Source organism: Prunus avium, chromosome 8 (genome assembly GCF_965620075.1).
Source record: "Prunus avium chromosome 8, drPruAviu1.hap1.1, whole genome shotgun sequence".
Lineage (NCBI taxonomy): Eukaryota > Viridiplantae > Streptophyta > Magnoliopsida > Rosales > Rosaceae > Prunus > Prunus avium.
In genome coordinates, this window is record NC_142291.1 from 5,497,311 (window position 1) to 5,569,399 (window position 72,089).

General features: G+C 37.4%; 5 protein-coding genes, 1 non-coding gene and 1 pseudogene across 6 annotated transcripts; 3 read left to right on the forward strand and 4 right to left on the reverse strand.

Moving 5' to 3' along the window:
- Positions 1-3,287: 3,287 nt before the first annotated feature.
- Positions 3,288-3,976, forward strand: LOC110765313 (nucleolar protein). The gene has a single exon (XM_021968401.2). The coding sequence runs from the start codon at positions 3,404-3,406 to the stop codon at positions 3,770-3,772; it is 369 nt and encodes a 122-aa protein (XP_021824093.2). The 5' UTR covers positions 3,288-3,403; the 3' UTR covers positions 3,773-3,976.
- A 61-nt stretch (positions 3,977-4,037) lies between these two features.
- Positions 4,038-11,991, reverse strand: RH39. Its single transcript, XM_021968418.2, has 9 exons — positions 11,342-11,991; positions 10,686-10,781; positions 10,417-10,605; positions 10,182-10,322; positions 8,882-9,022; positions 7,060-7,202; positions 5,508-5,637; positions 5,336-5,384; positions 4,038-4,764 (listed from the first exon to the last, which is right to left on the reverse strand). The coding sequence occupies exons 1-9, from the start codon at positions 11,891-11,893 to the stop codon at positions 4,292-4,294; spliced, it is 1,914 nt and encodes a 637-aa protein (XP_021824110.2). The 5' UTR covers positions 11,894-11,991; the 3' UTR covers positions 4,038-4,291.
- Positions 11,992-13,455: 1,464 nt separating this feature from the next.
- On the reverse strand, positions 13,456-17,006 carry HGPT (Hypoxanthine-guanine phosphoribosyltransferase). The gene is made up of 3 exons (XM_021968425.2): positions 16,663-17,006; positions 16,407-16,571; positions 13,456-13,710 (listed from the first exon to the last, which is right to left on the reverse strand). The coding sequence occupies exons 1-3, from the start codon at positions 16,960-16,962 to the stop codon at positions 13,612-13,614; spliced, it is 564 nt and encodes a 187-aa protein (XP_021824117.1). The 5' UTR covers positions 16,963-17,006; the 3' UTR covers positions 13,456-13,611.
- Positions 17,007-24,927: 7,921 nt separating this feature from the next.
- LOC148291200 (uncharacterized) lies at positions 24,928-25,392 on the reverse strand. Its single transcript, XM_088245710.1, has one exon. The coding sequence runs from the start codon at positions 25,390-25,392 to the stop codon at positions 24,928-24,930; it is 465 nt and encodes a 154-aa protein (XP_088101836.1).
- Positions 25,393-34,140: 8,748 nt separating this feature from the next.
- Positions 34,141-35,208, reverse strand: LOC148291201 (uncharacterized). The gene has a single exon (XM_088245711.1). The coding sequence runs from the start codon at positions 35,206-35,208 to the stop codon at positions 34,141-34,143; it is 1,068 nt and encodes a 355-aa protein (XP_088101837.1).
- A 19,800-nt stretch (positions 35,209-55,008) lies between these two features.
- On the forward strand, positions 55,009-55,115 carry LOC148291202 (small nucleolar RNA R71). The gene has a single exon (XR_015827178.1). It is a non-coding gene; the product is annotated as a small nucleolar RNA R71 (small nucleolar RNA).
- Positions 55,116-62,909: 7,794 nt separating this feature from the next.
- Positions 62,910-64,595, forward strand: LOC110765314 (uncharacterized; annotated as a pseudogene).
- Positions 64,596-72,089: the final 7,494 nt, after the last annotated feature.

Below are 72,089 nucleotides of genomic sequence, written 5' to 3' on the forward strand. Positions count from 1 at the left end.
CCAAAAGACGGATGCCCCAAACGTCGGTGCCATAGCCAAAGTTGTCGATCCTTCCAAGTCGATGAGTGCTTCACACTATGTGCCTTTCCCATACTGAAATCATCCACATAGTACAACCCCCCTCTCTTAGTACCACGACCAATGATCTCCTTCGTGAGAATATCCTGAAATAGACAGAAATCGGGATACATGAGTACACAACAATTTAGTTGCTCAGTAGCTTGGCCAACAGACATCAATTTATTAGACAACGATGGGACAAGCAAAGTATTTTGAAGAGTAAGGGATGGAGAGAGGCCAATGGTTCCAGCACCGACCACGGGAGAGGTAACACCATTTGCGTTGGCAATACTTGTTCGTTGTGGTGTAGTTGTACTTAGAAAATCAGTTGGATCGAACGTCATATGATCTGTGGCTCCTGAATCAATAATCCAAAATGTGGAGTCACTTGTATATGATGTATGAAATACATATCCACAGTTACCTGAGTCACTAAAAGATGGAGAGTTCTTTTCTGGTGCTGAGGTAGATTCTTCATGAGGAATTAATGTTACCGGAGAGTCCAGTAGCACGACCCGTTCCTCCAGTAGCAAGTTTACGAGCCTTGAGACCCTCCCACCATTCTGGATAGCCATGTAGTTTAAAACAGGTTTCTCGAGTGTGTTTTGGATTCCCGCAGTGAGTGCAACCATTCCCATTTGTGGGAGCCTTGGGTCAAGAGGATGGTGGAGTAATCGACTTGTTGGTAGTGGTCTGTAGTTGGAGAGAAGCAGCAACTGGGGTTGTAGTTGGGCGAGAGGGTCGGTATGTTCCTTTTGTTGCCAATCCTACTCCGGTTGGTGTTGGAGCTCCTAACATCACAGCTTGTCGAATATCTTCTCGTCGAACATGAGCATAGGCTTGCTCTACTGTAGGGAATGGACTCATTTGGAGCACATCACTTCGGGCTTTGTCAAGTCGGTCATCCAAACCATCCAAGAAAATATAAACTCGATCTTCTTGGATGATATCATAGTATTTCTTGATATCCAGCTCACACTTCATTTCATTTGGACGACGAAAATCGATTTCTCTCCATAAGCCTTGGAGATCATTGTAGTAAGTTTCAATCGAACCTCCCCCTTGTCGCATACGGGAGATTCGCCTTTTAAGATCATACACCTGGGAGGTGTCAGTGCCATCAAAGTAAGTTGTGGCAATTGCATCCCATACTCCTTTGGCCGTCGGGAATCTAATGAAGTTGCCAATCAACCTTGGCTCCATGGAGTTGATTAGCCACCCTTTCACAATTGCATTTTCTGTCCGCCATCGGTTGAATGTAGAGTCTGTCTGAGGAGGTGCTGGGAGCTCACCCGTGAGATATCCCAGCTTGTCTTTGCCAGCAACATACATCTCAATAACTTGAGACCATAAGGCATAGTTGGAGCCATCCAATTTAATGCCAATTTGTACAGAGGAGGTTTCGTAGGTAATTGTCGAAGTCGGAGTCGTAGTCGATGTTGATGCTTGTGTCTTCATCAACTCAGCCATTTGAGTAGCAAATTCTGTGAAGGTAGGTTGATAAGGAGTAGCCGGATCGGTGGTGCTACTTTCAGTGGGAAAGAAATCGTTTTCTCCCATGATTGCAGCAACGATTCGAGACTAGAGTCAGCAAGATCGCTGCTCTGATACCATGTCAAAATAGGGAGAGATATTGAAGGTTGAGTAGAGATAATGGAGAGTGTAGAGAATTTGGGAGCTATGCATATTTTCTGATTTCAACTTACTTCATTCTATTACACATCAAAACATATATACATGTAATAACCCTAAAACATTCCATGAAACATTCCCTAAGACATTCCATGAAACATTCCCTAAAACAAGGATTACATTGCTCAAGAAAAGTATTCCCTAAAACAAGGAATGAGACAAGTGCCATGAGACAAGGGGTGTCTTGTGTTTCATGTCTTTGTGTTCCACAAAGGACAATCACACAAGAAGCCAATATTGCTAACAGAAGTATGATTAGGGATGGCAACCGGCCGGTTAGGATACGAGTATGACAATACCATCCCCGTGTTCGTTCTCTATCCCTGCCTTCATTCCTGTCCATATATCGGGTAGAATTTTTCGAGGAATCCCCGTCCCCGTTCCGTTTGGGGAATGCCTCTCAAACCTGCCCGATTCCACGAATTTTGTATTTAAAAAAAAAAATCATTATGCTTTATAACATAATAAATCTGAAATAATAAAAAATAAAAAATTCTCATCTTGCATGCTCGTCAAATTGATTCTGCAAAAACAATAAAATTCTCATCTTGCATGCTCTTCAAATTGATTCTCATCTTGCATGCTCTTCAAGTTATAAGAATATAGCCAAAACAACTAAGAAAGTGAGAGGGAAAGCAAACTAGAAGCACTCCAGTACAAAAATACGCGACAAACCCAAAAACCAAAATCAATCCCCAAGATCAAATATTAAAAGAAATTGTTATACCTTGTAACAAAAATATTTATTATTTTTACTTGCCTGCGAGATGCTTTATAAAAAACAAATTAAATTTATTTTAGAATTAAAAAAGATAATGAGTAGTTGTATTCCGTAAAAATAGGATCCATTATATGATTTTTCTTTTAATTTTAATTTTTTTAATATGAAAAAGTGTGAATTTATCATATTATCCTCATTTAATTAATCATTTCAATTCTTAATGTTTGCATTAACCAATAGCATTTTATGGTATTTTGAATGTTTTACCATTCTCTGCCTTTTGCTTTATATATATAGATATTTATTAATTCAAAATAAATATGACTTGTCCGGGTGGGTTCGAAGATGGGGATAACAATACCATCACCGATCGGGGATTTTTAAAATTTTGGGATCCCCGTACTTGTCCCCGGTTTCCCCCGAAATCTACTCCCATCAGGGTTGGGGACCCAATGGGAACCCGACCCGGTGGGGATTTTTGCCATCCAAGAAGTGGGGGGGATATCTTGTGCGCTCCAATAGAAAACCTGAATGGCTTGTGAGAACGATGGAATGTGAACAACGTAGAATGAAGAGAAACCTGAAGAAACTCTGAAAGACAAGGTAAATCAAGAAATCAAATTAAGCTAGTTTATAAATTTTCTTGCTGCAAAAGATTGCTTTAAAAAAAAAATTATATGTAAGTATTCTCTCTTAATGAAATTAGTACTTTTGGTGGATGAAGTTGTTGCCCAAACTCACCAAAATGTCAACTAACGATCAAGGAAAAAGGCACATCAATCACTATGGAACCAGTGGAGGTCAAAGATTACCAAAACCACACAATATATAAATCCTAACAAATTCTCCAATTTCAACAACTCCTATTGGGCATTCTGAAACTATATAAAACTGTGAGACCATAAGTCCATCTCCATCTTCAAATTCATCATGGCTCGCCATCTTCTTTTGACACACCATGTACCAAGCACATTTCAAGTCGGCCTGGCCTCGATGAGCCTTGCATTTTGTGCCATGGCATTGCTCATGTGTGCATCCCATTCCCATAAATGGCGTCGTCGTTGGAATGCTTGCGCTGACTTTTTTGAAGATGATCCTGTTATTGAACACATTCAACCCGGAAACTATGATGCAGACATGGAGGATACTCATAGTGGTGAGCTGGAAGACTCAGTCTGGCAGAAGAACATACTCATGGGTGGTAAGTGTCAGCTACCAGATTTTTCTGGTGTCATAATCTACGACTCTGATGGGAACATCGTCAAGCCTGACAAAACTCCTCGTTTAACCTGGAAGTAAACAAGAACAAAACGGCGACCACAACATAGATCTCTGATTCATAGAAATCTGTCTGCCAATTCAGGATATTGACAGTGTACTGGAATTTCTTTAGGCTTCAATTTGAATGACATATCAATGCCTTCTTTCACAAGTTTTCTTTTCCTTTTCCTTTCTTCAAATCAATGCCTCTTCACAAGATTAAAATCATCTGATGCTATTTATTTAACTACATAGCAAATTTTAAGCACCAAAGTACATAATTTGATGGAATTGGAAAAAAAAAAAAAAAAAAACCCAAAGCAAGAACCATCATGTACAATTATAGCATGGAAAATTACAACAGCATTGAGTATTAACAAAACATTTTAAAGCAAATGGAAAAAAATCGAGGGAAGACCGACAAGAAGAATATCTTTTTTTTTCTTTTCTTTTGCAAATTAAAGCATTCAAGATTTAATATTACAAAACATTTTAATATGCACATTTTATAGAGGGGCAACTCTGAAAAGGGCGCTTGATCCAAAAGTTCGACTTCAATCAGCTAGACGCCACTGATTCTCTCTTGTCAGACCAAGATGCCCGTCCCCTAAACCCAACAACGCTTAACTTCGAAGCTGTTGATTTAACTGCACTCGATCTTCTGCTTTCCGGTTGCCTCTTCCCACTGGAAGAAGCTTTTCTTGAGTTGCTTGGACTGGAAGAAGCTTTTCTAGAGCTGCTTGCACTGGAAGAAGCTTTTCTTGAGGTGCTTGCATTGGAAGGCTTTACCGACTTCGATGCCTGAAAAGATGCTTTTCCAAATTTTGCAGGAGCAGATGCTGACCTGCTCTTATATTTCTGATTTGAGACTCTTACCAAGTTTCCTTTCAGTGGAGCAATTCGGGAACGGGCAATGTCCCTCCGGACACTATCTACACTGAGCGATTCTAAGCTTTCATTCTTCTTTATTGCCTCCTCAATTCGATTCGCCAACATAAGATTCTTCTTTGCAACCAAACTTGTCACTTTCCCTGTATTACAAGAATTATCTTAATTTTGCAATTATTACAAGAAAACATAAGAGTATACTTTGACATAACAGCAAATAAGACCTGCTGTACAATACCAACAAAAAAAAAAAATGGTTATCACAAACTATGAGAATCACTCCATAGAATCGTCCCGCCATCGGGTATAAAGATAGTCAGCAAATGGACAAATGAATACTACAGAGAAGGTGTAACATTACAAATTACAAAAGACTCACTTTACATAAGTGTCTTTTTTTTCTTTCATTTTCCTCTTTGCTGTTTTGTGCAAAGTGAAAACTAATCTTACAACAGAATACTTCAATAGTTTCTTTGTTTTTTATTTATTCAACATCATAATATTAAAGATATCTTATCTTCCCTGCAATATCTTGTCCACTCAAAATCTGTTGCATGGAATTGATAAAAAAAAAATTAAAAACAAACAGGGCAAAAGAGTTGGTGAAGTCAAGCACAGATGAAGCATTCCCGTTAACTCTTACAAACTTCACTAATGAAAAAAGTAAGGAAACAACATCTTTTTTAGAAGTGCAAGTAGAAAATACATGTATACCTTTTGCACCCATACGAGCAGTTCTTCCAGTACGATGAAGGTAGTCAATCTAAAAAGCCCAAAGAGAGATAAAAGTTTAAGCTCCAAAGTAGAAAAAGGAAAGAAAAATAGGTCTTTAATATAATGTCAAATTAGTAGATACTGAAAAACAGAGCTGATATCTCATGCTTACAGAGTTCAAGGGAAAATCAAACATGATAACGTGGTCTACATCCAAGTCCAGTCCCCTTGCAGCCAGGTCTGTGCAGACTAATGTGGGACAATCTCCATCGTCACTCTTAAACTTTTTGAGGTTTTCAACCCTGTGTTGCAGTGTTAAAAGATTGCAGTCAGGCTAAGCACTAAAATTGAACACTAGTGATGTACGTTGGTTGAAGTGTAGTAGAACAACAAGACCATTAATTGTTGAAATGATCAATTCATAGAAACTGACTGAAGGTCCCTGTTCGGTAATTTTCTTTATTTATTTCTCTTGCTAGACATTGTCTAACAAGAGAACATTACTGTATATGTATATCCATATGGTAAGGTTATTTTTCCAGACTGAATCTGGACCAAATATTCGGGCAAGAATCAAACTAATCAATGTTTCAGATTCACAGTCCTCTGCATCATCTAATATTGCCAAACTCTCTAGCAAGCTATATATTATATATATGTTTCTAACATAGAACAGGGAAAGAATGGAGGAAATTAAAAGAAAACTAAAGCTAAAATTTATGACAACTACAATTGTAACATCGTATTCTCAATATAAAAAGGAAAAACTACAGTGCAATTACAGAATTATTCAAATTGATATTGATAAATACTCCTCCCCTACTGAATGAAAATAAAAAGTATATAAATCTAATTACCAACTCTTGGCATACGCAGAAAATAGTAAAATATACTACTTCAATTTCAATCAGCTGTTACGGTGTCCTTACTATACATCCAAGCTTCATAGTTCTCATCCCTTACATGCAAACAGTGTGCCAAAGATCGGACAATATTGGTAAATATTTTCCTTCTCCATTTGACATCGCATTCAAATTAATAAGTTTAACCACCGGTGCTGTGAAGCCAACAATTTCAGCCAACGGCATGCAGAAGAAACTCAAACTCAAGAAAGTATAACAGGCTTTATAGCAAAGCAAAACCAGTGTGGTTTGAATTCAGTATGAACCATTCACTTGACACCAAAAAAACAAAAAGAAAAGAAGAAGCCATTCAACCATTGCAACAGACAAATGTGCATTTAATTCTTAAGTCTAGTCAAGAAAAAAACCTCTGTTACAGCTATATATGAAATATGGTCCAAATCACAGAAAATAAGTTGTCATCACAAAAAGAATTTGATTAATAATGAGACACAGATATCTCATGTCATCACAAAAAGGAAATCCAGCTGCCCATAATGCAAACAAAACAATCCTGTCAGCATCACTTTGTGCATCTTTCCATTGCAAGAGGCCAGAAAAAGTAAATGAGACCTTGAAAATACAGAAGGTATGAACACATTCTGCGAACCTCAAGCTAAACTAACAACTATGCAGTGTAGATACCAAACCTCTTTTACTAGGATCTGAGATCTTAAACTAAAACTTGTAATGCGAATTGGCATCCTCTTCTACAAAAATTGTAGCAGAAACAGATATGATACTATGGACTCTATCTGAAGTGGAAACATGCAGACATTACAAGTGAAATGGTATGAGAGGTAATATCTTTTATTGTCTCACCTTTGTTCTGCTGGCACCTCCCCATGGTAATTCACAGTTGAGATCTGATTTTCATTGAGAAAGTGATCCACAGCACGGCTGGAACTTAATGTGTTACAGAACACCATCACTCTATTTCCCTTTGCCAAACTTGGCTCAAGAACCTGTGTTCACCACAAAATTTACACAAGTGCTTTATTGTTAGACTGCTACAATACAGAGACACGCTATCATGTAGAAAAGCTACATTAAGTCATGGGTGCTTAAGCCAGGATTAAAAGAATACAGATCAATACCCGTATAAAATTCTAGGCCTCTTTTAGAAACAATTAAGTTAGATTAGCTGCATAGATACCATAAAATGTCTTTAATTTCAATGCCGTGATATGCCATTCAGAGCATTCAGGCACTATGTTATGTTCCTCATGTAGAAGAAACAGATGCATTTTAAAAGACGAAAAACTTCTATTTTCTAAAGCGGAAGAAACATATGTAGTTTAGAAACCTTAAGTTCCATAAATTTGTTCATAAGAAAAATACATATAAAAACATTTTAAATAACCCCATAAACTTTACAGTTAAAATATAAATCTCGGATTGTCATGCAGTTATATGATTTAAAATGTTACTTGATTATTCAGCTTCAACCCTCAATACTACCAATCTATAAATGGTCTCAAAAAAATATATAATTATGACTTTTAATAACTTATAAATTTACTTCATTGTTAACCAGCAAATTCTTTTTTATGCCATTCCAAAAAAAATTCAGCTATGATGCTGTGTTCTTACTGAGGAAGAAACAGCTGTATTTTAAGAAATTGAAGTTCCACCAATATGTTCATTAAGGAATATACATATAAATCCTTTCAAATATCCGTTAAAATTATACCACACAGGGGACTCCTTGTACCGTACAAATAACAATCCCTGCATCTAAAACAAGACAGACAACACCAAAATAAAAACAAGAAAACAATCAAGTCGAAATAAAGAGAATGAAAAGACCAGCCCCTAAACTCATAGGAAAGGTAAGCCTGCAAAGAAGACCACAAAGTAACTCTGTCCCATAAATAGTGCACATCCTCCCCTTTACACCTTCTAAGATTCTTCTATTCCTCTCCACCCAAAGGATTTCCAGAACAGCACATCTCCTATCACCAAACCCCTCTTCTTCCCTCCGAAAACCTTAAACTTATAACAAATTATCACAAGATCCCGGAATTGCCACTCAAATTGGTCTCTCTCATCAACAATCTTATCCAGCAGGACTATGCAACTGGGCATAGTTCACAATAAAACTTCAACTATTAAAACTCTCTATACATCTAAATCAAAAGCTTACAACTTTTTTGTAGGGGCTTGTATCTCCAATGGCAAAGAGCATTCAACATTGTTAGTGAAATATACAGCTATCATGTTTGTGTTAACCTTCGGTTTATCTGTTGACTTTTTAATACTAGGCGTCCCCAACATATTTATTAACTAATCGCTAAGGATGCACACAACCAATTGCAAAGCACACGTATCATGTCAGTTAAATCAAAACAGCATGAAATGGATCATTTCTTAGACTGCATTTCTTTACTCCTATAACTTTGTCAAAGTAAAGATTTGCTTCTTGGCTGAAACTTTCATATCTATATTGAGCAAATTAAACAAAGACTTCCATGCATCCCAATGGTTTTAAGTTACCTACATACAAATAGTGTGAACTGTAAATGGACGATACTCTTCATGAGATTAATTACATACTCTATTTTCAAATTATTCTTGTCAAGAGACATAACCACCAGTTGATACGTGAAGAATGAAAAAGAGAAAGGGCATCACAGAATTAGACCTGTAACAATGCTTCCAGCTTGTTCTCGGAACCTGAAAGCTTAATGAAATCGTGTCGAGCAGATGCAATCTTTTTATGCAGTGAGGATGTGCGCAAATGCAATATTCCTTGAAACTCCTCATCAATCAGGGTTTGCACTGCCTGCAAAATCTCACAAGGTCAAGTCTTCATCGAAGACAATTTCAGCATAAGAAATTGGCTAGCTTACAACTGTCTAAGTTAAATAACATTTTTCTAAAGTGACTTCTGGGTTGATTTGGTATGTAGAGTGGATGACTTCTTTTTTAAAGGTTTCGTGTATGTATCAATCGGGAGTATCCTCAATTGATCACCCCTCCCCGTATGGATGTGCAGCTAAGATTAATTGTGCAACCAGCATCGTTAGGAAATTATTTAATGAATTGGATATCTCATTAGAATCCATGTCTTTCACAGTTTGCTCCTTTAATTCTAATGGTGTAACTTATATAATCAAGTTGGAGAACTCTAGGGAAATTTAGACGTATAATCTGCTCTGCATTTGGTATGCATAAAGGATATTGCTATTATTTTTTCAACAAATCATTCAATACCAAGAATAATACCGAAGGCATTTTCTTAACACATCTCTGAGTCTAACGGAAAATTATTGGAAATCTACAAAAATTATTGAAAATCATAGAGGCAGGCTTTTGGGTATTTCTAAAAATAGCTAGTCGATATCCGTCCCTACCCAAGCAAGCCCAAAGAAATGCTTCCATATTCATGTACAGACTTTTGCCCTTCCTATGACAAGTCCCTTGTTATCAAATTAAGAAAATCTATCCCTGCCTGAGCAATCCCAAAAGAGAACACGTACATATTCATGTAAAAGAAATTAACCTTCCTATGTCAATTTTCTTGATATTGAATTTGGAAAACCTAAGTATATCATACGCAAATTAGAAGACAAATTCTAGATTAAATTACAATATGAGTGAACACGAGGCATGATGTGCTACATCAACTTTAATACTATTGCAAATGTAAAAGATCAAAGTTATGTAAAACAAATCAATTCTGGAAGCATGAACAATCATTACTCTTATTATGGCCACGGTGGCCTGGGGGCATGGGGTTTGGGGAGGGTGGGAGAGAGAGAGGGAGAGAGAGAGAGAGAGACTCATTACATATTCATGAACAAAGCTTACTAGGCGCATTCATAGCCCCTGATTGGTGACCATGGGAAAGGAACGCTTCACTTTCAATTGGTCTCTATAGCCCCTGATAATAATTTTAGCTTCTTATGTATTAAATAAAATGGAAATGCAAGTCAGCACACCTTTGTCATTGTTGCAGAGACCAAAACAGTTTGGAACCCTTGACCATCAGGTTTTGATGCACGATGTTTTAAGGGGACAAGAAACTTGCGAATGTCTGGACCAAAACCACGATCAAACATGGTGTCTGCCTCATCCAACACCTACTAAGAGATTACCAACATCACAAACTGGAACAACAACTTACTAGAGTGTGGTTTTTATCAAAGAACTAAATAAATAAACATTTTCACATACCACGTATTTGATGTCACCATATACCAAGTTGCCATCCTCAATATGTTGAAGAACCCTACCAGGGGTCCCAACTACCATTTCAATTGGGTTATTCAATGAATCCTCCTGAGGTCTCAACCGACCTCCACCACTTACCATAGTAGACCTGAATCTTGCATGATGACTGACAAACTTGGAAACACGAAAGACCTAAAAAACTCACCTAATGTCAATAGAAAATGCAGAGTCCATAGGGGATGGTTCCAATTCTAAATAAACTATATAAGAACCTGCTCAGACAGCTCCCTTGTGGGGCATAGCACAACAGCTCGAGGACGCCTGGGCTTCATTTGAATCCCATTTTCTGCCTCATCCCTTCTCAACAGCTACAAAAATCAACCGAGTAAAGCATTCCTCTGATTAATTCTAGTTGTAACATACGCAAGATCATTATTCTGCTTTCTTTCAAAATAAGAGTGGACAACATCAATAAAATGCATCATACTCTCACATGATTTCCTTTTTTTTTTCTTGAAAAATAACATTTTTTATTTTGTTTTGATAGAATAACATAATCTATTAGAGCATCATTGTGGATGCTCTTAGAATGTATTTGGGGTGCTTCTAAAAATTGGTGAAACTGTGAGCAAGTAGAGAAAAATCTAAGTAACCAAAATAATCCCAATAAACTGGATACGAAAAAATGGATTTTGGAAAAAAGGTGGATGTCAAGAAAGCACATGTAATCACTCAGTAAATCACATTTTAAAACCTACAAAAATGTGGCATACAAGGTGGTAGAAAACACAATCAAATCAATGTTCCAACATAACTGATCCAAATTCTAGAGCTTTACATCTGAAGAAAACACCAAATTCAAAAGTTTAACTGACCCACATTTACATCCAAGACAGTTTATTTAAAAGAAAAATCAAAGAAAAAGTACCTGGGCAAGAGGCAACATGTAAGCCAGAGTCTTGCCAGACCCGGTATGAGAACCCAAGACCACAGTTTTCCCTTCCAGCACCGCTGGGATTCCAATACACTGAATTTCAGTAGGAACCTCAATACCCATCTCTCTCACAGCCGCCAAGACCTCCTCAGTCAGACCCAATTCCCCAAAATTCTCAACCTCCCTCTTCTTCTTATTCTCTGGCTTACCCAACCCATCCTCACTCTGTCTCTGGGCAGGCCCATTTGGATTTGCGCTTGTTTTGGTTTGTGGTTTAGCAGAGCTTTTGAGGTGCCTGAGTCTCAGCTTCTCAAGAAGCAACGAGTGCTTCAAGGGTTGGGTTTCTTGGTCTTCAGCTTCAATGGCACTTTCGGGGATAGAAATGGTAGTGGTTGTGGCGGTGCAAAGAGGCCTAAACCCTGTTAAAACCCTGGTGGTTTTTGGCAGTTTTATGAGAGAGAAGCGTTTGGCTGCTTGGAGGCGTGATAGACAGAAGAGGTTTGAGGAGAGAGAGAAAGTGAGAAGGGTCCTTGCTACTCCTCCCATGGCTTTATCCTTGCAATGTAATTTTTCGGTTTTCTCAGAAATGATGGATGTTATATTTTCTTATCTCTGCGGTTTATATCTGAGTTTCTGATAAAACCCTTTCATAGTCTCCCGACATGACAACCCCCAGCAAACGAGTCGAGCCCACTCGTCCAAGTTTTGATAAAAAACAAAAAAAAAAATCAGTTTTGTTCTCTGTAATTTATCGGAATTTTCACTTTTGTCTATGTGGTTTTAATTCTAGCAACTGGATTATTGTAATTTGATATCTGCAATTCAAGAAATCATCCAAATTTTTGTTCAATTTTGTGACGGAGTAAGCATGTGTCGCTAACATGAAGGGGCATTTTAAACAGAATTAGCCCAAATTTGTAACGTATCCTTGAATTATGAGGGTTTAAAACTATATCGACAAAATTGACAGAATTGTGCTTACGAAGACCAAAGTGGTAAAATAGGTAAACTATAGAACCAACGATGAATTTTTGCCTTAATTTTTTACTATGAAAAAGACTAATTTGCCCTAACATAAAATGACTATTGAAAAAATTAAAATTTATATCAGTCCCCCCTCCATTGTTGAACAAAGTAAACCCTAACCACTAAAGGCATAAAAAATCACAAAAGTTGATAGCAAAACAGCTTATTTTTTTAAGAATGGCACAGTAAATCGTCTCTTTAGTGCCCCAAATGAGGTACGGTTTGATAACTTTTCATTTTTCATTAATTTTTACAAATTTCATATTGATCAGTTCGTGAGTTCGTTCGATACATAGCACCCCCACCCCTCGGGTCAATGAACAATGTGTACCTGTTTAGTAGTCAGCAATTGAAAACCTTAAAATATTCACTAGCTTCCGCCATATACTGGAGTTTCTTGTCTTGCCTCGGCAATGGTACTTGGTGATTTCACTCACGGTTGTACCCTCTAAATTTGTTGCATGCTCTCAAGTGCCTGGTAGACATGAGCAAGACACTCTCTTAAAAGTGTTAGAGAGATATATTTCACCGTGGTCGGTCGATCATGATCTCCATTCGCCGTGGGGGATTTCACAAGTTGGGAAAGCTTTCACAATTTGAGGCTTTCTTTTAGATTGGAGGTGGCAATGAAACTCCCGTATTTGATCATCAAAATCGTACAGTGGGTGGGCAATTACCAAAGGGCGTTTTTGTCAAGTTTGGGTGGGTGCTTTCAGTTAATTCATGAAATTTAAAGTACGTGGGTGGTGTTTTAAACAAGGAATGCGCCTGCAATAGATTGGAGGTGCCTTGATCATGATTTTATTTAGGTGAACTTTTTGTTTACATTATTTTTCAATAACACTTAAAAGTATGTACATAATATGCTAGTAATATGGTGTGTAATTGAGAAATACGTGAAATGCGGGCATTAATACATAAAATTACATAAACCTCACAATGTATGGTTCCAACTGTTCCAGAAAACATCCTGCAACCTAAAGAGAAAAGGAGGAAAAACGGTCTCCACGGTGCAGCAAGTTACCCCAACATGAAGGTTAGGAAGAAACAAACAGGTATCAAATTATGGGTGGAAAAGAATGGAGTCTAAAATGGTGAATTATATTCAGTAAAGATGCTACAGTAATTTCAAACATCATCTAAAGTTACATGCTGGAACGTAAGTCCACCCATCTCCATTTTATCATCTCCTATTGCTAACAGTACAATGTTTTCTTCACGGTGGCTAGCAAATCATATCATTTATAATGCTCAGGCTTCAAAACACCAACATAAGGCAAGTTCCTGTAAAGTTCAGCAAAGTCCATTCCATAGCCCACAACAAAGTAATCTGGACACTGCAAAAACAAATAAACAGACAATTTTGATTGCTTTTAAGTGAATTTTTAAAGCAACGCGAAACAAAACTTAGACTTACAAAGACAATGAACAACACAAAAGGGCCATGCCTGATGCTTTCTGCATATAGGTATATGGCTTGCAAATAACACATTACTTTCAAATAAATTCTCTCTGAGAGCATTTCAAGAGTTCTGCAGAGGAACATATCATTACACATCATCACAGTGGCTTATTCATGATTTCATGGCTGAAAATCAAGTCCTGTTTTGAGTATCTTAGTAAAGAATGACTCTACATATACCCGATAAACTAATAATACAGATCCAACAGACGAAATAGCTTTGATGCGCTAATCACAACAATCGGATTTTCGTCAAGATAATCAAAGGCTCAAGGCGCCATGCGCACACTCAAAGACGTAAAACAGTTATTGGAATCTCTTTCAAGAAAATGTCCATTCCCCTCTTACTTTGGAAATAGACAAATCGTTTTTACACATAGGAAAACCTCAAAACATGTTTTGAGATGTGTTTGTACCCAAAAATTGGATTTTGCCTAAAATGGTGGATAATTTTCCATGGACATCAAAATGGCCAAAATGTGGCTAGACATGCATTGCTGCAGTCAGATGGAGTGGGCCCAAAATTCAAATTCAGGGCTCAAATCAAGTTTCATCCTTCTCAAAAGTTGTTCATCTCTACGTCTACTGCAACATATCCAAATTTGGGTTTGTTTGGACAAATGTGGAGTCCTAAGAGCTGAAAACACCAGATGCACAGCGCCAGCAAAAAGCTCATAGCAGCAATTCGGGCCTAATTCCAATGCTCTAATGAATTATCTTTCTTCATGAAAGTTTTGCATTAGAACGTCTACTGTAACATATCCAAATTTGGGATCATTTGGATAAATGTGGAATCCTCGCGACATCAAACATCAGAAGCATACCAGCAACAGCGAAAGCTGATAAGAGTGGCAATTCGGGCCTAATTATGGCCCGATTCGGGCCAGTTTCCAGTCCTCAAATGAACATTCGTTCTTCATGAAAGTTGTTCATTTGGATGTCTACTACGACATATCCGAATTTGGCTTCATTTGCACAAGTATTGAATCCTCAGAGCATTAATCATGATTTCTGTTCGTGAGAGCAGTCTGTGACGACCAGTCATGTGTAACCATGCTAAAACCAGATTTTCTATTGCTCAAAAGGAATTAAGTTCTTCATGAATGTTGTTCCTACTTATGTGGAGAACAACATATCCGAAATTGGCAGCAATTGGATCAACCTAGCATTCCCAGTTTATTACACATCAAGGCATGTTCAGAGGAGAAACTCAGTGGCTGCAAATCAAGTTTCACTTTATCAATGGAGGGACTTCATCACCAGTTGGTGGATTCAGAGAAGAATAAAGTGAAGATGTGGTAGATGGAAACAATTTAATATTCTCTGTGATGAAGAATATTAAAACAAAGCCAAAGCCCAACATACACGTGAAAAGTCTACATCAAGGTTGAAAGAAGGATAAAATAATATGCAAGTGGACTTAAAGAATGAATAAAGAAAGAAATAGAGATGGTGGTCATTATCTCTACATTTCTTTTTGTCTTTTAGTCAACTACTTTTGGCTGTCACTCACCAATCAATTGCAAGTGAACTAATACTTTGGATTTCTTTAAGTCTAACAGTGACAACTTCTGTCAAATCACATCAAAGTCTCTTAGCAACTTTTTTGGGTTTACTTGTATTTTCAGCAACCCACTCACCAAAACCAATGGCAAGTGGGTACTTCAAATTGACTGTTGGTCCACTCAACGACCTCCATTCTCTATAAATTGAAGAAGAAATCATCAGCAAAAGACACAACTCAACCAACAAAAACCAAACTCAACGTCTATAAACCCAGCTCAAAAGCTTGAAACAGCCTTCCTTTTTCATTCTCTGAATTTTCCAGTTGACAACTCCTGAGGAATTTTCTTTATTTTGCTCTGCCAACTTTTGGTATGATATTTCCTTGTACAAGATTGAATAGAGAAATCTTCAATCTCCATTTTAATTTTATGTACCAGGTCTGAATAGAGAAATCTTCAGGCCGTGTTGTTTATGTATTTCCTTTTTCTTTCAAGTTGTCTAAAACTTCTGTCATTTCCATTACCGTTCAATTTCAACTTCTGTCAGTTATCATTTTCGCACTAGATGAATATTGAAGTCCTCTTAATTGGGGCATAGAAAAGAACCTTGTATTGGGCCAGTTCTCCACCCAATCCACAATCGATTGATTAAAGTCAATATCGGTGCGCATTTTCCAGTCTTACCATTTTCAGTCTGTTGGAGTTTTTCACTGCCAACAGTGGCACGCCTTCGCAATCGCAACAAGCAAACTCCACGGCCAAACACCACGCCAAATGGCCGGCGGGTCCTTTTCGGGGTAAACAAGATGTTATGTTATCACACTATCAATCTGGGCAGGACCATTATTCGGGCAGATTCTTGTTTGTAATATATAATGCCCATTTTGTCTATGATATTCACCATAATCAGCTAGAACCTAAAACCCCATTTTGTCTATGATATTCACATTCATATCAATTAATTGCAATAATTCACAAAACAGCATAGGTAAAACAAGCGCAGGCACAAACATACACACAAAATTTAATTAAAAAAATAGGGAGAAAACAAAAGAAAGATACATGCCTCGAAACCGCGGTAGAATTTTCCCTTGCTAAGGAGCTGAAAATGAACCTTTCGTCTAGATGGTTTATCAAGGAAAGCGCAGACTGACACAGAGGAAGCACCTTTTGCTTCCAAGTGTGCAATCAAGCAGGCAATTGTGCTTCCCGAATCCACGATGTCCTCAACCTAAAAGAAACAAAACGGCGTCGTTTTCAAGCTTTAAAGAACATGCAAGCGATTATACAACTAGAAGTTGCAGAGTACGGTAACATCGTACCAGGACCACGTGGCGGCCGGATACGTCGAGCTTCAAGTCGGAGGAAATCCTGGGGGACCCATTGGAGACGGTCCCGGAGCCGTAGGATTCGGCGCGGATAAAATCGACGGTGACGGGGAGGCGGAGGCTCCTGGCCAAGTCGGCGAGGAAGAGAAAAGCACCGGTGGCTACGCCGACGAGGACGAGGGGCTCGGAGAGAGGGGAGTGGTCGGCGGAGATCTGGGCGGCGAGCTCGGAGACTCGGGCGGCGATTTGGTCCGGGGTCCACAGAACACTCTCTATATGAGAGTCCAAGGACATTTTTTGGGTATTTTTTTTTTTTTGCCCTCTCTACCCTTCAGACTTTTTCAGATTTTGGGGTTTTAATGGTGGGGTTTTAGGAGATAAACGACGTCGTATATTTTGATATGGTAGGCTGTTTGTGTGAGTACGACTATCAAATAATATGATTATTTTCTACATAGGTTTTAATATATAAAGCAAAAGGAAGAGAATAGTAAAACATTTCAAATACCATAAAATACTATTGGTTAATGCAAATATTAAGAATTGAAATTATTAATTAAATTAGAAAAATATGGTAAATTTACACTTTTTTATATTAGAAAAATTAAAATTAAAAGAAAAATCAGATAATGGATCATATTTTTATGGAACACAACTACTTTTTATCTTTTTAAATTCTAAAATAAATTTAAAATTTTTCAAAAAAAGCCTCTCACAAGCATAGAAGTGCGTGCTGAGAGGCTAGTAGGTTTTAATATTAGATTATTATAAATAAACCCAATCCTAGACATGTATTTATAAAAAAACCCACACACTATTTAAACATAGAAACACACCCAAAATCAACCCCAAAATCAACAATTGTATATTTTTTGGGTGTGTTTATAAATGGGTTTTGAGTGTGTGTAATGATGGGTTTTGGGTGTGTTTATAAAGTGTTTTGGGTGTTGAGTTTTTTTATAATTTCAGCCCCTATTTTGGGTGTTTTAGTGAAATTCCCTTTTAATATTCACTTGCACTCAACAGAAAAGTAGTGGGTTATGGTTGATCAATCATGTTCGGGTCCAAGAAACTTGTGGTCACCCACCATTTGATTTAATCCAATGGTTAAGAAAAAATTACTTTAAAATATCTTTTTTCTTTTACTTTTTAAATTGAGTAAATTGCCTTACACCCCCCTGAACTAGGACACCAATTGAACTTAACCCCCCGAAATAAAAAGTCAACCAATTTAACACCCGAATTAATTAAAATGGCTAATTTAGCCCTTGCCATTATGTTTTGTGAATTTCATCTAATTTTTCGTTAAATATATAGGTAAACAATAAGAAAAACATAACATTTAAAAATATAAAAGTTAAATACATATTTGTATTTTCGAGTAAAAAAGAACTCAACCCCACCCCCTTCTTCCGCACAACCCACCCCTTCTTGTTCCACCCACCCATTCCAGCCCCACCCCACTCTCTTCCTCAGGTTATGACATATTACACGGAGCTTCATGAAAATTGAAAAGGCCTCCCATCTTCCGAATATTCTCCATCATGGTGGCCGCTTGTCATGCCCAACTCACGGATTTATGTAACTTTGTGTTAAGACTTAGTTCACACATTAATTATATAATTTAATAAAAACTATAACTAAAATGTGAATAAACATTTAAATAAGTAAAATAAATATTTCACATATAATATTAAGCAGAAATAACAACATCTGAAATCTTAAAATTTTTACATTATTTTACAAGTTAGAACTACTCAAGAGTTCACTAAAAGAGTAACTCATTATTCATCCACAAACTATGTACACAATACACTCTATAGATATGCCAAAATCATCACAAGCTCTATATTTCAAGTTCAATACCTGCAAAATCTGTTAGGGGGTGAGTGAAACCACAGGTCAGTAGGGACATCAACCTTTTCACAATAAATTGATATAATTAAGTAATATCTTAGCCTTTTTGAATTACTTTAATTAGTAATTATATTTTAATTATTATTTAATATAGAAAAATTAAAGAAAAAGATAGGCCTACAAAGAAATCTATATTGAATTAGTAATTATATTTTATTAATTTATTATTATTATCTAATTGTTTAAAAAAAAAAAATATTTGGGTGTCTTAATTAAATTTCTCCATAGCCCAAGAGCCCTAACCATTACTATTAGACCATTACTCAAATATCTCTTGTACCTTTTTGATTTTTTTACTTTTCAAAAGTTATTACCCGCATACAGATTTTAGCACTTTAACGTTTAGTAATATATTATACACGTACGCATGTATTTTTCATGTTCAATACACGTATTTTTAACAAAAAATTCACGTATTATACACATAATTCTCACATATTATTGAATAAAATTAGTATATATTAAAACAAAAATAGTAGAGCCGAACGGCAATACTTAATTTTTTAATTGTTTTCAAAATAGTATAGCCGCCCGGCTCTACGAGTTTGGCACGTGGTGCATAGCCGATGGGCGGGTCTTTATGTATATATAAATAGTATATCCAACCGGCTATACTATATTTTTATTGAAATTTTTTAAGAAATCGTATAGCCGTGCGGCTATAATCGTTTTACCTAATTTTTAATTAAATATATGTAATTAAGTAATATCTTAGCCTTTTTGAATTACTTTAATTAGTAATTATATTTTAATTATTATTTCATATAGAAAGATTAAAGAAAATCTATATTGAATTAGTAATTATATTTTATTTATTATTATTATCTAATTGTTTTTAAAAAATAGTATTTGGGTGTCTTAATTAAATTTCTCCATAGCCCAAGAGCCCTATCGATTACTATTAGGCCATTACTCGAGTATCTCCTGCCCCTTTTTGATTTTTTACTTTTCCAAAGTTATTACCCACATAAAGATTTTAGCACTTTCACATTTAGTAATGTATTATACACGCACTCAGGTATTTTTCATGTTAAATACATGATTTTTAACAAAAATTTCAATAAGACAAACAAAATTCACATATTATACACATAATTCTCACATATTATTGAATAAAATTAGTATATATTAAAACAAAATGGTATAGCCACACGGTGTTAACTGTGTTTAAAAATAGTATAGTCGTGCGGCTATACTCGTTTTTAAATTGTTTTCCAAAATAGTATAGCCGCGTGGCTTTACTAGTTTGGCACATCGTAGGTGCTGGGCGGGTCTTTATGTATATATAAAGGTAAATGATTTTCCCACTCCCCTTTTATCCACCTACACTCCTTTTTGTTTAGAAAAATGGAGTGTAAGTGGATAAAAAGAGAGTGGGAAAATCAATCCCCCTATATAAATAGTATGGCCGCTCGGCTATACTATATTTTTATTGAAATTTTAAAGAAATATATGTAATTAAGTAATATCTTAGCCTTTTTGAATTACTTTAATTAGTAATTATATTTTAATTATTATTTAATATAGAAAAATTAAAGAAAAAGATACGCCTACAGAGAAGTCTATATTGAATTAGTAATTATATTTTATTTATTATTATTATCTAATTGTTTTTATAATAAAAAATAGTATTTCGGTGTCTTAATTAAATTTCTCCGTAGCCCAAGAACCCTATCCATTACTATTAGGCCATTACTCAAGTATCTCTTGTCCCTTTTTGATTTTTTACTTTTCCAAAGTTATTAGCCACATAAATATTTTAGCACTTTCACATTTAGTATTGTATTATACACATACACACGTATTTTTAACAAAAATTTCAATAAGACAAACAAAATTCACGAATTATACACATAATTCTCACATATTATTGAGTAAAAATAAGTATATATTAAAACAAAATGGTATAGCCACAAGGTGTTAACTGTGTTTAAAAATAGTATAGCCGTGCGGCTATACACGTTTTAAAATTGTTTTCCAAAATAGTATAGTCACGCGGCGTTACGTGTTTGGCCCATGGCGCATGAGCGCTGGGCGGGTTTTAATGTATATATAAATAGTATAGCCGGCCGGCTATGCCTGATTTTTATTGAATTTTTTTTATGAAATCCTATAGCCATTCGGCTATACTTGTTTTTCCTTATTTTTAATTAAATATTTGTAATTAAGTAATATCTTAGCCTTTTTCAATTACTTTAATTAGTAATTATATTTTAATTATTATTTCATATAGAAAAATTGAAGAAAAAGATAGGCCTACAGAGAAGTCTATATTGAATTAGTAATTGTATTTTATTTATAATTATTTATTATTATTATTATCTAATTGTGTTATAAAAATATAGTATTTAGGTGTCTTAATTAAATTTCTCCGTAGCCCAAGAACCCTATCCATTACTATTAGGCCATTACTCAAGTATCTCTTGTCCCTTTTTGATTTTTTACTTTTCCAAAGTTATTACCCGCATAAAGATTTTAGCACTTTCACGTTTAGTATTGTATTATACACGCACACACGTATTTTTAACAAAAATTTCAATAATACAAACAAAATTCACGAATTATACACATAATTATCACATATTTTTGAATAAAAATAGTATATATTAAAACAAAATGGTATAGCCACACGACATTAACTGTGTTTAAAAATAGTATAGCCGCGCGGCTATACACGTTTTTAAATTGTTTGCCAAAATAGAATAGCCGCTCGGCCGTACTAGTGTGGCCCATGGCGCATAAGCGCTGGGCGGGTTTTAATGTATATATAAATAGTATAGCCGGCTATACTGGATTTTTATTGAATTTTTTATGAAATCGTATAGCCGTTCGGCTATACTCATTTTTTTTTTAGAAAAATGGAGTGTAAGTAGATAAAAAGAGAGTGGGAAAATAGTCCCCCTATATAAATAGTATGGCCGCCCGGCTATACTAGATTTTTATTGAAATTTTAAAGAAATATATGTAATTAAGTAATATCTTAGCCTTTTTGAATTACTTTCATTAGTAATTATATTTTAATTATTATTTAATATAGAAAAATTAAAGAAAAATATAGGCCTACAGAGAAGTCTATATTGAATTAGTAATTATATTTTATTTATTATTATTATCTAATTGTTTTTAAAAAAAATAGTATTTGGTGTCTTAATTAAATTTCTCCGTAGCCCAAGAGCCCTATCCATTACTATTAGGCCATTACTCAAGTATCTCTTGTCCCTTTTTGATTTTTTACTTTTCCAAAGTTATTACCTGCATAAATATTTTAGCACTTTCACGTTTAGTAATGTATTATACACGTACACACGTTTTTTTTAACAAAAATTTCAATAAGACAAACAAAATTCATGAATTATACACATAATTCTCACACATTATTGAATAAAAATAGTATATATTAAAACAAAATGGTATAGACACACGGTTATAGCGGCTATACACGGTTTTAAATTGTTTTCCAAAATAGTATAGCCGCGCGGCTTCACCTATTTGGCGCTTGCCGACCGGCTATACCCGATTTTTATTGAATATTTTTATGAAATCGTATAGCCGTTCGGCTATACTCGTTTTTCCTAATTTTTAATTAAATATATGTAATTAAGTAATATCTTAGCCTTTTTGAATTACTTTAATTAGTAATTATATTTTAATTATTATTTCATATAGAAAAATTAAAGAAAAAGATAGGCCTACAGAGAAGTCTATATTGAGTTAGTAATTATATTTTAATTATTATTATTTGTTATTATCTAATTGTTTTTTTTTTAAAAGTAGTATTTGGGTGTCTTAATTAAATTTCTCCATAGTCCAAGAGCCTTATCCATAACTATTAGGCCATTACTCGAGTATCTCCTGTCTCTTTTTGATTTTTCACTTTTCCAAAGTTATTGCCTGCATAAAGATTTTAGCACTTTCACGTTTAGTAATGAGTTACTAAATTACATAGATATGGACAATCCTCATGCATACCTACTTACAAGTCAAAATCATAGAGAGCCTCTACCATCTTCAACATTTGATCATATAAATTGGCTATGACTTCTTTGGGATTTTGACTTAAAGCATCTGCCACCACAATAGCTTTTCCTAGATGATAATGTAAATCAAAGTCATAATCTTCTAGATATTCCATCCAACACCTTTGTCTTAAATTCAACTCATTCTGAGTGAATAAGTACTTCAAACTCTTATGATTCGAGTAGAGTTCAAAACGTTCTCCATACAAATAATGTCTCCACACTTTCAATGCGTGAACAATGACTGCCAGTTCTAGATCGTGTGTCGGGTAATTCTTCTCATGTGATTTCAATTGACTAGAAGCATAAGCAACAACTCGGTCAGACTGCATCAAAACACATCCTAAACCATGTAATGATGCGTTAGTATATACTATACAACTTTTACCTCTTTATGGTATAATTAACACATGAGCTGTTGTCAATCGAGTTTTTAACTCTTGAAATGCTTCCTCACATTTATCATCATAAATAAGCTTAACTCCCTTTTGTGTCAACTTGGTCATTGGATTAGCTATCCGAGAAAAATCCTTGATAAAACTTCCTATAATAGCCAGCCAAACCAAGAAAACTTTGAATCTCATGAACATTTTTTGGTTGTTTCAAATTCAACACTGCTTCTACTTTTGCAAGATCCATGGCGATGCCTTCTTTTGAAATAACATGTCCTAAAAACTTTACTTCTGTCAACCAAAATTCACACGTATTGAGCTTGGCAAATAACTTGTGTTCTCTCAATGTCTGTAGAACAATTGACAAGTGTTGTTCATATTCTTCTTGAGATGATGAATAAATGAGAATATCATCAATAAACACAATCGCAAATTGATCTAGATAAGGTCGAAAAATTCGATTCATTAAGTCCATGAAAACCACTAGAGCATTTGTCAATCCAACAAGCATTACTAGGAATTCATAATGTTCGTATCGCATTCGAAATGAAGTTTTCGATACATCTTGTTTGTGCCTAATAAATCTCGGCCGGTAAAACTGACCGAGGGAGCTTCCTCTCGGCCCTAACACTTTCTAATAGGCCGAACGTGGCAAGTCATTATTTACTTTCTCTCGTAAGACAAAGGTGAGCTGTGAAGGCAAAGCCATCACGGCCTTGGTAATCTCGGACGAGGATGAAGGGAGTGATAACTCCTCATATACATGGCCAAAATAGGAAAGTCAAGTAGTGTCGCCCCGTGGCGTCAGGGTCCCACACATCATTTAATGAAGTAACGCCTCTGACTAAAGTAGGGGGCCCACGATCCACGTAAGAGCATTTAATGTGTAAGGGAAAAGGGGAAGAGATTGAAGTCAGGGTATGGTGAGTAAAATCAGGGTGATTAGGCACAAAAATCTTACGACTTGTAAAGTTAAGTCACCAACCATCAGACCAAAGCATTAAATGCTCCTCCAAGGCCCAAGACGCAGAACCCACGATCAGGGCGGCGGCCGGGACTTATGGGGGTCACACCACCATGCTTCACGTTTCCAAATGCCGATTCGACTACCCACTAGCTCTGATCAACCTCATCATGCAGATTTTCAGCCTTGCTGCCCCTTCAGGACTTCTCCTATAAATACCAAGCTCCAGTTATGTTTAAAGGGTTCAAACACCAAACACAAGCCTCTCACGGAGCAGATTATATTTTCCTATCATTTACCTTATGTCATTTATCTTCTTGTAATGCATTTTCAATACCTTCACTTGCTTTCTTAGGAGTAGTGATAGCTTGTAGGAAAATCCATTCATCAATATATCATACGACCCTTGATTCTTAAGGCACCGGAGCACCATCTTTGTTATTCTCTCGTTCATCTCATATATCATATGACCGTTGCTACCCAGCAACGCGCCGGAGCACCACCTAAGAACCCACCATCAACACCATCATTCAACGGCCTTGTAGCTTAGGCCGTGAACCTGATGGTGGAGATCAGTTTCTCTCTCGGCCACAATTGCTCTTATTAGAAAGTTAAACTCAAATCGGCGCATAACTCATCTATCCACCCAATCGCATCATCTTCAACGCACGGTAGACTGTGCTGGCACGCCCGCGCACAACTGCACCGCACCAAAGAAGGACGACCTAGGTTGACGCAGATCCCCTCGGCCATGAGCACCAAGCCGTGAGATTCGCGGAGGTCAACACATCTTCTGTTTTTACTCGTAATTGGTGATAACCAGAGTGAAGATCAATCTTTGAGAAGTATCGGGAACCTTGCAGTTGATCAAAAAGGTCATCAATCCTAGGTAATGGGTACTTGTTCTTCATGGTGATTATATTCAGTTCACGATAGTCAATACACATTCTTAGACTTTAATCACTTTTCTTCACAAAGAGTGCAGGAAACCCCATGGTGAGGTACTAGGATGAATGAAACCTCTTTCAAGTTCTTGGAGTTGTGTTTTAAGTTCTTTCCACTCTGCTGGTGCCATCCGATGTGGAGGTATAGAGATAGGTGATGTGCCATGGTAGATATCTATAGAAAACTCCACTTCACGTTCTGGGGGTAATCCCGATAACTCTTCTAGGAAAACATCACTAAAATTCTTCACTATAGGAATAAGCTCAAGTTTGGGATCACCCAGATCCTTATTGGTCATGTGAGCAATCAATCTCAAATAATTACAATTTCTATTATCCAAGATTGATTCAGGCTTGCAACTCTTCATGTTTCCATAAAAACTGAATGTTTTCCCTTCATTGAGAGTCATAGTCACCATCTTTCTACCACAATCAAGAATAGCTTTAAATTGGGTAAGCAAGTCCATCCCCAATATTACATCATACACCATGAATTCTAATATCATCAGGTCAACAACAAGTTTATGATATGATATCTCTATTATAAAGGATCTACACACCTTATTAACTTCGACACATTTACTCAATGGAGATCCAACTAATAATGAAGATTTCATAAACTCATATTCTAGCCCAAGAATAGATGCAAACGAAAGAGATATGAATGAATTTGTAGCACCGGGGTCAAACAATATTCTAACATATAAGTTGAAAACTAAAAATGTACCTTCCATCACGGCAGGTTCATTATGCTCTATCACTTGTCCGATAGTATATACTCGTCCCTGAGTGAGTTGTTATGGTTTCCTTGCTGCTCCTAGTGCTCTAGGCCTTTGTTGTATAGGTTGTCCACAAAAACTATATGAATTTACCATACCAAAATTAGCATGTTAGGTTCACACTATCTATTTTATTAGTCAAACTTTTGAGAGAATCTATTCATCATCAGAACTAATATCTATAATCAGCGGGAGGGATAACATGCTCAAGATATTCATTTTCATCATCAGAACTCAGATTGATGACAATTGGATTAGACTTTTATGGTTCAGTGATAACCACTGAAGCAGCTGACACAACAGATTCAGCAAATAGAGTATCAAGGTCCAGAAGTTCCAAATATGCTTCATCTCCTGGGTCTGGGACATGGGGAAGTCTAACCCTTGTGGTTCTGGAATATAAGGTAAGTCTATCCCTGGTAGTGGCCAAATATCAGCAGCTATAATCGCAGCATCTTCCAACACTTGGTTGTAAGAGTGTGCTTCAATATTTAATTGATATTGACTCCTAATATTGTTGGCCTGCAATCGATGTCTAACAACCAGTCTCTACATCTATGGTGTATAAAACATCCTTCTATATCCTGTATTAACAACTTCGTTAACTACATCCACATAAGCCTAGTTGCGTAGACGACTGTGATATATTTCTTCGTCTATTGGGATGAGGCCATCGGGTCCCATTTGTAACCCTTCCCATGTGTCATCAGTTTGATTGGGTTGCATCCTAAACATTAATTTAACAGGTCAGTGAATAACAAAACAATTTAATGAAACCGTAAAACTGGCTCTGATACCAACTTGTCACTCCCCAACTCAAGGATTTATGTAACCTTGGGTTAAGACGTGATTCACACCTTAATTATAGAATTTAATAAAAACTATAACTAAAATGTGAAGAAACATTTAAATAAATAAAATAAATATTTCACATAGAATATTCAGCGGAAATGACAACATCTGAAATCTTAAAACTTTTACATTACTTTACAAGTTAGAACTACTCAAGAGTTCACTAAAAGAGTAGCTCATTATTCATCCACAAGCTATATACACAATACACTCTATAGATATGACAAAATCATCACAAACTCTAGATTTCAGGTTCAGTACTTGCAAAATCTATTAGGGGTGAGTGAAACCACAACTCAGTAGGGACATAAACCTTTTCATGGTAAATTGATATAACTAAATTAAGTGATATACAATCACACAGCCAAATATCACATTATTAATAATAATACATGAATGCCTTTCATCTATTCCCATTAATTCATATAACTGGACAAGCAGACCTGGACGTCCCATACCATGCTTATACCACTTGGTCCCGAATGCCCATTTATATGAACTAACACCCATTTCAATCATGCCATAATTCCTCTTTTATTACTCATCTTGTCTAACTCCCTGTCGCTAGTCCCACATCACCTAATAAAAACCATGTGCACTGTGGGATCCCTGAGATCTGGTACATGTCAAAAGTTAGACTCAACTACACAAAAGATCATTTTCATTACCCTCTTTTCTATTAGTATCTTTCCAACCCAAGAACTCCAACCAATTTCCATGACATGATATAATTATGCCTTTCATTTATCTCATGTATCAAAATATAATCACACCAACATTGATCAAATAATTAATAACTAGTAAACACCCAATAACAAGGAATGTTAACCAAACTGTAATACCATGCATAATATAATGCTCACAAAATTTAATTAAATCAATCTTTGTAAAAGGTCACCAAGAAACCCTTACCTTGACACCAAAGCTTTAGCTTGAAATGTAAGGTGTTTCCCAATTTTTCACCGCATTCACAAACTCAGTCTCCCACTCTTTTTCTTAACAATTCTACTTCTCTCTACCTCTATTTCTCTCTAGCTTTCTTTGTTCATTTGTTGTGCAACTAATCACCTATATACAAAGAATAAGTCTGCAACTACTCATTTCCTATTGGATGGTGTACTGGCGGTTTATATACTTACTATCCAAATAATGTATATAGATATTAATGTAGTCTTGCAGATAAAGAAGAATGTCTTATAAGACACGTTGTGACTCCTTCAATTCCTCCAATCCTATTCTAACATTCTTCTTGGTGAGTTGATAAAGCTAGTAATCATAGTCTTGCTACTTAACATTTTTTTTCTTTGACACCTAACCACATTACCAAGAACTATTTTACTAATATATATATATATATATATATATATATATATATATATATATATATATATATATAATAAAATAAGATATATATGTAAAACACATATATAAAATAAAATTATATATATATATTAACCAAGATAATTACTTATAAATATATATAGCAATTATCTTTCTTTAATTTTAAGAAGACGATCTCACATCACCGTAGATACCCATTTGATTTCGAAGAGCCTCACTCTCATCAGTTGCTTTCCCTGTTGATCCCTTGCCCTCTATTTTTTTTTTTCTTTCTTTTTTGAAAAACCCAGGCAAAGTCGGCGAAGGTTGCATCTTTGATTTTGGTGGCAACGGCTGCATCTTTGATTTTGGTGGCAAAGCCTGCATCTTTGAGTTCTCGTTTATTGCTTTCTGTGATGTGTGGATTTTTAGTTTGCTATTGTGCCCGAATGATGAAAAAAGCTGATGTCTTTAAATAAAATCCTCTTTTTACTTGGTAACTATGCTTTCCTAGTTTGGTTTCAATAATCTTGATGAGTTGGCCTCCAAAATCCTACTAAATATAATATCAGACCTTAGAAAAGAACCTTGCATCCTTGTAGACATTTTCCAAATGCAATTGACACAAATTAGACTCCAAGGATTGAACTTCAAAAGGATTATTTTGCAAAACCCGCTGAATACATTCTGCCCGAACTGTCTGTACTAAAACGGGCACAACTCTCTCCACACATGTCCAAATCACAAACCGCAAAATTCTACAGAAAGTTAATATCTGTATCTTTCCAACGATATAAGGCTCAACATCTAGTTCGCTATCCTATGAGGAAGTACAGTATATTCTATCAAGTTGACTGATCTGCACAGGAAATTATGCTCCTTGGATTGCACATCATATTTCAATCCCAAAATTGCTCATTTTACTTGCTTTTCCATATTTACTCTTCAAACCTAGTAAAACACAAAACTAAGTAAAAATGGACTAAATTCACTCAAGAACATAGCAAGGATCTAAGAGAAAGATAATAAAAATGTACAAAAATAATGGTTATATCAACGAACTCATACTGTCGAGCTCTACGCAATGGTGCCACTCGATTTCTCAAAACCATTCCCAAACAAAAAGTGACCAAAATACCCATACCCCAAGGGCAAAAATGTAATTTCGCACAAAGTAAAATCAAATTAAAATTAAAATTTGGGACGAGGTGTTACATAATACATGAATTTTTTTTGTATTAGTGAAAATTTTGTAAAAAAACACATCTATTAAACGTGAAGAATATGCACGTATGTGTATAATGTTGAAGAATATAAGTCCCACATCGGAAAATTGACTAAATAAAATACAAAATATAATTAATGGTTTTACTAATAATAGAATGATTGACTCCGATGTGGACTGGCTCCACGTGTGACCCACTATGTGGTGGTCCCATGTGAGGGGGCGTATTGAAGAATATAAAGTCCCATATTGGAAACTTAACTAAATAAAATAACCGAGGCCTTTTGTGATAAAACCTCACACCTACTGGGCTTTGTAGGTGGTTAAGTTGGGGACAATATCGATGTTGCTAGTAGTGGGCCGATGACTCATCTCTATGAAATTTAACATATACCTACAAAGCCCAGTAAGTGTTAGATTTTATCACAAAATGCCTCAGTGTTATTAGGAGTGGAACCACTTATTATAATTGTAATTTATTTAGTCAAGTTTCCACTACTACAAAAAACGAAATAGACGACGGAGATCCACCGTCGTTGTAATGCTTTGAAAACCATCGTTAAATCGACCGCCATCTTTTTGGGTGTCAAACTACGACGGCTTTTCACCGTCGTTGTTTATCTGTAAAGACGACGGTTTTTAAAGAAAATCGTTGTTCTTTAGAGGTAAAGATCGTTAATTATAGGAGGAAAGACGACAGTTTTTAATAAAACCATCGTGTATTGTAGGAAAGACGACCCCTTTTTTAATAAAAAAAGTCATCTTTACATATAATAGACGACCCTTGTTTTAAAAACCGTCATCTTTACATATAATAGATGACCCTTTTTTTAAAAAAAAAACTGTCATATTTACATATAATAGACGACCCTTTTTAAAAAAAAAACCGTCATCTTTACATATAATAGAGATACCTGAATCACCTACCACCCATAATTGATAGGTTACAAATACATTGGTTGGTAGAGTACAAATACATTGGTTGGTAGAGTACAAATACATTGGTAGGTTACATGTATATAATGATGGATATTATTGTGGGCATCCATAACCTATAAACCCATAACGTATGGATTTATAACACTCCCCCTTGGATGTCCACCAGACAATGATATCATGTTGGATGTGCTAAATGTTGCCTCATTAAAAACCTTGTCAGGAAAAACCACATGGGATAAAAACCTGATCGAAGGAAAAAAGAGTACATTGCACATACATCCAATGTAGTAAAACTGAGGAGTTTCCGCGATTGATTTCTCCCCCTGATCTTCAACAATCTGATTGCTTGTAAAGTCGTCGCATTCCTATACCATATACCAACTTCTGAAATATAGACTTCGGAAGAGCTTTGGTGAAGAGGTCTGCCAGGTTATCTTGGGAGCGAATTTGTTTGACTTCAATCTCTTGATTCTTCTGAAGCTCATGTGGGTAGAAGAACTTTGGTGGTATATGTTTGGTTCTGTCACCCTTGATAAACCCTTCTTTAATTTGAGCTATACAAGCAGCATTGTCTTCATACATGATTGTCGGGGCTTTTGTTGTTGAAGAAAGATCACATGTTTTCCGAATATGATGAACTAGGGATCTTAACCAAACACATTCTCTACTGGCCTCATGGAGCGCAAGAATTTCTGCATGATTAGAAGAGGTAGCAACCAAAGTTTGTTTTGTAGATCGCCATGAGATTGCTGTATTTCCACAAGTAAACACATAACCAGTTTGGGAGCGACCCTTATGTGGATCGGAGAGATACCCAGAATCCGCGTATCCAACAAGATTTGAACCGTTGGAAGGTTCGTACGAATAAAACAAGCCCATATCAGTTGTTCCACGAAGGTAGCGCAAGATATGCTTTATACCATTCCAGTGTCTACGTGTTGGAGCCGAGCTATACCTGGCTAATAAATTTACTGAGAATGCAATATCTGGCCTAGTACATTGGGCTAAATATAATAAAGCACCTATTGCACTAAGATATGGAACTTCTGGACCAAGTATCATTTCATCATCCTCTTTAGGACGGAATGGATCTTTATTTGTGTCTAATGAACGAACTACCATTGGAGTACTCAACGGGTGGGCATTATCCATATAAAATCGCTTCAAGATTTTTTCAGTGTAAGCTGATTGATGGACAAGAATACCATTGGGATGATGCTCGATCTGCAAGCCCAGACAATATTTAGTTTTTCCAAGGTCTTTCATCTCAAATTCACCCTTTAAATATTCAGCAGTTTTAATGATCTCTTGAGGAGTTCCAATTAAGTTCATGTCATCAACATACACTGCTACGATTGCAAATCCAGAATTTGATTTCTTTATAAAAACACAAGGGCATATGGGATCATTAATGTAGCCTTCCTTGATCAAATATTCACTAAGACGGTTATACCACATTCGTCCGGATTGTTTCAACCCATATAGAGAACGTCTCAACTTAATGGAATACATGTTCCGTGATTTAGTGTTTGATTCTGCCAACTTGAGTCCTTCTGGGACTTTCATATAAATATTAGCATCTAACTCCCCATACAAGTATGCAGTAACAACGTCCATAAGACGCATGTCAAGTTTTTCTGAAACTGCAAGACTTATTAAATAACGGAACGTAATTGCATCCATAACAGGAGAATATGTTTCTTCATAATCAATCCCAGGCCTTTGAGAGAAACCTTGCGCAACGAGTCGTGCCTTATACCTTGCAATCTCATTTTTCTCATTACGCTTTCTTGTGAACACCCATTTATATCCTACATGTTTTACACCTTGTGGTGTTTGAACCACAGGTCCAAATACACCACGTTTTTCCAAGGAATTTAACTCAACTTGGATTGCGTCTTTCCACTTTGGCCAATCAGGCCTTCCTTTACATTCATCAACAGATCGTGGTTCAATATCTTCATAACCTTTTATAATCTCAGCAGCTACTGCGAAAGAGAAACTATCATCGATAACCATTTCACTACGGTCCCATAATTCATCATTGCATGCGAAATTTACAGAAATTTCTGTATTAGGTATCTTTTCCTCTTCAGTGGCTTGTGTCTTTTCAATGACACTTTCATTCTCCGGATGAATTGTAGATTCAAGGTGAATCTCTTTCCCAATAATATCTTCATTAGCGTTTCCATTGGGATTGGGATATACTTTCGATTTTCGCTTTCTAGGAGTTGAGTCCTTGGAACCAATGGGTCTACCTCGCTTCAGGCGTGCAGTAGATGATTCATTTGCTGCAACATTGGTTAATCCGATTGGGATATCAATCCTTGCTGGTGTGTTTGCTGCAGGTATATGTGATTTTGTCACTTTTCCTGTATCAGTGAATGCATCTGGCATTTGATTAGCAATTTGCTGAAGGTGGACAATTTTTCGTACTTCATTTTCACTTTGAGTTGTACGAGGGTCAAGATGAGACATAATGGATATGTTCCAACCCAATTCTCGCCGTTCTTCAGGAACGGTCTTTTCTCCCCCTAACGGCGGGAAGAATGTCTCATCATAGTGACAGTCCGCAAAACGTGCTGTAAAAGTATCTCCTGTCATAGGTTCGAGATAACGAATGATAGTTGGTGAATCAAAACCAATGTAAATTCCCAGTCGACGTTGAGGACCCATTTTAGTGCGTTGTGGGGGTGCAATTGGCACATAAACTGCACAACCAAATACCCTTAAATGTGATATATTGGGTTGTCTCCCAAAGGCAAGTTGTAAAGGGGAGAATTGGTGGTGGGTAACGGGCCTCAAGCGGACTAAGGATGCTCCATGTAAAATTGCATGTCCCCAAGCAGAAATTGGCAACTTTGTCTTCAATAGCAAAGTGCGAGCAATAAGCTGGAGACGCTTAATAAAAGCTTCAGCTAATCCATTTTGAGTATGGACATGGGGAACTGGGTGCTCAACATCAATCCCAAGTGACATGCAATAGGCATCAAAAGTTTGGGAGGTAAACTCACCAGCGTTATCAAGTCGAATTGACTTTATTGGATAATCAGGGAATTGTGCTCGTAATTTAATTATCTGAGCAAGGAGCCTAGCAAAAGCAACATTACGAGTTGACAATAGGCAAACGTGTGACCATCTTGTAGATGCATCGATTAAAACCATAAAATAACGAAATGGTCCACAAGATGGGTGAATTGGCCCACAAATATCCCCTTGAATTCTCTGTAAGAAAGATGGACATTCAAAGTCAAGTTTTGACGGAGAAGGTCTAATGATCAATTTCCCTTGAGAGCAAGCTTTGCAAGACTGGTCAATGGACAAAGTACTATGGTAAGGCTTTAAAGGATGTCCATTTGAATTTGAAATAATCCTACGCATCATTGTGGATCCAGGATGCCCAAGACGATCATGCCAAAGCATGAAGGTCGTTGGGTCAATGAAATTCTGATTCATGATAGCATGGACTTCAACTGCTTTGATGGTTGTATAATACAACCCAGAAGAGAAAGCAGGAAGTGTTTCCAATATACGCCTCTGGCTGTTGATATTGGTGGTAATGCAAAGATACTCCACATTATTATCATTTCTAGTTTCAATATGGTACCCGTTCATTCGAATGTCTTTAAAGCTGAGTAAATTTCTTTTCGATCTCAAAGAGTACAAAGCATTATCAATGGAGAATTGAGTCCCATTGGGTAACAAAAATTGAGCTCTTCCAGAGCCGTCAATTAGGTTTGCAGAACCTAGTATGGTAGTTACCTTTGCTTTTGATAAATGTAAATTGTGAAAATATTTTTTATCTCGAAGAATTGTGTGCGTAGTTGCACTATCCGCAAGACAAATATCTTCGTCAATTCTCCCAAGACGAGAGGATCCATGATTGTTTTCCATGCCTTCAAATTTATAAGAAAATATATATGTATTAAAATGTTGTTCGAAGAAAAATAAATAAATAATAAATAAAACAGGAAAAAAAATGTTATTCAAATGAAGTCTTTTATTCGAATTTATTCAATGGAAAAGATCCAAACTAACATGTGAAATGGGGAAAAAACAGGAATTAAAATCAGCTTAAACGCGCTCAAACAACATAAAGCGAGAAAAAAAAAATTTCAACAAAATTAATTGGGGAGTATCTCATCACTAATCATAGGATCAAAAGATTTGCCATCAGTATCAACAAAGAAGTCTGAGACATCAAGGTGAGTTGTATCCACTGGTTCTAACTCTGTTGGATCAGCATCCATCCAATATGTCTCAACCTTTTTTCCTTTGCCCTTGATTGAGGCTTGGTAAAGATCAACCAAATGTTTTGGTGTGCGGCATACACGTGCCCAATGCCCATTTGTACCACACCTATGACATGCTTCCTCAATCACCCTGTCAGCTGACGGTTGGGAGCCATTTGCCTTGTCTTGTTTGTTCCACTTCTGGTGGTTATGAGATGGTTGGGTATTTCTTGGGCCCAATCGGTGGCTATTACTATTTTGGACTTGACCATTACAGGTACCCCTACCACGACCACGTCCTCGACGACGGTCACCATGTGATGAGGTAGCATATGTCTCATGAGATGGTGCCAAGGCAGCATTCACTTCAGGGAATGGTGCAGATCCAGTTGGACGAGACTGATGGTTCTGCATCAGAAGCTCATTATTCTGTTCAGCTAGAAGTAGACAAGATATGAGGTCTGAATACTTCTGGAAACCTCGTTCTCGATATTGTTGTTGCAAAACCACATTGGAGGCATGAAATGTGGTGAAAGTTTTCTCCAATAGGTCTGCATCAGTTATATTTTCTCCACAAAGTCGTAACTTAGAGCTAATTCTGAACAGAGCAGAATTATAGTCAGCCACTGATTTGAAATCTTGTAGACGCAAGTGCATCCAATCATGGCGAGCCTTAGGAAGAATAACTGTCCTCTGATGGTCATATCTTTCCTTGAGGTTTCCCCAAAGGGCCAACGGATCCTTGACAGTAAGATATTCACACTTCAAGCCTTCATGTATGTGGCGTCTGAGAAAAATCATGGCTTTCGCTCGATCCACAGAGGATGCCTCATTGCCTTCCTTAATGGTTTCCCCTAGGTTCATAGCCTCAAGATGAACCTCAGCATCATTGATCCATGAAAGGTAGTTCTTTCTGGAGATGTCAAGTGCAACAAATTCGAGCTTTGCCAAGTTCGACATTTTCTATATAAAAGAAAATGGAATGTGTTAGAGCTCAAGAAAAATTGTTGATATAGTAAACATAAATATAATCACCAAAACTTCTGGTTTGGGATGTTTAGACAATTTAGATTGAGAAACTTCATGCCTTCAATGATTTTGAATCACAGAAACTTAGGTTCTGATTTGATAAAGGAACTTCAGGTCCTTATCTATTATGAGGATCGAGGAACTTCAGGTCCTGATATCTTGTTAATAAAAAAACTCATCATAACATATTGTGTTTAAATAAGATTAAAAAAAACTTAAAAAGAGAACAGAAATAAAGAAAAATAATAATAATAATAATGATAATTGCATACTACTCGTGTTATTAGCTACAACACGAATGCCAACAAGTTTTCAATGAATAGTGGTCATATAACAATAACAACAACAAAAAACTACATGTTCATGCATTCATTGGGGGATACTCTCGGCAATTTAAATCATGTCAAAAAACATGATTTCACAAAAAATAGCCATCATCGAGTTTTGTATAAAAAAGAAAAAAAAAATATATATATATATATGGATTAACTAAGCTATAGAGAAGAACATTGCGCAAGGTATAAGGCACGACTCGTTGCGCAAGGTTTCTCTCAAAGGCCTGGGATTGATTATGAAGAAACATATTCTCCTGTTATGGATGCAATTACGTTCCGTTATTTAATAAGTCTTGCAGTTTCAGAAAAACTTGACATGCGTCTTATGGACGTTGTTACTGCATACTTGTATGGGGAGTTAGATGCTAATATTTATATGAAAGTCCCAGAAGGACTCAAGTTGGCAGAATCAAACACTAAATCACGGAACATGTATTCCATTAAGTTGAGACGTTCTCTATATGGGTTGAAACAATCCGGACGAATGTGGTATAACCGTCTTAGTGAATATTTGATCAAGGAAGGCTACATTAATGATCCCATATGCCCTTGTGTTTTTATAAAGAAATCAAATTCTGGATTTGCAATCGTAGTAGTGTATGTTGATGACATGAACTTAATTGGAACTCCTCAAGAGATCATTAAAACTGCTGAATATTTAAAGGGTGAATTTGAGATGAAAGACCTTGGAAAAACTAAATATTGTCTGGGCTTGCAGATCGAGCATCATCCCAATGGTATTCTTGTCAATCAATCAGCTTACACTGAAAAAATCTTGAAGCGATTTTATATGGATAATGCCCACCCGTTGAGTACTCCAATGGTAGTTCGTTCATTAGACACAAATAAAGATCCATTCCGTCCTAAAGAGGATGATGAAATGATACTTGGTCCAGAAGTTCCATATCTTAGTGCAATAGGTGCTTTATTATATTTAGCCCAATGTACTAGGCCAGATATTGCATTCTCAGTAAATTTATTAGCCAGGTATAGCTCGGCTCCAACACGTAGACACTGGAATGGTATAAAGCATATCTTGCGCTACCTTCGTGGAACAACTGATATGGGCTTGTTTTATTCGTACGAACCTTCCAACGGTTCAAATCTTGTTGGATACGCGGATTCTGGGTATCTCTCCGATCCACATAAGGGTCGCTCCCAAACTGGTTATGTGTTTACTTGTGGAAATACAGCAATCTCATGGCGATCTACAAAACAAACTTTGGTTGCTACCTCTTCTAATCATGCAGAAATTCTTGCGCTCCATGAGGCCAGTAGAGAATGTGTTTGGTTAAGATCCCTAGTTCATCATATTCGGAAAACATGTGATCTTTCTTCAACAACAAAAGCCCCGACAATCATGTATGAAGACAATGCTGCTTGTATAGCTCAAATTAAAGAAGGGTTTATCAAGGGTGACAGAACCAAACATATACCACCAAAGTTCTTCTACCCACATGAGCTTCAGAAGAATCAAGAGATTGAAGTCAAACAAATTCGCTCCCAAGATAACCTGGCAGACCTCTTCACCAAAGCTCTTCCGAAGTCTATATTTCAGAAGTTGGTATATGGTATAGGAATGCGACGACTTTACAAGCAATCAGATTGTTGAAGATCAGGGGGAGAAATCAATCGCGGAAACTCCTCAGTTTTACTACATTGGATGTATGTGCAATGTACTCTTTTTTCCTTCGATCAGGTTTTTATCCCATGTGGTTTTTCCTGACAAGGTTTTTAATGAGGCAACATTTAGCACATCCAACATGATATCATTGTCTGGTGGACATCCAAGGGGGAGTGTTATAAATCCATACGTTATGGGTTTATAGGTTATGGATGCCCACAATAATATCCATCATTATATACATGTAACCTACCAATGTATTTGTACTCTACCAACCAATGTATTTGTACTCTACCAACCAATGTATTTGTAACCTATCAATTATGGGTGGTAGGTGATTCATGTATCTCTGCTCCTATAAATAGTGGCACCAAATATGAATGAAAGACAAGTTGATTTGAGCAAATTATACTGTCTCTTTCTTCCTCTTATTTCTCCCTACATATTCTCTAGTTTTATAACAAACGGTTGGTTTATAAAAACCATCGTTAATTATCTGTAAAGACCATGATTTATTATAAAAACCGTCGTCTAATAAGTTCCCAAACTGCTACATTTTAGTTCTTTTTGATTTCCTATGATGCTATACAACGATTTTAACTAGAAAACCAACCGTAATGCTTTATTAATGAATATATACACTCAAAAATAGTTTCTTTCATAAAACTTGAAGATTCAATAGTTATTACATAGTTAACCAATCTTTATTCTACAACAAACATAATTCCTACCAATTAAATATAAATATTCAATTGATACATATGGTAATTAAGTAGTACAATATTTTCCTAACAAGACCTACGTACTCCTAATCCAAGCCTTCCTCATCCAAACATACAAATGATGCACAACTGAAGTCTCCTCCATCATCCCTATAAATAAATCAAAATGACAGAGAGAGAAAAAAAGCTAAGATTATAAACATATAAAATTAGGTGGAAGAGAAATTTTACCATTGGACCATATTTCCATAGAAAACTTGTAAAATGAGCATAAAAAGACCATCGAGAACCTGCAAAAGGAAAAATATATAAATAAAATGATGGTGAAAAGAGAAGGTAACAAATTTTCAACTACAAAAAGACATACGACTCACATAGAAAAGACCATAGAAAACCTGCAAAAGAAAAAGTTATAAATCTGCAAATAAAAAAAGAAGAGTTAGAGCATGATCTCTCAAAAGAAGCACAACAGTAATATACTTGGATAAGCTATTACCTTAAAGTGTCATCAGAGAAGAAGAGCAATACATATGGCTGAAAAGGTCATAACGGATTAACAAGGTTCACAACTCGATGCAACCATCATGCAAAGAACAAGATTTACAGCCGAAATAATCTCAGGGAGATAAAGAACATACCAGAAACGCAAAGAGACTAATCCAGAATTCACTAGCAAGATATAAAAGGGTATTGAGAGATTATGTGACTTTCAAATCAAACCTTTCGAAAGGTAGGAGGCTAGGGTTTTGATCTTCACAATTATCAGGAAATTAGGACAATTATATGGCTTGGATCTTCAGAGGAGTGCGAGGGCCTGAAGTGGTGACGACAGCCATGGGCCTGAAGTGGCATGCGCGACATATTTCGACGAGTCTTTCTAGATTGCGACTACGAAATTGGAAAGCTAATCGGACCAAGCCGTTGAGGTTGATGAGAGAGTTGGATGCCTGAGATGGAGATCATCGTTAAAGAGCGTGGAGATCGAGATCTTCACCATCCAACCAGCTTTGATTCTCAAATACAGAACCTCCCTCTCCATCTTATGGATCTGCGAAGACCTCAATCTCTCAACTCCTTCATTGATATCGATTTTCTGATGATTTTGTAGAGAGTTTCATGAGGGTGTTTTAGAGAGCTTAGTAGGGTTTCAAGGAGGGAGAGATAAGGTTTTCAGATACAGGGGAAAATCTGAAAATTTGTCTAGCGCGAATTCACTTAAGCGGCCTTTTTTTAGCGTGTTTTAAAAGACGATGCTTGTTAGTGACAAGCGTTGTCTTTTAAAAATCAAGTGGCCTTTTTTGTAAATAAAAACCGTCGTATTTTGCCTACAATTAACGACGGTTTTAACAAAAACGTTGTCCTTACCTATAAACAACAACGATTTTTTGTCACAAACCATCGTCTATATAATAAAACAACGACAGTTCTTTCAAAAAAACCGTCGTCTTTACATATAATAGACGACCATTTTTAAAAAAAACCGTCATCTTTACATATAATAGACGACCATTTTTAAAAAACACAGTCATCTTTACATATAACAAATGACCCTTTTTTAAAAAAAAACCATCATCTTTACATATAATAGACGACCCTTTTTAAAAAAAACAGTCATCTTTACATATAACAGACGACCCTTTTAAAAAAAAAAACCGTCATCTTTACATATAATAGACGACCCTTTTTAAAAAAAAACAGTCATCTTTACATATAATAGACGACCCTTTTTAAAAAAAAAACCTTCGTCTTTACATATAATAGACGACAGTTCTTTCAAAAAAACCATGTCTTTACAAAAAAAAAAAGGACACTTGATTTTTAGAAGACGATGCTTGTCACTAACAAGCGTCTTCTTTTAAAAATCAAGCGGCGTTTTTTTTGTTCAGCATGTTTTAAAAGACGACGCTTGTTAGTGACAACCGTCGTCTTTTAAAAATCAATCTAACGCTAGTAATGTATAAGATGATATATCATGACGGTTTTAAAAATACCGTCGTCTTTTAAAACATAACGACGGTTTTAAGATGCACTGTCGTCTATTTTGTGTCGTGGTTTAACTATTTTGTAGTAGTGTTCCGATGTGAGACTTTATATTCTTCAACATATAATATGCGTAATGTACGTTTGATTTTAAAAATATGTGTATTTTATCGAATCTTTCAAATGTGTATAGAAATCGGAAGTATTTTTTTTTATAAAAAAAATAAGTACATTCCTATATAATACAAGTATTATATGAGAAAATGCAAACTAGAAACTAAACTAATTTAGTTAATGGGCTCTTGCACATATTATTCCTTAAATTTAAGACCTGTAATATATTTTTTCAGATTAACATGAAAATATTATTACTTTAACATATTCTATCATTATTAAAAGAGTTAATGAGTTAATTATAAAGACTATAAAATTAGTCAATTAAGGGGAATATTGCAAAGTAACTAGTAGTTAGTTAAAAGTACTTTATGATAGAAAGATAATAGATTGCATTCATAATTCAAGATTAAAGGCCGACAGTTATAAAGACCAATATAAATATAAATACCAATATATAGGGTTAATACAACTGGCGAATCTACACTTAGGCTATAAGGGGCTATAGTCCAGTGCGAGATTGGGAAAAAGACAAAGACCTTGTACAAATTTTAATAAACTTCCCCTATTCCCACAAATATTAACCCATCGCTTTCTACAAAATTAAAAGCTTAGTTCAACTTATATAAGCAAATAAGATGAATTTTAATTTATTTTAGAAATGAGCACGATCAAGATCTCATGAACCCAAAAAAAGTTCCTCATGTAGTATATACGTTATTTTCTCTTGGATTATAAATGAGGTCATTCTTGCTCTTATTTTGTGTAAATGTTCATTTTTATTTCTTATGTCTTCGGTTTGTGTGGTTTAGTTTTAAAAGGAAGTCAAATATACAAATTGAACTTATTACTAATTTGAATATACTTATTATTTTCTTCTATTTTCATTACCGTAAATATTTGTGTGATGCTTGACAATATGTACATTTTTTTGTGCGTCTATTTTATATGTACTTATTTGTATTAATGTTGAAAAATGAATTAACTTGTTTGACTTATACATTTTCACTAGAATATTTGAAGAAGAAAGCATAAAAAGAAAAGAAAAAAAAATAGCCCACCCCAATATAAATTCCTCTTTCCGCCCTTGACAATAACCACAAGGAGTTAATCCCAATACGGAAGAGTTCACTAGCAACAACAAACACACAAGGTGTACCTCCGCTCATAATCTACATATACTTTCTCTGCTAATGTTGACGAGAGAAAAAAAAAAGAGACCGTCATAAGACTTTTAAGTAGTATGTAAACTAAAATGCTAAACTTAAGTCTTCAAATTTAAAACGAACAAAAAAAGTATTCAAATTAAAATATATTTTGGCCTTAGTATTTTAGTTCGTATCAAATTTTATTTCATTTGCTTGATTGAAATGACCTTTTTATTTTACACGCGGTGCACACAGAGGACTCAATTGAACATATATATACTATGGACACAAACCACAAGACGCACAAGGAGCATCTGTGCAATTTGTGCAATTTATTCAATTTCATATTTTCAGTTTCAGTTTGAATTACAGGAGAAAAGTGGACCGTTCCCACCCTGCTGAAATAAACACATAGGGTTAATACAACTACAGAAGCACAATAACCAGTAGTGGAACTACGCTTAGGCTATAAAGGGCTATATCCTAATACAAAGATTGGGAAAAAGACAAAGACCTTGGACAAATTTTAATAAACTCCCCCTATTCCCACAAATATTAGCTCATCCCTTCCCGCAAAATTAAAAGATTAGTTCAACTTATATAAGCAAATAAGATGAATTTTTATTTATTTTATAAATGAGCAAGATCAAGATCTCATGAACCCCGAAAAAGTTGCTCGCATTATTTTGTGTAAATGTTTATTTTTATTTCTTATGTCTTCGGTATGTGTGGTTTAGTTTTAAAAGTAAGTCAAATATACAATTGAACTTAAATTTCAATCGAATCTCATTATTCCATTCTAATTTGTAATTTGAATATACTTATTATTTTCTTCTATTTTCATTAGCGTAAATATTTGCATGGTGCTTGACAATATGTACCTTTTTGTGGTCTATTTTATATGTACTTATTTGTGTTAATGTTGGAAAATGAATGAACTTATACGTTTTCACTAAGATGAATATATTATAACATAGAAGTAGCTTAAAAAGAAAAGAAAAAAATTAGCCACCCCAATACGGAAGAGTTCACTAATAACAACAAACACACAAGGTGTACCTCCGCACCACTCATAATCTACATATACTTTCTTTGCTAATGTTGACAAGAGAAAAAAAAAAAAAAAAAAAAAGACCATTAGAAGACTTTAAAGTAGTATGTAAACTAAAATGCTAAACTTAAGTATTCAAATTTAAAACGAAAAAAAAAGTATTCAAATTAAAATATATTTTGGCCTTAGTGCTAGTTTGGCATTGCTTATTTGGGGTGATAAGTGATTTTTTAAAATTTTTGGGAAGCCCAGCCCGTTTTGTAAACTATGAGAAAATCACTTATTGTTAAAAATTGATGTGAGAGAAAGCTATAAGGGAAAGTAGCTAATGAGATGCTTTCATTTTCTGATTATGCAAGAATTAGTTTTGAAGAGGCGCTGGGTATAATGATTATGCGGCAATCATTTTCTGATTATGCGGAAATCAGTACCAACAACACTTTTAACAAAAAGTTTACAAAACTTCAAACTGCTTTCTCTCACAGCAAAACTGACAGCGATTATTTTCACAGCACAGCAATGCCAAACTGGCCCAGTATTTTAGTTCGTATCAAATTTTAATTCATTTGATTGATTGAAATGACCTTTTTATTCTTACACGCGTTGCACACAGAGGAACATATATATACTATGGACACAAACCACAAGACGCACAAGGAGCATCTGTGCAATTTTGTCAATTTCATATTTTCAGTTTCAGTTTGAATTACTGGAGAAAAGTGGACGGTTCCCACCCCTACTGAAAACGTATTGTAATCCCTACTGATTGCAGAATAATTCCTAATTTAGGGCTCGTTTGAGACTGCTTCTCTAGGAAGTACTTCTACTCATAAGCACTTCTAACAAAAGCGTTTTTATCATAAAAATCTTGAATTTTCATAAAAAATTAAAGTGCTTCGTGGAAAAGCACTTAGGAGTGCTTCCTAAAGAAGCACATAGCTGGTGCTTCTCCAGGAAGCGCTTTTATGACCCAGAAGAGCTTCTAAACTTTTTTGCCAAACGCTGTCAGAAGCGCTTTTAGTTATCAAAAAGTGCTTTCGGCCATTCCAGAAGCTCTCCCAAACAGAGTCTTAGGTAATTGCCACTTAATATCATATCAAATCGCCTTAATTGGCGTTAAGATAATTGCCACTTAATATTTCCTTTCAAATAAAACCAATATTAGCCATATTAGCTTAGTGTATAAATCTAGGAAATAATCAAAGATTATATCTTTAGAAATATCTTTAGTTTTCCTGTATTTGGCATGTAAAACAATGTGGTTTCCTAGAGAATCCTCTAAATCATATATATTTGCCTTTTTGGTACGAACAATCATTTATATTAAAACTTTGACGTTCGAAATGCATCCCATGAATGTTTGTGTAAAACCCCCTCCCTCAATCATTTGTACTATAAAAAATAAAAATAAACACTTTGACGCAATGATAATACTATGATTTCAGGTTCCAATAATTATTGAGTTTACTTAATAATGATGTATCAGCTATGTGTTTGTGCCTGATAAATCACGGCCATGAGCTGGCCGAAGGAGCCCTTTCTCTCGGCCCTGGCACTTGTTTGCAGAGGCTGAAACGCAGCGTTTCGCCAGGGTATTTCGCCTTCCCAAAATAAAAGAAGGAAATGCTAAGGCATGATCATCTCGGCCTCAAGCGTAGGCCGAGGCCGAGGCCGAACAAAATTGCGGCCAAGACATTAAAGGCAAATCATCACGTGACAGCAGGGTCCCAGGCTTTATTTAATGAAGTAGTGCCTGTTTAATGCAACGAACCCATTGGCCACAAAGTAGCATTTAATGCATGAGGAAAGGTGGGAAGTGACTGAAGTCAGGATTTGGTGATGAAGATCAGAGTGATTAGACGTGGACATTCTCACAAGAATTCTGACAGCTTGAGATGTTGGTTCACCAGCTATCCAGGCCATAAATGCGTCTCCACGGCCAGAGGTTCAGAACCCACGATCGAGAGCGGCGGCCGAGATTCACCGGGATTTCTGGAGTCTCACCACCATACTTCACGATCCCAAATGTCGATTGGACTGCCCACTTGCGCTAATCAGACTCCACTATGCGTAAATTTAGCCTTGATTACTCATCCAGGGACTCTTCCTATAAATACAAGACTCGAGCTACATTCAAAGGGTTCAACACCAAAACAAGCCTCCCACGGAGCAACTTATTTTTTCCTGTAATGCACTTTCAATATCTTTACTTGCTTTCCTAGGAGTAGTGTTAGATTGTAAGCAGAATCCATTCATCAATATATCATACGACCCTTGATTTTCAAGGCGCCGGAGCACCATCCTTGTTGTTCGTTCACTCACCCCATATATCACACGACCGTCGCTCCCTGAGCAGCGCGCCGGAGCACCGCCCAAAATCCACCACCAACACCATCACTCGACGGCCTTGTAGTTCAGGCCGTGAAACTAACAGCCGAGACCAGTTCCTCTCTCGGCTACAATCGTTTGACTAGGAAGACAGATCAAACAGGCGCACCATTCATCCATCCAACACTCATCGAAACATCAACGCACCGTAAACCGTGCTGGCACGCCCGCGCACAACCGCACCGCACCCAAAAGCAGGAAACCCTGTGTTAACGCACATCCCCTCGGCCCGGAACTCCAGGCCGTGAGATTTGCGCGGCAGACACTATGAAATGTTTTGGATATGAAGAGTTTGTTGCAAAAATTTAGATGTGTTTGGTGTGGTTCCATATAATTTAGATGATATTGGTCATTTGAAGGACAATATTTTGGTAAATTTCCTGTTTGTGTCTTTTAATTTTTTGACGTCAAAAAGAAAAAAAATTATCTTTTATTAATTTTTTTTAGAGAAAGATAATTGTGAGCTCTCACAGTTTTACTCAACTGGAAATGGCTTGCAGATGCCGTACACTTGAGTGGCAAAGGAATGTGAGGTCTTTATTTGATACGTGTTATAACTCCCTTTCTTACTCTATAAGTCATCTTCGTCTACGAAACAAAAAACAGAGAGAGAATTAATCAATCTGTGTGTGTTGATTTTCGATTGCAATTTCAAACTGAGGAATTAGGGATGAAGAAACAAGTGCCGCTCCAAGTGTGTTTCACTTTCACAAGGATTCTGAAAGTAATGGCTCCTCCTACTCCTACCATTCTAACTTCAAAAACTCTTGTTGTCGGTCCTCTGACACTACTCACAAGAAGATTAATGGCTTCCAACTCCAAATACAACGGTGACATGGCCAAGAAGATCTCCTTGTCCCCTATTTCTTCCCTCTCTTCCTACGGTGATCCCTGCCAAGATCTGTTTTTCCACGTGAAACCAGCAGACACAGACAGTGATGACGACACGAAGCAGCAGCAGAACCAGGCCTCCCTTAACTACCTAAAGCAACTGCTGCCGGTGGCCTGGTCTCACAATCCTCTAACCACCCTCAAGCTCATCTTCAATCTCCTTGCTATTCCGAGCAGCGGAAAATCTTATCGGGAAGCCTTCCTCAAGGCTGTGTTTTGGCTCCACCAGAACCACCCCAAGACGCTATTATGCAACCTCCCCTCCATTGCCCATCCATTCGGGGGTTTTTATGACTTTCTCGAGATTCTCTACCGCCTTATAGAACAAGGCCAAGACGCTGCAGAGCAGCTCCACTGTGACCCAGACTATAAGCTCTTACACGACCGGGTTTGTTGAGCAAATTTTAGAGTACACAACTCTAAGATAGACTTGTTGGAGACAAAACAAGTAAACAATTTACTTGTATTAGACTCACAAAATATTACAACAAACAACTCTCAAAGGAAAGACTAACTCTTACAAACACTCTTTCTCACTTCACTCACACTTCTCACAATGACTCCTTAGCTCTATAGCTCACTCTTCTAGTTGACACATGTTGTTAATAATATGTTAACTCGCAATTGTACGGGGCAATTAGTAGTATAGCAAGACAAGTACGAGGTCGTACCCACGAAGACTGAGAAGTTAAAACTAGTTATGTACTTAGATTACCAAATTCAAGAAAGTAGGAGGTTATGTCTAAAACAGAATTTAAAACAAGAGTGGTTGTGATTGTTGAACAAAAGAAGCAAAATGAAATTGCAAACAAAAACAAGTAAACAAATGTAACAAAGAGTGGTTTTAAGAGTTGGAAAACAGATTTTGAGACTAGGGCATTCGAATCACCATAACAATTCAATTCTGGGTTATAAAGATTCAAGTAACAAGTCTAATTCAGATTCAAAGATTGATTCTAGCTAAAGTATGATTAGGCCATGGTGTTTGGTCCTAACCTTGTGTTCCTAATTCCCTAATTTGATCATTTGTTGTCTAACCTAAAATTAAGCATTAGGAACCCATTAAGCATAGAAGAACATTTTAAACAACCAAGTATGTATCTAATCCCTGTTGTCGAATGTCCATACATACTCTTCCTATTCATAGTTCAATTCGAATTAAAGCATGGTGTATACTCTTAATTCAAACCAAGATAGTTAACAAACAAGTTCTAATGGTGATCAATCATTCAAACAAGCATGTTAACTTATAAGCATAATGAATAAGAACATGAATCATGAATCAAACTTGAAACTCCAAACTTATAAACCCAGAATATTCATGTTAGGTTACATCGAAGCCCTAGTTATGGATTTAGCTACTCATAATGGAAAAGAGACTTGAACAGAAATGAGAAAACATAATGAATACAATAAGAGTAGAAAAACCCTTTTTCTGAAGTTCTTGTGGTGTCCAAGGCTTCTCCAAGTGCTTCTCCACTTCTAATGCTTCTCCAAGAGCTTCCCCACTTCTAGAAAGATGTATGAAGGATATGGAGGTGATTTGGGATGAGTTTGAGTGAGTGGTGATGGCTAAGGAAGATGAAATTCGTAGGGAAATGGAAGAGAGGTTTGCTGGAGTTGTTTTGGTGATTGTTGGAGTGTTTGGGATTTTGGAGTGTTTGAGGATGGTTGGAGTGAATTGTGGGGGTTGTGAATCTCAGGATTTGTTGTGTCTTGAATGTGGAATGGATGTGGTATTTATAGGGAGAGGGGAGTGACAAATCTGAATTCAATATGGCTAATGCATACAACACTTGCATTATAAAAGATAAATTGGTTGATGCACTTCACTAATGCATACAACACTTGCATTATAAAATCTGAATTGGTTGATGCACTTCAGCAATAAATCCCACCAGCAGCCCTAGCTCATCTTCATGTCACCATGACCAAGCTTCCAACCAGCTACAATAGCTCATGCCTAGCTCACCATGACCAAGCTTCCAACCAGCTCATCCTGAGGTCAGCATGACCAGAAACTTCAAGGGCTTACAACTTGGGCTAGGCTGAATCAAATGAAGACTTTAAGATGTCCATTGTGAAGTTCAGAATGTGTATGATCCAACCACACAAGTATTGGCCCAATCCAAGCTCGGAGGAGGAAGTTAAGGCCGAAACAAATTGCTAACTCAGTTTGCTCGCTGACAAAATCCATCCTGAGCATGGTTCTGTGTTTGCTAGGTGACGGACTCCAGATTTATCCAATGGGGCTGAATTTTGGATATGTTATAGTACACACCCATTGGAACAACTTTCATGAAGAATGTTGCCTCATCCGAGCTATGTAGGTTGCTGAAACAAAGCTTGCAATATGACCTACGGAACTGGACTGGCAGGGGGCTGTAGCCAAAATGAGTTTGTCTTTAAGCTCTTCTTCTCTTCATCCAAATTAGGCCTTAACATGCATGAATTGCATGAATTATGCTCTCTTGCTCTTTTGGCCTACAAAACACACAAAGGGAGGCAAATAACTCAAAATTATAAGAAACTAAGCAAAAGAAGTAAGTAAATTGGGCATGTATATGTATGAAATTATGAGCTTAACACACCCCCAAACTTAGATTTTGCTAGTCCTCGAGCAAAACAAAAGAGAAACAAAGATAAAAACAAAACAAGAAGTTAACTAGACCACTTTCGTAGGTAACTCGATTGCATTGAGCGTATGCAACAAGCCTTTAAACCTCTAGGCATCCCTAGTAGGAGGAGTTGTGTCTCCTGAGGGTTTAACAGATACGATACCCACAAACGTTTTTCTAACTCTACAAAACAAAATGGTTAGAAAAACAACTTTGAAATCAACTAATGAAAATGAAAGAAAGTTTTAGTCATACCTCCAACACCATAGAGTTGCCAAGATAGGTCATCAATCAGTGTGTACAAGTGGAAGCTATAGCTCAAAGGCACACAGTTTCAAAGCAAGCACACTCAAACCTTGAATAGAGAACATGCTTCGACTCTAATTCTCACAGATAACACTCAATCACTCAGAACCTATGTTTTAATTCTCTCAAGAAAGCATAAGTGAGTGTATGAAATAGAAGCACAAATTTGGTTAGATCTCATGAAAGGAATTAAATACTAAGAATAGAGATACACACATACTTACCAGCACCCATGAATACATCCTCAAAGATCAGCTAGGTCTTTCACAATGTTGTAATGAAAGGCTAAGGTTTAGGGGAAATGGAAGAATTGGAAGGAAAAACAAATAACTTAAGAACATACCAAGGTTGCATGCTTCATTAATCTGCAAGGCATCATTGATTTAGATTGGCATGGCAGCAAACTTCATGGTATCTCCTGGCATAGACTTTATTTTTCACACTTAGATCAAATCGAAACACTTTCATCTTCGTTGATTTGATCTGCATCTTCATTAACTTCATTGCACAGATTCACATCATCTTTATTTAGGTACATGGCTGCAACTTCCTTGCTTCAAACTTTATCTTGGCACACCTTGGTATATTTCTAAGCTATAGGGTATGGCTACAATACGTCAAGTATCTCAGATTGAGATACAAAGGTAGGGAAATGATGAGGGTGATAGAAGAAAAGGCTTTAAGTGTTTGGCTTCAAGAGGGTTGATGGAACACACATATAGGTAGGGTGAAAAGAAAGCACATAGAATGGTTATGCACACATAGCCTAGCATCACTTCAATGAGTTCATTCATGAATGAGAGCAAGCACATGATATCTGCAAAAGAGAATCATCCTTAGTATTCAATCAAAATGGAATAATGAGATCAATTAGAGTGAATTGAAGAAAATAAGTATGGATGAGAAATAGAACACTTTAAACCCTCTCAAGAAAGCAATTAGGCTCGATATAGCTCACTAGGGTAGTCTCCACTATTTTCCTTCAAGAATTTGAGCGTGGTACTTTAGCCACCAGAATTCTAAGAGCAAAAGCTTTGTGAAGTGCAAAATTCTGATATGAAAACCTCAAATAGCAGCTCCATAGCATTGATTGTATGACATTCTTTAAAAAAAATTAAAATAAAAAAATAAAAAATAAAAAAAATAAAAAAAATTGTGACAAGAGAACGAAAATTGAAAACACAAATGGATAAGAAAATTGAAATTGAAAACCTTCCCCCCAGACCTGAATTGAACATTGTCCTCAATGTGAAAGCATACAAAAGATGATTGAGAACAAACAAATGATAAAGGGAAAAGTTTAGAAGAAGGTTTAGGAAAAATAAAAAATAAAAAAAATGAATATATAAGCAACTCATGGATGACCAGTTAAGGGCCTCAGAAAACACAGCCAGGGGATCCGGGAAGGTTGGAGGGGTCACAATGGTCCCGCTTAAAACCCAAACTTCTTAGACACCGAAGGTGTCGCCTAAAGAACTCCTAGACACTGTATTGACGGAAGTGCTCACTGGAGTTACCATAAGTTAGCTCATATGAAAAATCTTTTTAAATTTTTAAATTTTTTTATTTTTTATTTTTAAATTTAAAAAAAAAAAAAAAAAAAAAAAACAGAAATTTAAAATAATAACAAGTAAAGAGAAAGGATTGAAATGCTCCCCCTTGATGCGATTAGGTCGATTGCTACCAAGCACCTTCTTCTTGAACACATGGGTTGCCTCCCAAGAAGCGCCTTAGTTACTGTCTTGGCAAGACATTGTGCAATCAGCTAAGTTGATGGTACGAAGGGAAGTTGATCTACCACATGGCCAGTTTGGATGCCAGCTGAAACTCCCTCATAGAATGGCTTTAAACGTTGTCCATTTACTTTGAAAGTCGAGCCATCTTTAGGGTTTTGAATCTCCACAGCTCCATAGGGAGAAACATTGACCACGGTGAATGGGCCTTGCCATCTAGACTTCAATTTTCCTGGAAAGAGACGCAAACGTGAGTTAAACAAAAGAACTGACATACCTTTGGAGAACTCTTTCCGTTGAATGTTTCTGTCATGGTAACTCTTGGTTCGTTCTTTGTAAAGCTTTGCATTCTCATAAGACTCATGTCTAATTTCTTCCAATTCATTCAGCTGAAACTTTCTTGCATGGCCTGCCTTGTCTAGATCAAAATTTAACTTCTTGATGGCCCAAAAAGCATTGTGTTCAAGCTCCATTGGCAGGTGACAAGCTTTCCCAAACACAAGACGATAAGGGCTCATTCCAATGGGAGTCTTATATGCTGTCCTATAAGCCCATAATGCATCATTGAGCTTGGCTGCCCAATCTTTCCTTGTATTGTTCACCACCTTCTCCAGGATGTGCTTAATTTCTCTATTGCTTATTTCCACTTGACCAGAAGTTTGCGGATGATATGGTGTAGAGACTCGATGGGTGATGTTGTACTTCTTCATGAGTGCTTCGAATGGCTTGTTACAGAAGTGGCTGCCTCCATCACTAATGACAGCCCTTGGAGTACCAAACCTTGTGAAAATATTATCCTTCAAGAACTTCAGCACCACCTTATAATCATTGGTTTTGGTGGCTATGGCTTCCACCCATTTAGACACATAATCAACAGCAACAAGTATGTAAGTATAACCAAAGGAAGATGGGAATGGTCCCATGAAATCAATACCCCACACATCGAAGAGCTCCACAACAAGTATGTTATTCAATGGCATTTCATTCCTGCGACTTATGTTCCCCATCCTTTGGCACCTATCACACTTAACACAAAAATTAAATGCATCTTTAAATAGAGTGGGCCAAAAGAAACCAGATTGCAGAATCTTAAGTGCTGTTTTCTTAGCTCCAAAGTGACCTCCACAGGCCAATTCGTGGCTATGCCTAAGTATGCTTTCTTGATCTTCTTCTGGAACACATCTTCTGATGAGTTGATCCGGGCAATGCTTGAATAAGAAAGGTTCATCCCATACATAATGTTTCACCATGGAAAAGAACTTCTTCTTATCCTGAGAAGTTAGATCATTTCTAAGAACACCACAAGCAAGATAATTAACAAAATCAGCATACCATGGCTCTTTGACTTGGGCAGCATATAGTTGTTCATCAGGGAAAGTCTCATTGAAGGGTAGCACAGCTCCTCCTTTTTCTTCAACCACAATTCTGCTCAAATGATCAGCTACCACATTCTCACATCCCTTCTTATCTCGAATCTCCAAATCGAATTCTTGCAACAAGAGAATCCATCTAATCAAGCGTGGTTTGGCATCCTTCTTAGTGAGCAAGTATCTAAGGGCTGCATGGTCAGAATAAACAATTACTTTAGAACCAACAAGGTAAGAACGAAATTTTTCTAAAGCAAAAACCACAGCAAGCAACTCCTTCTCTGTTGTGGAGTAGTTGATTTGAGCATCATTCAAGGTCCGGCTAGCATAATGAATCACATGGGGCAGCTTGTTCTTCTTTTGACCTAAAACTGCACCAATAGCAAAGTCAGAGGCATCACACATTATTTCAAATGGTAAAGACCAATCCGGAGCTATGATAATAGGGGCTGAAGTTAGCTCCCTCTTCAAGGTAGAAAAAGCTTCCATGCAAGCTTCATTAAACTCAAAAACAGCATCCTTAGCAAGGAGATTACACAATGGCCTTGTAATGCTTGAGAAATTTTTGATGAACCTTCTATAGAATCCAGCATGACCTAGAAAGCTTCTAATTCCTTTAACAGAGGTAGGGGGTGGAAGATTTGAGATGAGATCGATCTTGGCTTTATCCACTTCGATTCCCTTGCTTGAAATCACATGGCCTAGCACAATGCCTTGTCTCACCATGAAGTGACACTTCTCCCAATTCAAAATCAGATTTGTTTCCTGGCATCTTTTAAGCACTAGAGACAAGTGGTGAAGACAATTATCAAAAGAGGAACCAAAAACTGAAAAATCATCCATAAATACCTCAATGAATCGTTCCACCATATCTGAAAAGATTGACATCATGCATCTTTGGAAAGTTGCTGGGGCATTGCACAAACCGAATGGCATCCTTCTATAAGCAAACGTACCAAATGGGCATGTGAATGTGGTTTTCTCTTGGTCTTCCGGAGCAATGGGAATTTGATTATAACCTGAAAAACCATCAAGAAAACAATAGTAAGCATGGCCAGATAAACGTTCAAGCATTTGATCAATAAAAGGTAAGGGGAAATGATCTTTTCTAGTGGATGTGTTCAACTTCCTGTAATCAATGCAAACTCTCCAACCAGTGACAGTTCGTGTAGGAACTAGCTCATTCTTCTCATTCTTCACAACGGTGATTCCGGACTTCTTTGGAACAACTTGCACAGGGCTCACCCACTTAGAATCTGAAATTGGGTAGATGATTCCTACATCGAGTAGCTTTAAAACTTCAGCTCTAACCACCTCTTTCATGTTGGGATTTAGCCTCCTTTGGGCATCACGAGATGGTTTGCTGTCTTCTTCCATTAAAATCCGGTGCATGCACATGCTTGGACTAATTCCTTTGATGTCTGCTATGGTCCACCCAATGGCTGTTTTATGCTCTTTTAGAACTTTAATTAAGCTCTCTTCTTCATGTGAGGAGAGACCTGCAGCAATTATAACAGGGAGAGTTTCGTTAGCACCCAAATATGTATATTTAAGATTATTGGGAAGAGGTTTAAGTTCTAGCTTTGGTGGGATGACAATGGATGGCTCCAATTTCATGGATGATGGTCCAAGAGGCTCGATTGGTGGCCTAAAGGATGGTGGGTATGGCGGAAACACTTCTAAGGCAGCCACCACTTCTTGGAACTCCGGTTCACAAAGATCTTCCTCTTATTGTGTTAAGACAGCTTCTAGAGCATCATTAGACTTTCTCTGCAAAATTTTGGAAGAAACCTCATGATCCACAACATCAATTGAAAAGCAAGAATCAAGAGAGATAGAAGGTTGAGATAGAGCATTAAGCATTTTAAATTCAACAGTTTCACCCAAAACAGTCATGGAGAGGGTGCTATCTTTCACTTTGATGATTGTGTCTGCAGTGGCCATGAATGGTCTGCCTAGGAGAATGGGATCAACACGATCTCCATTTGGATTGTCTTCCATGTCCATCACTACAAAATCAGCAGGGAGAATTAGTGTATTAACTTGAACTAGAATATCTTCTACAATACCTTTTGGATATTTTATAGAATGATCAGCTAGTTCAAGTCGCATTGAAGTCTTCTTCATCCCTTCTAAGCCAAGCTCTTGATAAACTGAATATGGCAAAACATTGATGCTTGCTCCCAAGTCCAACATGGCTCTTCCAACCTTCTTGCCTCCAATGTTAATGGGAATGTCAAAGCTGCCAGGATCATCTAGTTTTGGTGGAAGCTTCCTTTGCAATACAGCACTTACATTCTGGTCGAGCTTTACTCCTTCATTTGGAGCGAAATTGAGCTTGTGAGTTTTCAAGTCCTTGATGAATTTTCCATATGCAGGAATCTGTTCAATAAGATCAAGCAAAGGCAAATTGATATTAACTTTACTCAAAATATCATAAATCTCTTTAAAAGCCTTATCTTGCTTTGCTTTCTTAAGACGGCCTGGAAATGGAATTTGTGGAACATATGGAGCGGGTGGCACGTATCTATCTTCTTGAAGATGTGGTGGCACAAATTTGTCATCCCTTTTATGCAATTGGAATTGATCGGATTTCTGAGAATCTGATTTGGCCTTAGGAGCAGATTGAGAAGTTTTGAGTTGTTCTCCTTCCGTGGCCATGGTCTCCTCCTCTTCATTTTCTACAATCACAACATCATTTGAAAGATTAGAATCATCTTTATTATCAATGATCTTACCTGATCTGAGCACATGAATGGCCTTGGCTTCTGGGTTCTTTGGATTGATCTCAGTTTGGCTTGGCCATTTCCCAGGCACTCTTTGAGTTATTTCAGCAGCTATTTGGCCTAATTGGACTTCCAATTTGGAGATGGCAGCTTGTGTAGTTTGCTGAAAATTGGATTGGTTGATTGCCATCTGCTTCACTATATCTTCCAATGATGATGATGATTGTTGTGGCCTTTGGAATGAAGGGGGATTTGCTTGATTCTGGGTATTTCTCCATGAAAAGTTTGGATGATTCCTCCAACCTGGATTATAACTTTGAGAGTATGGATCATTTCTTGGACCTTGGTTGTAGGAATTTACCAACTTAGCTTGCTCTTGCACAAATTCTGGATATCCAGCCCCAAGTGGACAAGCTGTGGTAGCATGGTCATGAGATTCACAAATGCTACACACTTCCTTCGGAGGGCTTCTTGAGTTTAATGCAAGAAGAGCATCTAGCTTTTGTTCCAGTTTTGAAATCTGCACACTAGAAGCATCATTAGAACCACTAATAACACGTTTACCTCTTGTATCCGTATGTTGGGTCTCCATTGCTATCTCCTCAAAGAGTTCGTACGTTTCTTCTGGAGTTTTGGTTTTAAAAGAACCACCTGCAAAATTGGTGACTATATTATGACTAGAAGGGGTTAGTCCTTTATAAAACATACGCATTTGAAGCTTCAATGGAATCCCATGATGAGGACATTGGTTGAGCAACCCATTGAATTTCTCCCATGCTTCACAAAACGATTCATCATCTTGCTGTGCAAATAACAAGATCTTGTCCCTAAGCATGTCGGTCTTTTGCGTGGAGAAGTATTTTTCCAGGAACTTCTTTTGAATGGCAGACCATGTAGTGAGTGAACCAGGCTTCAAAGAATTCAACCAATACTTCGCCTTATCCTTTAAAGTGTATGGAAACACTCTCATTCGAAGTTGATCTTCTGTCACACCTGTCAAAGGAAAAGAACTCACAACATTAAAAATATCCTTTATATGAGTCAATGGATCTTCATTAGGTAAACCATAAAAGGAAGGCAGCATATTAAGATGAGAAGATTTAAGCTCATAATTTCGAGCTACAGTGGGCAGCAAAATGCTTGAAGGAGAAGCTGGAATTGTTGGGATATCAAGTTCTCCCATGAACTCAATGGCAGCCATCATTTCTTCTTCTTCTTGGTCTGAACTTGCTTCCGAATTTGAAAGTGAAGAACCGGGAAGTTCAGTGTGGAGAGCAAGACTTGTAAATGTAGCAAGAGCTTGCTCTTTTGCAGTTGACAACTCCCTTTCTAGACGATTCTGAATTTCAGAGGTCACTCGTCTGGGTTGCAATGATGGTCCTGCGTTCAAAGATCTAGAACGTTGGAACGAAGACCTCACTTGTTCAAGTAATGGATTTTTAGACATAAACTACCTGAAACAGAAAATTAGATTAATTAGAAACACTAAAAAGAATAGGGTAACCTTGGGCACATAACCAGGGAAGAACTTTCGTTCAGTCCCCGGCAACGGCGCCAAAATTTTGTTGTTAATAATATGTTAACTCGCAATTGTACGGGGCAATTAGTAGTATAGCAAGACAAGTACGAGGTCGTACCCACGAAGACTGAGAAGTTAAAACTAGTTATGTACTTAGATTACCAAATTCAAGAAAGTAGGAGGTTATGTCTAAAACAGAATTTAAAACAAGAGTGGTTGTGATTGTTGAACAAAAGAAGCAAAATGAAATTGCAAACAAAAACAAGTAAACAAATGTAACAAAGAGTGGTTTTAAGAGTTGGAAAACAGATTTTGAGACTAGGGCATTCGAATCACCATAACAATTCAATTCTGGGTTATAAAGATTCAAGTAACAAGTCTAATTCAGATTCAAAGATTGATTCTAGCTAAAGTATGATTAGGCCATGGTGTTTGGTCCTAACCTTGTGTTCCTAATTCCCTAATTTGATCATTTGTTGTCTAACCTAAAATTAAGCATTAGGAACCCATTAAGCATAGAAGAACATTTTAAACAACCAAGTATGTATCTAATCCCTGTTGTCGAATGTCCATACATACTCTTCCTATTCATAGTTCAATTCGAATTAAAGCATGGTGTATACTCTTAATTCAAACCAAGATAGTTAACAAACAAGTTCTAATGGTGATCAATCATTCAAACAAGCATGTTAACTTATAAGCATAATGAATAAGAACATGAATCATGAATCAAACTTGAAACTCCAAACTTATAAACCCAGAATATTCATGTTAGGTTACATCGAAGCCCTAGTTATGGATTTAGCTACTCATAATGGAAAAGAGACTTGAACAGAAATGAGAAAACATAATGAATACAATAAGAGTAGAAAAACCCTTTTTCTGAAGTTCTTGTGGTGTCCAAGGCTTCTCCAAGTGCTTCTCCACTTCTAATGCTTCTCCAAGAGCTTCCCCACTTCTAGAAAGATGTATGAAGGATATGGAGGTGATTTGGGATGAGTTTGAGTGAGTGGTGATGGCTAAGGAAGATGAAATTCGTAGGGAAATGGAAGAGAGGTTTGCTGGAGTTGTTTTGGTGATTGTTGGAGTGTTTGGGATTTTGGAGTGTTTGAGGATGGTTGGAGTGAATTGTGGGGGTTGTGAATCTCAGGATTTGTTGTGTCTTGAATGTGGAATGGATGTGGTATTTATAGGGAGAGGGGAGTGACAAATCTGAATTCAATATGGCTAATGCATACAACACTTGCATTATAAAAGATAAATTGGTTGATGCACTTCACTAATGCATACAACACTTGCATTATAAAATCTGAATTGGTTGATGCACTTCAGCAATAAATCCCACCAGCAGCCCTAGCTCATCTTCATGTCACCATGACCAAGCTTCCAACCAGCTACAATAGCTCATGCCTAGCTCACCATGACCAAGCTTCCAACCAGCTCATCCTGAGGTCAGCATGACCAGAAACTTCAAGGGCTTACAACTTGGGCTAGGCTGAATCAAATGAAGACTTTAAGATGTCCATTGTGAAGTTCAGAATGTGTATGATCCAACCACACAAGTATTGGCCCAATCCAAGCTCGGAGGAGGAAGTTAAGGCCGAAACAAATTGCTAACTCAGTTTGCTCGCTGACAAAATCCATCCTGAGCATGGTTCTGTGTTTGCTAGGTGACGGACTCCAGATTTATCCAATGGGGCTGAATTTTGGATATGTTATAGTACACACCCATTGGAACAACTTTCATGAAGAATGTTGCCTCATCCGAGCTATGTAGGTTGCTGAAACAAAGCTTGCAATATGACCTACGGAACTGGACTGGCAGGGGGCTGTAGCCAAAATGAGTTTGTCTTTAAGCTCTTCTTCTCTTCATCCAAATTAGGCCTTAACATGCATGAATTGCATGAATTATGCTCTCTTGCTCTTTTGGCCTACAAAACACACAAAGGGAGGCAAATAACTCAAAATTATAAGAAACTAAGCAAAAGAAGTAAGTAAATTGGGCATGTATATGTATGAAATTATGAGCTTAACAACACACACTTCACTTCTTTATTGTATACAATGCATGGCTTCATGCCTATTTATAGTTATGTGTTGCCGACTTTGCTCTCCATTCCACCGCCTTGTTTTACCTTCTAGACAATTCTTCATGCTTCAACTTGGCTGCCAACTTGCTTTGCTTTCCATAGTTTATGCATCTTTCTAGAATAAACTATATTATTCTAATACATCAACTAGTTACAAAGTCGGTGAAGCTTTCTCCAGTTTTCCAGATTTTTCTATAGTTATCTAGCTCAAATGTTGACTTCCTTTTCTAGGCTTTATTTCCTTTTATACTTCTAGAACTTTGTAGAGATTGCTCCTCAAAATAGGTTGAGCTGGGGTTGATACTTTAACACTCCCCCTCAACACCAGCTCACATCCTTCGCATCACATTGAGCTGATGACGAAATCTTTCCAACTTGCTGGTACTCAGACCTTTTGTGAACAAGTCTGCAATTTGATCATCTGTATTGATATGTCTCATCTCAATCTCTTCTTGCAGAACCTTCTCTCTAATAAAATGGTAGTGTATCTCCACATGTTTGGTTCTTGCATGAAAGACTGGATTTTCCGCCAAACGAACTGCTGATTGATTGTCACAGTATAACGGCACTGAATAATCTACCAGTTGATGTAGATCATTCATCAGCTGTGTTAGCCACGTGATCTCTTGAGCTGCCATTGCTGCTGCCCTGTACTCAGCTTCCGTGGTTGACAAAGATACCGTCGGCTGTCTCTTACTACACCAAGAAATTGTTCCTGAACCAAGCTTAAACACGTACCCGGTAGTTGATCGACGAGTATCATGATCTCCCGCATAGTCAGCATCACAATAACCAACTAGCTTGCAATCTTCACCTTTCTTGTACAACAGACCATAGTCAATTGTACTTTTCACATACCTCAGTATTCGTCGTACTGCGTCCAAATGAGACTTCTTTGGATTTTGCATGTATCGACTCATCACACCAACTGCATACGAAATGTCAGGCCGAGTCAATGTCAAGTAGATTAGACTACCCACCAATTGTCGATACATCGTTGTGTCTTCCAAGTCTTTGCCTTCATATGCGCACAGCTTGACATTGGGCTCCATTGGCGTTGAGATTGGCTTGCATTCAAGCATCCCGAACTTTTGCAACAAATCTTTTGCATATTTCTGTTGACACAGAAATTTTCCTTCTTGTGTGCGATCGACCTCTAGCCCAAGAAAGTGCTTGAGTTGTCCCAGTTCTTTCATCTGAAAACGAACTGACAAATTCTCCTTCGTCCGGTGAATTTCTTCCTCATCATCACCAGTGATGATTAGATCATCCACATATACCAGCACGATAGCTAATTTTCCTCCATTAGCTTTGACAAATAAACTAGGATCTGCATGGGTCACTGAATAACCACTTCGAGAGAGAAATTCTGCAATCTTACCGTACCATGCTCTTGGTGCTTGCTTCAATCCGTAAAGTGCCTTTTTCAGCTTGCACACATACTCGGGATGGACTTCGTTCTCAAATCCCATTGGTTGAGTCATGTAGATTTCCCGATCTAACTCCCCATGCAGAAATGCATTCTTCACATCCATCTGGTACAGGTTCCAATCTTTGTTGGCCGCAAGTGCAAGTAGGACTCGTACGGTCACAAGCTTTGCCACTGGACTAAACGTTTCATCATAATCTAGTCCGTATTGCTGAGAGAAACCTCGAGCCACCAACCGAGCCTTGTACCTCTCGATCGACCCATCAGGACGACGCTTTATCTTATACACCCATTTGCAGAATATGGGTTTCACATCTCTTGGCTTTGGCACTAGATCCCAAGTCTGATTTTGCTCAAGCGCAGTGATTTCTTCTCCCATAGCTTTAACCCATTCGGAACTCTGTGATGCTTCTTCAAATGTTTCAGGCTCAACTATGTCTTCTGCTATGGCTGCGTTGGCGTATTTGGGATTTTGCTTCCGTACTCTTGTTGACCTTCTGGGTTGTGACTGTGGAGTCGGTATTTCCACTTCACTGGGTCTAACTTCTTCTAGTGCTTGTTGATGTACACCAGTTTGCCAAGGATTCTGAGTAACGTCTTGCTCATCATCGTCACCATCAAGCAAATCTTCATGCTCATTTGGACTCGGTCGGATTGGAACAATTTGCTCCCCCAACTTCTGTTGCAGCTTATCTTCAATTTCTCTCGAGTCTGGTAACACCTCCTTTTTTGGGGACCACCAAGATGATGCTTCATCGAACACCACATCTCGTGATGTGTAGCACCTTCCATTTGTAGGGTCACAACACTTCCACCCTTTTCTCTGGCTGTCGTATCCCACAAAGATACATCTGATTGCCTTTTTATCAAACTTGCTACGTAGATGACTTGGAACAAATACGTAGCACACACAGCCAAATACTCGAAAGTAACTGACTGTAGGTTTCATATCCCACAGTTTTTCGAAGGGTGAAATAAATTCTAACCTTGGTTGAGGAAGTTTGTTGATCACATGGGCTGCAGTTCTCATGGCTTCAGCCCAAAACCTTCCAGGCACATTCTTGGCATGCAGCATGCTTCGACATATCTCTGCAAGATGCCGGTTCTTTCTCTCTGCTACTCCATTCTGTTGTGGCGTGTTGGCACATGTGAACTGATGACGTATGCGAGTCTCTCGTAGATACTGGCAGAATTCATTCGAGGTATATTCTCCTCCATTATCTGTGCGTAGACAAATAATCTTCTTTCCCACTTCTCCTTCAACTATCTCTCTAAACTCTTTAAACTTTGAAAATGTGTCGGATTTTTCTTTCATAAAGAAAACCCACACATACCTGGAGAAGTCATCAATGAACGTCACCATGTATCGCATCCCGCTAATCGATGGTTGCTTAACAGGACCGAACACATCAGAATGGATTAACTCTAGCAGTGCTTTTGCTTTGAACTTGGATTCCTTATATGGTAGTTGATGCGCTTTACCATATTGACATCCTGCACAGACCGTATCTGTTCTCACATCAAGCTGAGGCAGACCCTTGAGCATTGACTTCTTCATCATCACGCTTAGCTTGTGATAGCTAACGTGGCCCAATCTCATGTGCCATAAATCTGCTGTCTCGTTCTTTCTTGTCTTGTCTACATATGCAGACTCTGCTGACATTACGTAGACTGACTCTAGTCGTCGTCCCTCCATTGTCGGCATCCCTGAGATCTTGAGGTCTCGATACACCTTCACATCTCTTGGACTGAATAGGACATAGTGGCCTGATGATGTCAGTTGTGCTACTGAAAGCAGATTCTTCTTCATGCCTGGAACATGGTAGACATCTTGAAGTGGCACCTGGTTAGAATTGTATCGTGGTGCTACTATTGTCTTACCGATGTGGGTTATCGGTAACCTTGAGTTGTTGGCAGTCACCACCACACGATTGCCTTTGTACTCAGTCAGGTTCTGCAGCTTCTCCTTATCACCTGTCATGTGATTTGAGCAGCCTGAGTCGATAATCCAATCATTCTTATAGTCAATCCTTTCCGGTGACGTCACAGTGAGAGCTATCTCCTCTTCCTCTATAGCGAGAGATGCTTCCGCGTCCCAATCATCCTCACTTTTCTCCTTTGAGTTGGAAGTAGCAGCATTACTCTCAGCGGGCCTTTTGTTGGACCAACAATCTTTTGCCATGTGACCCTTCTTTCCACAGTTGTAGCATTTACCTTCGAATCTTTTAGTATTCTTGGATTGACCACGGTTGCCGTGAAACTTTGAAGCTCCCCCTGGCCGAGAACTTCCTTCTCCTTGATGACTTTTCGCCTTGTCACCATCTCTTTTAGATCCATTACCAAAGTGCTGCTTGAAGTTGCCTTTACTTTTGTTGGAGTAGAGCGCTTCCTCCTCTCCTTTTAACGAGACCCCTCCCATTTGCTTAGCCATAGCTTCTTGATCGGCAAGCAAATTTTCAAACTCAACAAGTGATGGTTGAGTAGGCCACCCTTGTACAGCAGCAACGAAGCCTCGGTATTCGGGTCTCAGACCATGGATAATTATTCTTTTTATCCTAGATTCCACAATAGCAGCAGTAGGATCTAAATCAGAAATTTCACGGCATATGGACTTTACCTTGTGGAAGTACTGAGCAATCGTCATGTCACGTTGTGCAACAGATAGCAGCTCGTTCTCAAGAAGTTGTAGTCTTGTGTCATTCCTTTTTGAAAAGAGTGTTGCAAAGGTGTCCCATGCTTCCTTTGGTGTTTTGGCTTTCCTTATGTGCTCCAACATTTCTTCTTCAATTGTTGTCTTCAGGGCAAACATGGCTTTACCTGCTTTGATCTTCCACTTACGCAAAGCGTCGCTATTGTCTTCTCGTGGTTGTGCAACATCGTTGCCCCCGACGACATCCCAAAGATCTTGACCTTGCAGATAAGACTCCATGCATGTCGCCCACGTGTTGTAATTTTTGTTGTTGAGCTTCGTGATTCCTCCAACTACGTGAAGATCACCCATCGTTTCGGCAGAATTCCGGCAGTACCGAACAAGCTTGAACTAAATATGCAAACTTGTAGAGACAAACTCTTCACGACTCAAAGAAGCTCCCGCAGAATCAGTCACTGACCGTCCCGCTCTGATACCAATTGTTGAGCAAATTTTAGAGTACACAACTCTAAGATAGACTTGTTGGAGACAAAACAAGTAAACAATTTACTTGTATTAGACTCACAAAATATTACAACAAACAACTCTCAAAGGAAAGACTAACTCTTACAAACACTCTTTCTCACTTCACTCACACTTCTCACAATGACTCCTTAGCTCTATAGCTCACTCTTCTAGTTGACACACACTTCACTTCTTTATTGTATACAATGCATGGCTTCATGCCTATTTATAGTTATGTGTTGCCGACTTTGCTCTCCATTCCACCGCCTTGTTTTACCTTCTAGACAATTCTTCATGCTTCAACTTGGCTGCCAACTTGCTTTGCTTTCCATAGTTTATGCATCTTTCTAGAATAAACTATATTATTCTAATACATCAACTAGTTACAAAGTCGGTGAAGCTTTCTCCAGTTTTCCAGATTTTTCTATAGTTATCTAGCTCAAATGTTGACTTCCTTTTCTAGGCTTTATTTCCTTTTATACTTCTAGAACTTTGTAGAGATTGCTCCTCAAAATAGGTTGAGCTGGGGTTGATACTTTAACAGGGTTATGGATGTCTTCGTGGAGCAGTTGAAGTCTGATATTGACAAATTCAAGCAGCACAAGCTCGATTTGAAGCCATCCGATTATATAACTGACGGTGATGAAGACGACGACGACGAAGATGATAAAGATGGTACTCTTGATGCTGACACTTATGCTGATCTTTTTGTTAGCGAGGCTGCAGGGTGTTGCATTAGCAAACACCCCGAGGACACCCGTGTTTCCCATGCCGTTTTGCTGTGTGAAAGCATTGCAAGGAGGCTTTTCCCACGCAAACCAGATCAATCAGACCAATCAAATCAATCTTATCAATCAGAAGAGTGGGAGCGGCTTAGGAATGAGGTTTTGGCACCCTTGAGCAGGTACTGGGATCGTCAAGGCATGTTTATTGGACGACAGCGCTCTGAAGTTATGATGTATTTGGAGGAGGTGAAAAAAGCAGGAGAAAGAGGAGGCAATTTGAGTGGCCATGGCGGCATAATAAAGCCAGATGCTATGCTCCCAAATGAGATCATACGCTATGTATTAGACGATGGGGATGTGAGGGAAGGGGCTGAGCTTCAGTGGAAGGCAATGGTGGAGGATATGTACCTAAAGCAGCAAAAGCAGGGGGAGGGTTTGGGAAAATTTAGAAACTGCTTGGCAGTGTGTCACATCAGGGATTCCAATGGCCTAACGCGCTTGGCGGTGAGTTTGGGACTTTTGTTGTCTGAACTTAGTGAAGAGCCAGCATGGAAAGGAAAGGTGATCAGTTCCGGTCATTTGCCGGATCAGCTGATGCTGCATTCGATACAAGGGGATGATCTCAAGTCCAAGTGCGAGTTTATGATGAGGACATCCAACAGGAACTTGGGATCTTTTGCTAATAATTGGGAGATATGGGATTTTATTTTGGAAGTGGCTGAGAAAGAGAACTTGAAGGCAGAGCAGATGGTTAAGAAGGTGTTTGTGTTCGCCAACTACGGTGGATATGTTGGGGTTGGGGGTACATCCTGGAAGACTCTGTATGAGGCAAAACGGAGAGAGTTTAAGGAGAAAGGGTACGGGGATGATGCAGTGCCACACATTTTGCGTTGGGATATTTCGTACCAGAAGATGCCTCGTATAGAAGAACATCATCCAGGGGTGACGCTGTTGAGTGGCGTCTCTAACAATTTGGTCAAGTCCTTCTTGGACAACTGTGGGGAAATTGGCCCGCACCATCTGATGGAAGCAGCCATTGCTGACAAAGCGTATCAAGCTCTCACTGTGGTCGACTGAGCTTCAACCGTTGATGATCTAATTATTCTGACGATTCATCATCTCTCCATCATGAATTAGTGGTATCTTTAATTTAGTTTCGTTTCACTTTTGCACTGATATCTTAGCCTAGCCAGTGCTTAGATAGATATATGTTCTAGATTCCTGATCACATATTTGAAATCATCATCGATGCATCATTTGTTTTAGTTAAATTTAATTTTAAAGTTGAGTGTTTTTTTTTTTTGGGCTGTCTTTCTAGTAATTTTGTAGGGGTTATACTTTTGCAATTTTGTGTGAAAGAACCAAAGAAATAAAGAAAAGCTAATAGAAAATTAAACATATGCAATTGAAGCAATCCTAGCCGACATGTGCATCCTTCACCATGTAACTTTGTGGCCACTTCCAATGCCTTCTTCCCTATGTTTTTTCTTAATTCAGTCTGGTGTGGAGTCATGCATATGTGCCTCAGTGCCTGGCATTGTGGCACCTTCTACTACATGCATGTATATATATATATCTTCGCAGAAAATGCTTACAATGTAGTCCATCACCTAGGGTTTAGGGAAATGGAAAACATGGAAGTTAAATTACAAACTACACGCAGAAAATATCGTAGGATTTGTACATGAGTTTAAATTCCATGGTAATAGGCGGAATTGTACAATTCCCAGACGAGAGGGAATTTTCATTTTCTACCCGCCAAATCTCCTCGATAAAATATCAGGAATAGCACGTCTTCTTCAAAGAGAACAAGCCTGCGCCCCCTATTTGATGGGTATTCGTCTGATGGTGTTCTGCTGAGTTTTGCCGGGGAGTTTCAGTTTTCAATTTCTTTCCTTGTCGTTGGCCTCTTTTTTGTCTGCTATATTGATTGTTTTGATATGTGGAACTAGGGTTTATCCTTTCTGCCTCATTTCTGCTTTTATTTTATTTCTCCTCTCTGCCTTTCAATCTGACAAAAATATTCGCTCTTCCAATCAAGGTAAGAGTCTCAGCTATCCAGACTCATCTTTCTCTGCTCTTCCCATGGCTATATTTGCTAATTTTGAGTCTATTTCTCCTTTTTCAGTTAATTGATATTTTTTTTCCATATGATAATAATTCTTTGTTGTTCTCCTTGTGCCTTGCCCCTGCTATGTGCTTGGTTGTTGAGTTTGTTGTGGTTTGGTTCCTTTTTCGTATCTTGCTGGCCTCTTTTTTGAGGTGTGTTGATCGAATTGCAGTTGAATAAAAAAATTTGCTTACTTTTTTGAGGGTTTTTGGTTTTGCAATTTTGAGGGAAGCAACAAAAGAAAGAAAGAAAGAAAGCAAATAGAACATCAAACATATGCTATTCATAATTACACTAATTAATATGTTGTCAAAGCAATTATAAATTATTCACTCTATGGTTATTGCAATAACTAATAATATCTAGTAATGTCTAATATATCTCTCAGAAAACAAAACAAAAAAAAGGTAATATCTAATCTATATATAGTCCCCCTGTGCCCCCAATTCTATCAGTGCTCCAGCATTACATTATCTTTGACCTGTTTCATCGTAAGTCCAACTTTTTGAGTCATGCACCAACAGTTTGACCTTCCAATATTTTATTCATTAGAAATTGCCACACCCAAGTTACGTGAGAAGCTTCATGCACGAAGCTTCCTTGATTGTTTCTTTCTCCTCCCAAGCCTCTGTATAAAGAGGGAGAAATGAAAGCAAAGCACACCACCGGAAAATAGAGAAAAGAAAGGAAGAAATGTGAAAATCCGTATTCTTAAGAGTTTATTTAGGAAGGTTAAAATATTTTATTTTATTTTATTTTTTAAAAAATACATTGGTAAGTATTAAATTATAATTATAATTGTTGTACTTTTATAATAAATTATAGTATTATAATCATTTTATGAAAGTCTATGTTTTATTTAATTGCTTCATCCAGTGCAAATTCATTTTTTTTATTAAATGGTTTTGATGATTTTCTTAAAATTTTCTTTTAATATTAAAATTAGTTAAAGGTAGTAGGATTTTGTGCATAGCTATCTAGAATATTTCATGCATGGTTGTGTAATTGAGTTATTTTATATACTCCACATAGTTAGCATGTGTCAATCAATTATGCATTAGATGGTTTACTAGTTTTATTTACTTGCGAACTAATTAGATGTCAATGAATTAGATGGTTGAGTCATCAATACGTGTCCTCATTGTATTTCTTCTTATCCTTCTTTGACTTAGAGTGAAAGAAAAGCTACTTAGCCTTTAAGAACTAAGGAGATGATCTTTAAGCATTGAAGTTATCTCATAGCTACCGCCCTTGGAGTCCTATAAATACAACATTTGTTTCTTCAAGTCCAAAAGTGTAGAGGCAATAGAACGAGGAAATAAAATAGAAAGCGAGAGAGAAATAGAGGTAGAAAGAAGTAGAATTGTCAAGAAAAAGAGTGGGAGACTAAATTTGTGAATGTGGTAGAAAATTGGGAAACATCTTACATTTCTAGCAAAAGTTTTGGTATAGGGGTTTCTTGGAGGCCTTTTATAGAGATTGATTTAATTAAATTTCGTGAGCATTATATTATGCGTGGTACAGTTTGATTGACATTCCTTGTATTGGGTGTTTACGTACTCTTAACTATTTGAAAAATGTTGGCATAATTATATATGCATTGGTAATGTTTTAAATGGCTACATTGTTGTGAAGGGCATAATTATATTAGGTCAAGGAATTTGGCTAAAACTCTTGGGTTGAGAAAATAATGGTGGAAAAGAGGGTAATGGAAATGATCTTTTGTGCAGTTAAGTCTAACTCCTGGTAGGTACCAGACCTCAGGGATCCCACAGTGCACATGGTTTTTATTGGGTGATACAAAACTGGCGATAGGGAGTTAGACAAGATGACTAACAAAAGTGCATTTATGGGATGATTGAGATGGGGGTTAGTTCATATAAATGGGGATTCGGGACCAAGTGGTATAAGCACGGTATGGGACGTGCATGTCTGCTTGTCGAGTTATATGAATTAACATGATTAAGAGAAGATCATTCATGCATTATTATTAATAATGTGATATTTGGATGTGTGATTGTATGTCACTTAATTTAGTTACATCAATTTCCTGTAAAAAGGTTTATGTCCCTACTGAGTTGTGGTTTCGCTCACTCCCTAACATATTTTGCAGGTACTGAACCTGAAATCTAGAGCTTGTGATGATTTTGGCATATCTATAGAGTGTATTGACAGGACCCGCCCCGAATTCCTCGAAACTCGAGACGAATCCTGTGGAAATTTAGACATCACACCGATGCCGGGCCCACTAACTAAAAATTTAGTCTCTTTTCCAAATTAAGGGAAAAGAGCACGAGACTTTCTACCGAAATTTCGGCAGAGTCTCCCCTATAAATTGGACATTTCCCAAAAATTCCAACCTGCATAAAACACATTTAACAATACCAACCGGCAGCATGCACAAGTTAACAACATGCAATCACAAAATAGGCCCCCGGCCTTCAGGTAATTCAAAACAGAACCAACAATGTTCTTAGGTCAAATAATACATTAAACACAATAATATTTCGCGGCTGCACCTGGTGAGACCGCAGGTTGCCTACGTACCCTTGAACAAGGGATCAAGCCACACGTAGTTCTCATGTCAATGGTCACAACTCCAATTCCGATAAAACAAAATGAACTCATTCTTAATCTCTTTCTTTATATCAGTTTAAACCCCACAACCATACCATATGCAAGGCGTATGTACAATTAACACATCATCAAATTATTCCTTTTATAACAGTTCAATCCCGCAACCATACCCTTTCCAAGGCGTATGGTGCCAAACAACACTGCCCAAAAATCAGGGCTTATACGTTCATACATGTACAGGCTCACAAATCTCAAACCAGAATCAAAACCACATATACATATATGTAATATGTATAACAAGAAAAGAATAATTATATATATATATATATATATACATACATAAATACACTCACCTCTCACCATCATCATGTACCAGGGGAAAACAATCCAACCGGGGATTGTTGACTAGCTCACACTTATCCGGCCCTCAAAAGTCCATGTGGCTAGGGACGAGCCGTCCAACTGGGGGACTAAACTCAACCAGCCCGTACGGACGAAGAATCAAGACCCGTACGTCTGAAACAGTCATACGCGCGCAGACTACCCAATCAAGGGTCTACAGCAACATCCCGTCAAGGATGCCCCGGGTTCCGTCATATCCAGACCATATCCACAATTTCCATGTATCAGTATCCAAGGGAAGGTACATGTGATGTTGCACATCATGTACTGGGGGAAACAATCCAACAGGGGATTGTTGACTAGCTCACACTTATCCGGCCCTCAAAAGTCCATGTGGCTAGGGATGAGTCGTCCAACTGGGGGACTGACACTCTAACCTAGCACGTACGGACGAAGAATCAAGACCCGTACGCCTAGAACCGTCCTACGCGCGCAGACTACCCAATCAAGGGTCTACGGTCAACATCCCGTCAAGGATGCCCCGGCTACTGACATTTCCAAACCATATCCACAATTTTTCCGGCATCCCACAATTCCAGGATCCATGACCAATAAAGCCCACACGCCCGAAACCCGGCACGTGTGTGAATAGTATATCCAAAACACATCCATATATCCATTTCCATGAATCCCAGTGTCCAGATCCACTGTTTCCAAATATCATCATCCAAGGGGGAGGTACGTATGATGGTGGAGTTCATAATCCTTATATAAAATATTATAAAGTAATATTCCATTTCTTAATTCAATTTTTCCCACAATACCTATTTATAGTAGACAAATAAACTCTCAAGCATAAAACCCATAACCGGGGAAGTACCTAAGATAGTGTTTTCTCAAATATTATATATATAAACTCAAGACACTCGAATATATCAAATCCACAAATATATCACAAATACTTTACAGAAATTAAACATTCAACTATTAAATATAAAAAGAATTTAAATATATATCATTAATTTCAACAACATGATATTTATATCACAACACCATAAAAAAAAACAATCTCATAAATCCACAAAATCAACATAAATCAAATGACGGTCAAGACTCGTCCAAAAGGGTCGTTCTAGTACTCTTCGAAGAGTGGAACTACCTTGGGAGACTCAGGGTCAACCGAGGGACAAACTGCCCAAACTTGGTCAACCGGGCCTGTGGGGCCCACGCTCCGTTTTATGATCCGAACGTCCCTAAGGGTTCCTCAAGGACTAGGATACACGTCCTGCAAGTTTGGTCCGGATTGGACGGTTAGATCACTCGCGATCGCACGACCGGACGGTTAACGTAAAACACAAACTTTAACTATTTAAATCGGAACATCCGGGGCTCCGATTCCCGATCCGCGAATTCCTACACGATCCTAGGAATATCCAAATCAACATATATTAATTTGGAAGTGATCCAACGGTTCTAACCTATCGAACCCGGAAATCACACAATATGTAAAATCCGTTCGGGGTTCAAACGTTATCCGAATTGAGATCCGCGAAATCCTACGCGCTCGTGAGGACACGAGGATTATTCTAGGACCAAGAGTGGCTCCTGTTACCTGGTCCACTCGCCGCCCACGCGTTGGCAGCGCGTGGGTGTGCATAGTAAATTCCGGCGGCCGGAAAATCTCCAAACCGCCGGCCCAAATTCCTAGCCTAAGTAATACACCCTATTTGGAACCAGTTTTGTTCTTGGACTATGGCCAAAAAGTGGCCGGAAGTGGCTGATTCCGGCATCCTAAGCTCGGCAGAAACTTAACTCGAAATTTAACCTCTCAAACCTCAAAATTCCTTAAAACCTACCCAACCAACAGCTAGAGCATGAAAATCAGTCGAAAAATCATACCTAATTCATTCGATTTGGTGGCCGGATGACGACGAACGGAGCCGACGAAATTCTGCCAAAACTGACGCGATTTTCTGGTTTTTCTGGCAGACTCGTGGCGGCAGGCGGCGGGGGAGGAGTCGGGCTGAGCTGCTGAGATGTCGCCGGTCCTTTCTGGGCTGGTCCGGCGTCCTACGGCGGTCGGATGGTGGTGAGTTATGGTGGAGTGAGGTGTGGCTGGAGGAAGAAGAAAACAGGGGAGGGGGAACTCACGCGGGAGAGAGGGAGAAAAGAGAGAAAGAAAAATCCCATTTTATTAAAATTCGTTTTCCACTATTTACAATTTTGCCACTATGGGTTTTTACCTCGTAACTTCTTCGTTACAAGTCCGAATCGAGCCTACCGCGTGTCTACGGACTCGGCTCGGTACAACCTTCCTAAAAATACCACCCGTTGTTCCAAACTCTCTCCGGATAAAAATTTACCTTTTTGCCCCCACTTCAAGGGCAAAATTGGAAATTCCATTTTCAAATTAAATTAATTAGTGAATAGTCTTAAATTTTGGGTCGGGCTGTTACATGTATTGTGTACATAGCTTGTGGATGAATAATGAGCTACTATTTTAGTGAACTCTTGAGTAGTTCTAACTTGTAAAATAATGTAAAAATTTTAAGATTGCAGATGTTGTCGTTTCCGCTAAATATTCTATGTGAAATATTTGTTTTATTTATTTAAATGTTTCTTCACATTTTAGTTATATTTTTTATTAAATTTTATAATTAAGGTGTGAATTACGTCTTAACCAAATGTTACGTAAATCCGTGGGTTGGGGCATGACAAGAAAAAATAGAGAGAAAGAGAAAGAGAAAGAGAAATGAGAGAAATAGTGAACACCAATATTATATGCTTTTGTAATCCTATTCTTTTACATAATAAAAAAAAGATTACTACTGCTGCTTTATGACAAATAAAATTCAATCTTTGTTGTTTTATGATTGTTTACCCTCTAATAAACAAACGGGGGCTTGACATTTTTAGGGCAAATACAAGCCGAAAAGAACAAAACAGTCCACATGCTACCATAGTGGACAAACCGGTCTATGGACAACATATTTCCTTGTTTGATCTGGTTCTTAAAAGATTTCTAATGACAACATATTTCCTTGGCTTTAGAAATTAGATATTGCTACCATCTATGGACTGATTTGACACCAGACTCTTGCTGAGGAGCAAGTGTTGAAGTTACGAGGATTTGCCGGACTAGGTTCGTCTCCGTGGTCGTGAAGCATATTTGCAGAAAAAGGGTCAGTATAATAAGGCCCTGGTAACGTTTTCGGAGAGTGTTTTCAGAGAATATTTTCAGAGAATGAAAACAAGAAAACGAATTTGCATTTTCAGGAAATGAAAATGCATATGGTAGATTAATTAGAAAACATCTTCAGAAAACAAAAACAATGAAAACGTGTCTGGTAGTACAATTGTTTTTCAGGTGTATTTTTTATAATTTCATTTCTATTTTTTTTAAATTCTGATATTTTAGAGGATAAAATTATTATATGTGAGTTATTTTCAAGTGTATTTTTGCTAATTTCAGTTTTTTTTATTTTTAAATTCTGCTATTTTTCAAAGACAAAAATTTATAAACAATAAAAAAATGTATAATTTAACAAATAAAAAATTCTACTGTTTTTTTTAAAGACAAACATTATCTATATCTCATTTCTTTTTTCTCTTTCTCTCTCTTTCTTTATCCCTTTCCTTCCTTCACAGGCCCGTGCCCTTCTTCTTTCTTTTTTTCTTTCCCTTTTCCTATTTTCTTCTTCTTTTCTTTCCCAGACAGTTTCTTTTTTCTTTCTTTCTTCCTTTTTCACTCTTTTCTCTTCTCTTCTTCTTCCTCTCTTAATTTTTTCTTTTCTTCTTCTTCCTCTCTTATTTTTTCTTTTCTTCTTCCTCTCTCTGATTCTTCCTCTTCATACCCATCCTCT

Excerpts from the sequence above, each read along its gene's own strand:
- LOC148291201 (XM_088245711.1), bottom strand. The coding sequence starts at position 35,208 with ATGTCGAACTTGGCAAAGCTCGAATTTGTTGCACTTGACATCTCCAGA.
- HGPT (XM_021968425.2), bottom strand. The coding sequence starts at position 16,962 with ATGTCCTTGGACTCTCATATAGAGAGTGTTCTGTGGACCCCGGACCAA. Across the intron at positions 16,572-16,662 it reads CCGGCCGCCACGTGGTCCTG|GTTGAGGACATCGTGGATTC; the intron begins GTACGATGTTAC and ends TGTTTCTTTTAG. Across the intron at positions 13,711-16,406 it reads AATTCTACCGCGGTTTCGAG|TGTCCAGATTACTTTGTTGT; the intron begins GCATGTATCTTT and ends TTGTTTTTGCAG.
- LOC148291200 (XM_088245710.1), bottom strand. The coding sequence starts at position 25,392 with ATGGTGTATGATGTAATATTGGGGATGGACTTGCTTACCCAATTTAAA.
- LOC110765313 (XM_021968401.2), top strand. The coding sequence starts at position 3,404 with ATGGCTCGCCATCTTCTTTTGACACACCATGTACCAAGCACATTTCAA.
- RH39 (XM_021968418.2), bottom strand. The coding sequence starts at position 11,893 with ATGGGAGGAGTAGCAAGGACCCTTCTCACTTTCTCTCTCTCCTCAAAC. Across the intron at positions 7,203-8,881 it reads AGCTGGAAGCATTGTTACAG|GTTCTTGAGCCAAGTTTGGC; the intron begins GTCTAATTCTGT and ends TGGTGAACACAG. Across the intron at positions 4,765-5,335 it reads TGCTCGTATGGGTGCAAAAG|GGAAAGTGACAAGTTTGGTT; the intron begins GTATACATGTAT and ends CTTGTAATACAG.